This window comes from Wyeomyia smithii, chromosome 3, assembly GCF_029784165.1.
Source record: "Wyeomyia smithii strain HCP4-BCI-WySm-NY-G18 chromosome 3, ASM2978416v1, whole genome shotgun sequence".
Classification (NCBI taxonomy): Eukaryota; Metazoa; Arthropoda; class Insecta; order Diptera; family Culicidae; genus Wyeomyia; species Wyeomyia smithii.
This window is the reverse complement of record NC_073696.1, coordinates 259,714,507-259,771,186: the sequence shown is the minus strand read 5'-3', so window position 1 is coordinate 259,771,186 and position 56,680 is coordinate 259,714,507. Positions and strand designations below refer to the sequence as shown.

General features: G+C 38.6%; 1 protein-coding gene across 3 annotated transcripts; it reads left to right on the top strand.

The window, feature by feature from the left end:
• The first annotated feature begins 5,609 nt into the window (after window positions 1-5,609).
• LOC129730879 (uncharacterized) lies at window positions 5,610-56,205 on the top strand. Of its 3 annotated transcripts, none has more exons than XM_055690471.1 (6): window positions 5,610-5,845; window positions 30,036-30,302; window positions 52,313-52,816; window positions 52,874-54,125; window positions 54,235-54,256; window positions 54,333-56,205. In XM_055690471.1, the coding sequence occupies exons 2-6, from the start codon at window positions 30,243-30,245 to the stop codon at window positions 54,358-54,360; spliced, it is 1,866 nt and encodes a 621-aa protein (XP_055546446.1). In that variant the 5' UTR covers window positions 5,610-5,845; window positions 30,036-30,242; the 3' UTR covers window positions 54,361-56,205. The 3 variants fall into 3 exon arrangements, 2 of the variants coding, with proteins under 2 accessions (XP_055546446.1, XP_055546447.1); XM_055690472.1 differs by having other exon boundaries at window positions 54,235-54,262; XR_008728935.1 differs by having other exon boundaries at window positions 52,874-54,262.
• The last annotated feature ends 475 nt before the right edge of the window (window positions 56,206-56,680 follow it).

Below are 56,680 nucleotides of genomic sequence, written 5' to 3'. Positions count from 1 at the left end.
GGATTTTCCCCTAAAAATTGATGGCATCTTATTTTTTTCGATAATTTTAAGAAGGTATAGGGTAAGATGGGTCAAGTGAAGGCGTGATGACAACACTTTCTCTTAAAGCTTAGCGTACCATTTGTCCATTAGTCCGAGCATAAGTTACTGTAGTTTTTCCGGAGGATTCCAATAATTTTTAGTTTTACTTTTGTTTTCAAAGCATAAAATACTTCAAAAACTTTCGATACTTTATAAAAAACATGTAAATTCATACTTTCCATAGATTTCTAAAACATTCTATACCTTGAAAACGAAAGAAAAACAAATAGTTCATGGAATTTTGTAAAAACGACAATCAATATTTAAAGAACTACTATACACGCAAAAGTTGAAGTCTTGTACAATCATTGTGTCTTTCCGATTCGCACAAACGTTGCACAGAAATCACACAATAAATGTGTGAAACGCATAACGCAACAGTTGTACTGCGAATACATTGACATAGAATGAAATCAGAATATGTATCATATACCGACACTTTATTTCTCACGTCGAGTGTATTAGTGACTACTACTCATGGAGCAGTGCAAGCAGCAAACAACAACTTGTGAACTCACTAGATTTAAATAGCTATAATACTCGATCAATTTATCTCGATGGATTTGGTCATTAAAAAGTACCATTGAATAATTTGCAAAAAAAAACGAAACAAAATTCTGTTCACAACATTTTGTAATCAACGCTAGCTTCACCGCAAAACCCTCCATTCCACAAAGCCACAAAAGCGTTGCTGGTTTTTATGGCAACACTTGTAAATTGTGAATAATTATTATTTGTCATTCTTCTCTTTCGGTTCGGATTGCGACGCGCAAGGCGATATCTCGTTGCTTCACGAAATGAGCGAGACACCCGTGCTGTACATACTTGATACCAGTGTTGTTAGTCTCACTCATACTGTCGGTGCGTGCTTGCTGCTATTCAGAGGAATGCATGAAGAAGACAAAGTATCTCGAAAGCGTTATGCAAAAGACTTGAAAAGCGTAGCATATGTCTCGTCCTCAAGCAGAAAGGAGGAGAATGGTTTTGCTTCTCGCTCGCTTTGCAATGCTGTTTGATACCAGTTGAAACTGTTTAGGTGTAGTAGTTTGGAGCTGCCAAATACATTGAAGAAACGCTAGAGCATTAATTGCGTTATGCCCAACACGCAATCATTGTACTGGTTCCGAATTACACCAACAATTGCGCTGAGAACGCACAATTTTGTACTGGTTTCGCACCATCCAACTTTTGCGTGTAACATACAAGCAAGCATTTTTTGAACAAATGAAATCTGAGGCAGTTTGTAGTAATCGGGCGAAGCTTTAAAAAAAAGTATTACAATTATAGTTCCACTTGCTCTTTTTTACTCTATAAGTTCTTGAATTTCTCGAAAAGAGGAGCTGAATTATGCTATAATCTCGTGAAGAAGTCTTAGAGATATGTGTCCTTCAGCAAAACCCCTTTTTGTGTGCCTTAAAAGTTCTTCAAAACTACGTTCTACGTAATGCAACTAAAAAGTTAAGTACAAGAAACTATATTTTAAGTACCTTACATATAAAACTCTGTACCCATTGAAAATAAGAATTTTTTTTGTTAAGCGTTCATGTTCTAAAACTTCGTCAAATTAACCACTCCTCTCCCTCTTAACATAAAAAAAGTGTTAGTACTTTATCAGGAAGGCTTTCAACTTTGAGCCGGTTTGCTCCAGTCCACAGTGGGGAATCGCTGGTCATCGACCCAAAATTGAAAATGCGAATTTCATTTCAATCATATTTTTCCTATAGTTGTATACTATTGAAGTGTCAGAATCCAAATTTTTAGAGTAATACAACAAATTTTGAATTTTCTGTGATTCTTCAAAGTGTACTGAGTTAGCGTTTTTTAGCGTTTTTCTTGCAATGTTGCGAAATTTGCTGAAGCCTCAAGGGTAACTTGAATCTTGATGACGGCTAAGGAATAGTTGTCTATAAAATAGTGGAGAATAAATCCTCATCATTCGATAATGCATAATCTTATTGAAATACTCAAAAAAATTAGGCGGAATCAAAAAATTACGTACGTTACGTTACGAAAAAATGCTTTCAAATGCATCTAGTCCGATCTTGCGCAAAGTTGCGCAGAGTACCCTCCTTTCGAAGAGAAACAACGAGTGTTCAGTACAAAAACCATGTTTTAAGTTTGTATCATACCAGTCACATGTAAAACCCAGCCGCAGTCCCAGTCCCAGTCCCAGTCCCAGTCCCAGTCCCAGTCCCAGTCCCAGTCCCAGTCCCAGTCCCAGTCCCAGTCCCAGTCCCAGTCCCAGTCCCAGTCCCAGTCCCAGTCCCAGTCCCAGTCCCAGTCCCAGTCCCAGTCCCAGTCCCAGTCCCAGTCCCAATCCCAGTCCCAGCCCCAATCCAAGTCTTTTTTATTTCCAATTTCTTATTTAATCTCATTTCAACCCCAATTCTAATTGCCATCCAGTTCCTGCCCAGGTCCCAGTCGCAGTCCCAGTCCTAGTCCCAGGGTCAGTCCCAGTCCCAGTCCCAATCCAAATCTTTTTAAACGCAATTGTAATTTCATACCCAATCTCATTCCCAAATCCATTTCAATTCTCAATTCTATTCCGATCTCAATTCCCAATCTTATTACGCAACCCCAACTCTAAATGTCATTCAGCCCCTGTCCAGCTCCCAGTCCCAGTCTCAGTTCGAGCCCCAGGGTCAGCCCCAGTCTCAAGATCCCAGCCAAACTTATTTTTAAACCCAATTGTGATCAGTCCTATTTCTAATTCTATACCCAATCTCATTTCCAATTCCTTTCCAATTTCAATTCCATTCCAATTCCCAATCTTGTTCCACAACCAAAATTCCAACACCAATCCTAATTACCATTCCTAGTCTAACGAGTCTCAGTCCCAGATTGTCATAGATCTTATTTTCCGACGGTTTTCCACTTCCTGGGATTCCCGAGTAGTTATTCATGATGTATATGATTTCGATTTGTATGCCAAATATCTCTCCAAAGGTCCTGGGCATTAAGACTGAGAGACTGGGAGACTCTCAGTTCTAAATTTTTTTTGGTCTTAGAAAGTCGATGTGAGAAAAAGATTTTTAGGGAAAATATCACATCATCAACATCATTTTACGCGGAGGATACGTGCCGCGTAAAAAGAAACCGCGTAAATTCCGGAATCCGCGTAAAAAACCGCGTAAATTCCTGAATCCGCGTAAAAAACCGCGTGGATCCCGGAATCCGCGTAAAAAGCGACCTTAATGAACATTCGATTTCAAAATCCAAGGTTTTGATTTCAACAATTCCATTTACTACTTCCTGTGCACCGATAAGGTCTAAAAATGAAAACTCTGACCGCTTTGAGACTCCAGTTCGCAAAATCCGATAGAGTCACAGGTCAGACTTTTCCCATATATTCCATTAGCTCTCTAAGAAGCATATTCATGAACGTAGAGTGAAAGAGACGATTTCTGGTTTGCGAATAATTTTCACTGCAGAAAATATTTGTCGCAATCCAGGGATTTTGATAAACAATTTCCGTAAATCCCAGGACGTCCAGGGAGGACGCTTTAAGTCCCAATTACAACATCCCAATCAAACTTGTTTTAAACCCAGTTGTAATAATAATCCTATTTCCAACTTCATACCCAATATCATTCAAAACTCAATTCTAATACCCATTTCCATTCCGGTTCAATTCCATTCCAGTCCCTGTTCCCCATCCCCAGTTCCAATCCCAATCCTGATTCCATTCCTAGTCAATTCATCTTGCATTCCAACACCCAATTCCAATCTCCATCGCATTTTCAATATTAATCCCAATTTCAATTGCGATCATGATTCAAGTCCAAATCTCAATCTCTATTGTAATCCCTTTTTTCCAATATCTTTCCTATTCCCAATTCCAATCCACACCATTGCTAACTCCAATCCCAATGGCACTTTCAATGCCAATCCTACTCTCAAACCAAATCCAAATCCCAATCCCATATCGAAAAATTCTACTCATAGTGAAATTATGTAATCCGTTCTAAAACCTTACTTCATACAACTAACATAGACTTCCGATGATCGATCATGCTGCGATCACGATGAACGAAAGTTAATACAGAACGCAGCCGTTAACGAGTTTCCATCGTTTGATCTCAACTCTAGAATTCAGAAAAACACGATAAGCTGCCTAATATAATTCAGTATAATTACCTTCTTATGAGTCATGAAGATCTTAAACACTGTAGAAATATATGAATCCTTCGATTTTGTTTTAAATATAATATTAGCTCGCTATAAGATTGTAAGATCTTAATAATTTCCAACTTATTTATGTGAAATATACCTATATTATGTTTTACCGAATGTTTATGTTGGTTATGTCAGAATCTGAATATGTCATCTTTTTATAGCTATGAATCAACCAAGGCGACATAATTCTTGACTGGAAATTGACCAAATTCATCAATTGACGCAGTGCCATTACTAACATAACCGCTTTAAATTCGATATGGAACACGATGCAACACCTAATGTTCATTGGTTAAAAATTTGTATAAATCATAGATTTATTCAAATAATTATTCTTGTCTAGTCCTACAAATATTAAAACAATTTTTGTTCAAGGAAAAATCAATGCAAACTATTTTAAATGAGGGGTACATTACACAATCCTAATTAAACTGGAATGCGACCAACATTGCAGATCCGCCATGCGTAAAATTAGTCACCCGGTGCTGGTGCTGCAATCGAACCAGGATCCTGCACAAACAAAAAAAAAATCAAATGTTTAAGCATCAATCATAGGCGTGTAAGCCATCGAGAAACATCCCGCGGATTGCAACACGTGCGGCCGCAACGTAATGCATGTCGAGGCAGCTATTTCGCCAGTAGTGTCGCAAATCCGCAAGGTATCTCTCTCCAAGCCACCCACTCAAAAGTCGCCCGCCCTGTACGGCAATCTTCGGTGAAACTTTCTCGCGCATTACATGATTAATCAGTGCTCAAACATTGTCGTCGTCGCCGTCGTCATCATCATCATCTACACCGCCTGGGTCCGAGGATCGGATACGAAACCGGACCCGACGATCGACGGAAAAATTCCCCTGGTGAGTGTTCCACTGCACGACCATTTCACTCACTCTGCTCGAGAGGGTCTCTTCTTGTTGAGTGACTCGACACAGACCCGAGCGAGAGCCGAACACGCAATGAAAGTGAAACTTTGCCCCATCAGTGGCGTAAACCCGACTGGAATTTCCGAGTGACCTTCAGCCGGTGATCGAATGCGTGTGTTCCACTCACTACGAGAGATCCGTGTTTACGCAACCAAACCTCGTGCTAGAGCCTCGATCATTCTCACGAGACCCCGTCGTACCGGATATCGGATCGCGTCTCAGGTGTATACAAACGACTCTCTTCGGTCGGATCAGACCCGAACACGATTCCGGCTGCCGTGCTCGACTCCGGCGAGAGTGAAAGAAAAGAAAGTGGGAGAGAGCCTACCGACCGGGTGAGTGAGTGGTGGTTTCCCTACCAGCCTACCACCCTGGTGGGATCGAGCCAGCGACTCCGGGCCAGTTAGCGGAACAAATCAACGTACACTTCATTTAGTTTGAAATTATTTTTTAACACTGACGGTCGAGCTCTCGCGGAGCAGCCACAACGCAGCGAAACAAGTGCAAACTTTAACTCGAGCGGGTACGCGACGGTTTCTTTTTTCAGTTTTCCAAAAACGCATCAATTTGTGCGCACAAACGAATCAACAGGATTGGCGGAAGCACGTGTATTTTTGTTACGAGTCCAAAAATTGAACCTCTGTGTGATTTCTTGAAATTTCCGTGTAAGTTTCAACCCATCCCAGCCGGGTGTGCTCTGTGTGTGCATTTGAGTTTTAGATGTTTGATTTCTAATTTAAATTTGATTTTATTGGGAAAATTCACGTTACAAATCAGGATATTTCATATTTGGTCAGAAAATTATTTGAAAATAGAAATCGCTGAAACAGTCGAAGGGTTCACTATCAAACAGTGAATGTTAAAAAAAATTTACCTTACACGCTAATTACTTTGACCTGTCGGGGTGAATTCGGGGCGCGGCTCACCAGCCGGCTGCGGAGGCTACGCGGTTCACGTTTCCAACCTGTATGTTTTTCGGGCACCCAGGAAATGAGTAAATAGGCTTTCATCGACTGTTTTACAATTACGTTGTGTACAGCAAGTGAAAATTTCGAGAAAACTGTGCAAAGTGCTCTGGCGCTGCGAAGACACACAGGCCAAGGAAGTGGAGTGCGAGCTAGTGATCGATTTCTGCTTCCTGGGACCCAAATGATTGGACCTGCGAACGAACAAGCGAACGAACGAACGAACGGATTGAACCCATCATCGGGGTGTGCGAAGTGTTTAATAGGAAAATAACAAATCAAGCAAATCTTTTGTCCGATTTCGATTTTTTTTTTTTTTTGGAATTAAATGCATGTGGTGTCGGGATGGGGCCAACGAAAAAAACATAGATAAAAAGTACATGAATCAACGCGAAAATGAAGAAGCAAGGTGAAAAACGGCAAATTCAGTTTTACGGTTTATTTCCAGCCGCCGCGTCCAAGTGAAGCACCTGAATTATTTATAGGCAGATTATCGGCTCGAGCTCGTTGCGCATCTTCTTTCTTCTCTCTCGCTCTTTCCCTGCTGTTATCGGGGTGCCGATCCGGCTCGGTTGTTTACTGGCCATAGTGACCTATATCTTGCAGGCCAACGGCTGAAATCAGTAGTGGTGAAGACACGTTCGGCCGGCAAGTGCTATTGCTATGCGGCCCGGAATTGGAATAGTTAGCGTGCCGACCGGTGCATGCTGCGTGAAAGATTTGATGTTTTGAGTCGGTGAAATCTTAAAATCGAAAGAGATGTTTGATGGGAGGCGTGCATGTGTGTTCAATATTCATCAAGCGAAAATTGTTTGCTAGACCCCATGTGCTATAGAAAGTATGGTAACTTGTCCCCGAACCAGGAACACGTCTGCGTTCCGCCGAACGGAACGGGTCTTCAAAACCGGATACAACTCAAATCGGTGTTAAGGATTTCAACGCTCGCACTTAGTGAAAGTGAACTGTTGATAACGCCAATTAGTGACATAGTGACAAAATGTGAGGAACCTAACCGTGTGGGATATAATATAACCGGTTCATCCGCCGACAGTTGATCGGCGCTGGCTTCGCGGCTAGAAGGGTGTAGTGAAAGTGAAGAAAGCAGAAAAAAATGCAAACAAACGAAAGACACGGAACAATGGCTTGTGGTTGTTTGAGAGAATGAGAAAAAAAACTATGCAAATCAGGAATCTCAATGGATAAGTACTTGGATAGGACTGTTTTATTTCTGCCTTTCGAATCACCATAAACAAGAAGATGTTAATCATACACTCGATGATTGCGCTTCTTGCAGTAGTAACATGTTGTTTACCATCCACTTAGCATTGCTATTGTAGGAAAGCATGGAGCAGCCGCTCAAACAGAGCCAACACACTGCAATTAAATGTGTTAACTGCTACATAAGTAATTTTATCCGTCAGTTGTGGTTAACAGTGGCACTCGATTATCACTGTGTTCCCTTTATCGAAATCGGTCCAAATTTAAGTTGCATGGTGACACAAAAAGTTAATCATGAAAATTTTTTTGCTCTGATTGAATTGATTCTTTGCATGTGAATTCAGTCACTAGTTTACAAAAATTAACTGATAATAGTTACCTATTTATGTGACACAATTGAGTGGCGATTTCAGAAATGGAACAAAACTAGCGGAACCTAAAATAAAATCAAACTTGATACTCCGATAGTTTGATAACATTTGTATCCTGATCGGAGCAGCTTACTTCTGAGACATCACCGCTTCGCTTTGCCTGTGCTTGTTATGATTATGGATTTCACGTGGGTACAATCCATGGAAAAGTTTTTGTTAGAAAAACTTTTTTTCCTTGAGAGTGCCCTTTTCGATATGTTAAGAATAATTTTAGACTATTAATTTGTCAACAGAAAAAAATACTTGTATTCAAATGGATCTGAATGAAAATGGCTGGTTCGATTATGATACATTTTTTGTTCCGATCATACAAATTCAAATAATCAGATAAAACAATATAAAATATATAAGTTTCTGTAAACTAGAGAGATATATTGTTTCGATGATCGTAATTTATTTATGATTTCATGCGATAAGTAAAAATGTTCATGTCTATGTATCATGAAAATAGTCTAAATTTTTTCGATCGTGATACATTACCATACTGCCAGGCTTGTAAACGGTCACGTTGATTTGATCACTCCGTCAGTGTGCGTCGAAGTGGGCTTGCACTCGTAAGTGTAGAATGACCATCGGCTCTCGTACACAGAACAAATGACCGAATAACATTCACGCATCGAAGAGATGCAAACTACAATTCATTCGGTGGTGTTATTTCGTTTCAGTTCTGTTTATTACAAGATCGATGATATAAGCAATTTCCAAAATCTCTGCCGTGGCCATTTACACGCCGGGTTTTGCCTCCACAAATTTTACTAACTTTTTATGGAAACAGTGGAAACAATAAAGATAACAAGAAGCCTAAAAAGCCTGATATAGGCTGCTATTTCATGATTTTTTCCAGTTTATTACACTGCACAGTGGTCCCAAAAGGCAATTAATTCCATAGCGCCTTTCACCTCTTAAAGTTATCGAAAAAATAATCTAAAATATGCTATAACTTTGTAAGGAAAAGTCCTGTGTGGTCTTCAACAAAAACGTGTGTATTGTATGTCCAAATGCTTCTTTAGAACAACGTTTTCTTGTGAAATGTAACTAATAAAAGTTGAGTACGAAAAACTAACTATTATAGAATATACTCTGTAACTTTGTACCCAATCAAGATAGAAATTTTATTTGTTCAGCGATGATTCATATTTTTGCACGTATTAAAACTTTGCCGAATTAACCATTCCTCTATCTCTCAACACAAAACAGTTAGTATTTCTGATATATGAAAACTTACTGTAAAATATGCTCGCTGTACTCTAATATGAGTGGATTGGGGCAAATGGAACCTTAAGGAGTTCACTTAAGGAGTACTTCAGCTTAACTTCAAAGGAAAGTATTGACATCATGATTCCACTTGCCCCTTTTTAACCTATCCGTTCGTGAAGTTATCGAAAAAATAGGCTAAAATATGATATAACTTTGTAAGGAAAAATTCTGGAGATATATAATTTTTGGCAAAAATATGTGACTTGTGTGCCCTAACAATTCTTCCGAACAACACTTTCGTGTAAAATGCAACTAACAAAAGTTAAGTACAAAAAAACTAACTTTTAAGTAAGTTCCATGTAATATACTTTATAACTTTGTACCGAAAAAAAACATAGTATTTTCATTTGTTCAACAAAGTTCCACATTTTTGAATCTTCTACAACTTTGCTGAATAAACTATTCTACCTCTTACCACAAAAAAGTATATTTTTTATTTTTAGTATAGTAAACTTTTCACATTTTTTGCGATTATGCGAGTCATTCATACAAACAATTGTTCCGAAGACACTATTAAGCTAGAGTGAAGTTGAAAAGCGCTATGGAATTAAGTTCCACTTTAAGCCTCATTGGACCACTGTGTACTGGTTTACCAAAGTGAAAAAAGGCTCTACATAGAACTCAAACTCGAAACAACTGAAAAATTTAAGCTTTTTAAGCGTTTCTGGAGATTTGGGTACACCTTGCCAGCTGTTTCAGTTGCTGGTCCCCGTGACTCTGTGGTTAGCAATGTAGGTCGGCTAGCTCTCCCACACGGTTGTGATATCGGGTTCGATCCCGATCTACTTATCCAAAATGTGCCAAAAAACAATATCGATAACGAATTCTCTCAATTAATCTAGTTGATCGAGACCGCTATTAGCCCCAAGGCTAAACGTGTGATATTGTTGTTGCCAGCTGCTTTGAAACAGCACTTATTCGCTTTTGTCGACCAGTGTTGTAGCCCTCTAAACAATTCCTGTAATTTTTTGCGCCCCTAGCAAAGATAACTTTTCCATAGTCTTGGATGAGTTTTCCCATGATCCAATGTAGAAGCGACGAACCCGGCGAGCACTTACTGTGTGGCATTTTGACGCACTTCTGCATACAATAGGGGCTCCAAAACTCACATGAATGATTACATTGCTATAATCTTTTTAGGGCATCTCTTTTGAGCTTTAGGGCAATTCTTCTTAAAACATCATTGAGTAACAACTACATACCTGCATACCTTCCAAAGTTCATATTGTATATTCAGCGATTCCATGCAAAGAAGTCCTTTCCGATTTTTTTTAATCCAGTCACATTCATAATCTTTAACATTGTTGTTGATCGAAACATTCCTTACCCACCTGTTTTTGGTTTGGCTCTTAGGGTGAAACTTTCTATTGTAAAGCTAATTTAACGTAAATTGAGTTCCTAAGTGAAAAATCAATAGAGCTCGGCAAACTGCACTCTGTGCACGTTACATACCACCTGAAAAAGCCGTCAGATACCCCTTTACTGAGAAACCCAAAAAAAATATCAAGATATAAGGTCTTGTGAGTTTCTCATTGTTATTTAAAGTACAGTTTCGTTCAGGACATGTTTCTTTTACCTCCAATTAGACGCTAAGAGATTCAAACTCGGCAAAATGGATCAAAAATTACAAAATTTTGCAAATCAAAATTTTCGAAAAAAGTTGATTGTTTTAACAACTCTATGACAAAAAGTATCATCCTAAGTGCCAAACAAAAAAATGCGGGTTTAAAATACAACAATTTCACAGGAATGGTCAAAAAGCAATAATTTTTCTTTTTTTCAGTTTGTGCTCTAGGAGAATCCTGTGGTTATCAGTGTAATTTTTTGAATTTCATTGAAAATTTTACAAAAAAAAAATCTTTTACTGGTATTTTTCTTTTATTCTGGAAATAAATGTTTTTATCCCTAATGTTCACAATAATCACCATGCTACTGCCTTGCAAAACATCAAAGCATAGGGTTTTTGTGATCGTAAACCTTCCAAAACCGCAAAATAAGGTTTAAATAATTATACTGCATTGCGTAAGCGGGGGCCTAGTGTGGTTGGTAACGTCTCCGCCAACCACGCTCGACGCCTGGGTTCGAATCCCAGTCATATCCCCGACATAGGTGTCGATGGTTGTGAGGTGGCGTGATCCACTCACAACCAACCCAACTGGTCTAGATTCAATCCTAGCCGACACCGGAAGATTTTCTGAGGCGAAAAATCTCTGGGATCACGCCTTCCATCGCATGAGGAAGTAAAGCCGTTGGCGCCGGTCCGTTAATAAACGGGTCGTGAGTTAGGGACCTGGGTGTGGAGTCGCCTCCCTGGGCGTCGGTAATTGGGCACAACAGTGGCGGAAATAGACCGACAGAAAATAAGCGAGAATTAAAAAAAAAATTATACTGCATTGTAGTACTTTTTATGATGGAGACGCATGATGATTATGGTAGACACATGATATTTAAAATCTAAAAACAAACTAATATACCGTCGTGAAAATTTGATTTTTGAAATTCTGTAGGAAATCCAAAAAAGAATCACTGCTTACTAGGATTCAAACTCTCCAAAATGAAAAAAACGGTTTGTTTCATAAATTTCACATACCTAGTTTTCGTTATTTAAAGCTGATAATTTTATTTGAAATTGATTATTTTCGATTTAACGCTAAATGTCTGGTAGCTTTTCAGAGACTTGATCTCTATTTTGAAGCTAGTCTTCTAACCCTCCTTTAGACGGACTTCGGTAAAATCACATTAAATCTTTATCAACATTTTTTAAGTATTTGAAAATATTTATAGTGATTTTACTGAAGCCCGTCTATAGGTGGGCTTGGGCTCTAGAAGGTTAAAAGTCTCTTTTTTCATTTCTCGTTTTAATAAAACTTTTGAATTAAACATTCAAACAATTTGGGATTACCTACAGTAGCAATCATGCTTCAAAAATTTCTCGTTATTATTATTTTTTTTATATAACCCTTTTAAATCCTGAAATTTACAGGCCCTTTTCACAAATCAATAATTTTTTTTCGCTTCTTAGTCAGAATTTCTTCTTCATAAGTTTTCTTTATGATTTCTTTTATGTCTTTTTTGGTTCCTTTTTGGTCTCTTTTTCCAGACATTTGGTCTCTGGAGATCCTATTTTAGAGTAACTCAGTCGCTGCTGGTGCTGTAATCAAACGAAGATTGTCAGTTCTTCGGGCAATTTAATTTCTCTGCAAAAAAGGTTACCGTAAGGGCTCAAACAAAAAAATTATGCCTAAAATTTATCGACAAAGAACAACAGCGATTTTGAGTACGATCGGTGCAAAAAAAAATCGGATAGGATTTTTTTGCATAGAATTGGGTTTTGGGAAACCAATTGAAACGCCTTAACAATAAAACAGAAATTCCAATTTTGAGGTTGTCGAACTTGGAGACAAAAGCTGATAAATTCGATAGCTACAATTACTCTTCTACACCTTGATTTCATTCAATAGCTAGCTGATGTATTTTTTTTTAACATGCAGTGGTGTGATACTGCTTTGAAAATCTTAAAAACATTTAAGAAAACATTCGATAGAAACATTTTCAAGTTGGAAGAAATTTTGCATCCGCTTTTATCATAGAAGATTCAGTATTCTTTATAGGTGGAGAAAATATATTAAAGAACAATAAATTTTGATAGGGCATGTGTGAGTTAGCATGAATTCAAAACAATTGGGTCCTAAAGCAATACGCAAACCGTGATTTCTAAACAAATTTTATCGTTGTCCTTCGATTTTTAAATGAAGAATAAAAAACTGCTCGAAATGTTTTAATTGACTGTTCGCCCATGTACGGTATATATACAAACTGTCATTTAAGGCATTTCGAGCAGTTTTTTATTCTTAATTTAAAGTTCAAAGGACAACGATAAACAATTTTAAAAATCACGTTTTACTTAGAAAATGGACTCTTTCAGCTGATAAATAAAAATCAGAAAACCGTGTCAAGTTTTAGGACCCAATTGCAGCTCGAATGTTTCAAAAGATCATACCTTATTCAATGTGTCCCTTTAAAAACGCACAATTATTACTCTGATTTTGCACACAAAAAATGTGTGAAATACATAACGCATCAGTTGTACAATGAATACATTGACAGAGATCGCATTCAGAGTGTGTATCATACACACAAAAATCGTGATGTGGCGGTATACTTCGGTTTCTGGCGGCCGATCAGTTTTGGAGCACTCAAAAAATAGTGATTCATTTTCCCAAGCCGGTACATATGCACGATGGGCCTTCCCAAAAACCCCGGTCTGCAGTCGATACAGCCATGAGCACACTGAACCAAGTAATCATGTAAAAGTTATTGGAAAACAAACACAGTTTTTTTCCATGTAGGTTATCCAATAGCATTTATGTGCATGTCACTTAGAAACTCACATTACGGTTTTATTTATATTCATAATATAATCACATGTCCAGTATGTGATTTACTGCGATGAGAATTATTGTTTTTATTAAATATACTCCATGTGTTTGTGCATGTAATGTTCGGTCTGGCAGTTTGAAGTGTTGCATTTTTCCGAAATTAAAAGATTAAATATAAGACATTGAATTTGTCCATTTATTTCAATGATGTTTGAGTACATATACAAATAATAAATAAACATAATTGTAAATAAAACTTACATTACAAATAAAACTTAGCTCCATTCAACGGAACTTTGCTCCAAACTGTTCTTGAAGTTGTCCAACGAAAATTTTAGGAGCTAATACAGCTGAATTCCACACTCACAAAAATAGATTTGATTTATTTTTCAATTTACATAATTTTACTAAACTTACGTTGTATAACCTCCAAGGAATGCTTGAAAAACGCCAAATCTCTCAGAAAACGTTCTGCAACATTCGCCATCTTGAAAAACACGAAAAACACATTTTTTCACATCTGAAAATCTCATAACTATTATCTGTCCACGCACATGAAGCGTATTCACATAAAAGCTATCAGGTTGACAGATAAAAAGTATTCCTGCGTTCTAACAAATTTCATCTGGTTTTCACATGTAGTTTATCGTGTACACATAACTTGAATACTTGATTCAGTGCAATGTTTTTAGCTAGGGAATTAACTCGTCAGTAACGTAGAACCGAATGCGTATGAATAAAACCAAAGTAATAGTTAAATGCAAAATGTTTTGAACAAATCTTATGTCTTTTCAATTGCTAATAATTCAATAATGTTTTCAAATAACCGGATTCAAGAAAATGCATCGATCAGTTAATATTTTCATTCATTTAGTCAGTACCCAACTTATCAGTACTGATTACTGGTTGCACTGCTTTAACGATACCAGTCTGCTGAACACAAACTGATACTTTATAAACTTAGTGGTCTGGAGGAGTGTAATACATTTAAATCCTGCTAGAGCATCAAATGTTTCATATCCAAAACATATTCATTGCAGAGATTTCAATCTTAATCATCAGCTGTGCTAACTCCCCACAATATTGATGTGGTTTCGCACTTGAATAGTGCATGTACTGATTGTGAGCATGAGCGTGAGCACGACCGCACACATCGTAGTTGCGACTCCGTGATTGACAATGAAAATGACAATGACAATATGCAACAATTTGGTTACTCTTTTTTTAAAGAGATCAATAACGGCGTCGGCCACGTCCTTGCAGCCGTTAGGAAAGTTAGGGAAAGGATTGTTAGTCCGACACACGTTATTGTGAGACCCAGTTCACCTCTACATCTCCATTCTCACATGAAGGGTATTAGAATTCGTATTATGGGGTAGGCAAAGATCAGGATTCGCCGTGGTAGGCGAATCTGATATTTCTCAGTCTCGCGCGCGAAGAATCAATTTCTATCATGTAGTGAATCTTAATTACGCTTCGCATATACCAATTATCTGTCTTGAAAGAGTTGGTCTGGTTGGAGATTAATGGCCCCGAGCCGCAATTTGCTTTTCAGAGACTTGATCCTTCTAAATAATACGGGATCTACAAAACTACGGAATAATTTTTTTTGGATAATCAACCGTGAGACTATTTTGCTGCTGATTATTTCTACTTACTAGCTGGTATATATTGACGAGCAGCGTACCGATAATGGGAATTGACATCATTTTTTGATTATCTCGTAAATATTTTGTGTGCCGTCCACACTAGTAATGAAGAAAAAATGCGCGCGAAGATTCTGGAGATCTGATCATTAGTTCGCGTATGTTGATAGAATAAATATCCGTTAGTCTACATGCAAGTCTACAACTTCTGCGTGTACTGATTGTGTACAAAAACTATCTGAGAACAACTTATGGATAACAAAATCTAACTAAGCCATCTAAAAATCATTCTCTTTTTTTAATTAGAATTTAAATCCGCAGTTAAAATACTCGTATGAAAATTACCTTTCTCGCAAGCGGAATAAAATTTTTTGAGCATTTTTTGAAATAAATATTATGGCATTGAATTTGTTTAAATATCAGAACGCTCTGAATGCTCTGGATTTTTTTTGTAGATCATTAGTATCCAATTCGTACGTGCAAGGTTACAGAGTCTGCTACGTGGTTGTTCGAAACTTAGTAGAATCTAGGCAACTCGATGTCAACGGACTAAAGCATAGGTTTATTCTCAAGCTACTCACCAACCCTTCGTTCACGTTGTATTTTACCAAATCTCGATGTGTTTCACTTACACAAAACGGTCTTACTTACAATAAGACTGACCAGTGCGATATTTAGTTGAAACCTCCCTAGGTAATTAAACTTTGCAAAAAATATTGACAGGAGGGACGAGGGTCGGAACAGTAGGTGTACGAAGGAAGGGCAAAAAAGCACACTCACATGCACGGATAACAATCTAAGCAGGTCACTTACGCTCTCTAATGTTATTGCTAATAAGAGAAGTGCGGAATACAGCAAACACCCAGGCGTCACCACATAAGATCAATGTTTCTAGTCGCAGTGAGTGGTCAATGCTCAAGTGTGGTCAAAATCTGATATGAAGTTATTTTATCATCACTAACTCAATCTGGTTATTAACAATTGGCTCTGCTATAAATATATTATGTGTAACACAGATTTTTTGTGCAGTCTTGCTATTTCCAATTTTGATTGTTACCCGAACATTTTATTTATTAGAAGTTGTATTTTCTTCAACATGAAATCAATGCAAGATTTATGTCAATGATCCCGATTACTTCAACACCAGAGAGTAACAATGTTAGATCCTTTGCTTGGTTCAAAGTGAATTAGTTCATTTGTTAAGCTTTTATCAGCTTGTACCAATCCTTGAACAAACTTCGGGCAGTGTTTGTTATTTTATTGTTTGAGAGTCTGGTAGACGCAGGGGTTACTAACTTTTGTTTAAATATTGAACAACCTCATGTGAAATCTATGGAGAAGATCAAAACAAGTATCAGTTACTCGATGCTACAAGCTAATTTATAAAATTTAAAGTTACATACGACATGCGCACAGTGTAATTTTAAATGAGAAGCATTTATTTCGAATCTAATCAAACAGGTTTTTGGTGACGTTCCTAATGTTACTTCCAGTGTTCAATTCAAATGGTATTAGAAATTCCCTTCCCAACCCTTGGGAAAGCATTTACAAGCCCAGTAATCACACGCACCGGAATGCAATTCGCAGATATATTCCGCGGGGCCTACACGAGCAGCAGCGAAACGCATTAAAATAAATGAAAATTAAACTTTCGCCCAATGGGATCGTAGGAGCGAGCGGTTAACACAGTCGACCGCTGAAAAAACTGTGGAGCATCACCTGAAGCCACCAATAACAACCACAACAAAAAACGCACCCAAAGCCCATACCAAAACCGGACCGTGCGCAGAGATAAGTAAGTTTTAATTACGGAATAGTGAGTCGGTCGGGTTCAGCCTGTCTGTCTGTGTCTGTTTATTTGGCAAAACTTTTTCTTATAATTCGCATATTTTCCCCCTCCCTCTGTTGGCCAATTTTAGTCTGCATGCTTTACCGTTTGTTTGTTGCTGTTGTTTATTTTGTGCCTATCCTTTCGTGCAGTTCAGAGACCTCCGATTATCTCATTAGATTTAAAGCCAACTTTTGACGAGATTTCACACACCGTTCGTTGCGGCTAGTTGAGAGAAATTTTCTATAAACAAATGAGCCTTAACGAGCGGCTGGATTTATCGCTCTACGAAAATGAAACTCACCGCGATTACTGATGATAACAAATATGCGGCCTCTTAGAATAATTCGCGCTAATCTCTCTGTAGAGCATCGATTAGACATCATCAACTTTGAATCTGGCTATCGGGAAAATGTACCTTTCAGTGCTAATAACCCAATGGAAATGGCACTGCCGCACTTTTACTTTCGCTACTCTCACTCCATGAATTTTTCGCGAGACAGAGTTAAACAAATTTCTTAAATTCAATCAAATTCATTCGTTCCGAGCTAGCCCTCGACACGGTAGCTGTATGTTCTCCATTAAATTGTGGGAAACTCTTTTTCCTTGCTTTTTCTCAGCCTTTACTTTACCTACTGGCTGCAATGCAACTGCAAGCGCCACTAGAGTGTACTGCACAGACGCGGCAGACGACAACACTTTTTAATGGCTGTTGTTGGCTAGGGGTAAGCGGGGTAAGACCGCCCCCTTAAGCAATTATGTTCATAGAAAAAAAAGTTGCGGCTGCAATTTTATTTTTTCTTCGCTAAGAGGTTCTTCTATTCAATACCCGCATTTAAAAAATAAGAACTGAAATATTTTTGTTTATTTTCCAGCTTTTTTTTAAATTTTAAAAATTCATTGAAAATGTGCAGATCTTTTTCATGCGGGGTAAGCCCGCCCACCAGCGGGATAAGATCGCCCACCATTTTTTGAGGATAAACAATATTTTCAGGGCCGAAACGGTTGATTCTATTGGTATAGTGTCTCTGACCAAGTTGTTGATGGTTTTTTTTCTCTTTTTAAATAAAATATACACTGTGAAAAATCTGAAAAAAAAATTTTTTTCTAAGTTTTAACTTATTCTGTTTTCTGATTATTCAAGTTCAAATCAATGTTTAGGTATTTTTTTTTGGTTTTCAAAATAAATAGATTTTTTAGAATTGGGGTTTTTCAAGATATTGAATTCATAATATACCTATCTTTAAGCTAAAAACTAAAACTCATTAAACCTATCAGTAAGATTCTTTTGAAGACTTATAATGTATAGAAAAATACTAATAATTATTATTTCTTTTATTTATATTTTCAATTTTCTATGTTTTTTTTTTTTTTTTTTGAAGAACAAAATTACCAACGACTCTATACACCAAATAAACCGTCAAAAAAAAATTCTTCACAAAAATTGAGCTATTAATATTTCTATTACTCCATGATCCAACAACCATAAAATTTTAGCTTACCTTTTGTAGATTTTACAGGCAAAATCATGTTTTTTTTTTCAAAAAAACTTGAAAAAAAAATACATTTTTAATTCTATTTCTATATTTTTTCTTTAAATTTTTTTAGAGTGTGTACTTTTTTCGAAAGTAAAAAACTACTATTTTCAATTCTGCCGGAGACGTCATACCTATCAAACACACCGTCCTGGCTCTAAAATTATTTTGGTTCATTAACACCATTTTCACACAGGTTTACTTTTTTCAAAAATAAGTCTTGTTAAAATATATTACTAGAAAAGCTTAAACCAAATCGAAAATGATCGATTAACATCGATGTCTTATGTGGCTTGAAGTTGCTTTACTGATCCTGTAAATATTCCCTTTGTAGTGTCGAGGCATTTGGGTCTTGAAGTAAAACAACAAGCAGTTGGATTCGTGGCGGTTTTACCCCTTGTATAGTGGGCGACTTTACCCCCAGTGGAACATTTTCATATTTGACCGAAAAAGTAGTCAAAATTACAAGATTACTCACGGCCTTCGATATTTCCGAAAGAAGATAGATTCAGGCAAGCGATTAAACGTATATTCACGAACAAAACAATCAATTTTTAGTCTGAAAAACCTTAAGTCCCGTTGTCGCAAAACAATAGCGCATTGACTGGTTGGTAGCTGAAAGGTTGTTTTTGATTATTTCTGCGACCGTTCGTGCACTATCAAAACAGAAAAACGTGCAAAATGTTATGTAATTATACTGTAATAGACACGTTAAAGAAATTTTTCAATTATTTCATAACTTGGTAGTAAAACTACGGTGGGCGGTCTTACCCTGTTTACCCCTACTTGTAATTTCCCCATCGCTCGAATCAACAAACTCAAAGCGAATTTTCTATGACACTGCATACGAAGAAAAAAAAACCCACAAATTTAAAGTGCTCTCTTCACTTCCCAATTTAATTGTGATCAACGCACGAAGTTGTCTGGTTCGGCTTCTGCTCCGGTTAGCGGACGTATTTTCCAGCGACCGACCGGCCAGAGCAAGTGGAAACAATGGCCGCAAAAAAAACAGCACCGAAATTACGCCACCTCAATTGCGTAATGGCGAAAGTACAGTTGCTTGAACTAACCTTAAGCCTGTGTAGTGTACATCTTAGCGTGTTTGCTGCTTCCAGTGTTTTCTGTGCCTCACGTATAGCATCTCGCAGTAACTAGCAGCCAAGCCGAAAGAGGGCCAATGTATAGGATTGTTTGAACCGCTAATATGGAATCATAATCCGAATAGCGTATTATTGAAAGATCTATAGCTGCCAATTTTTTTCAGGCAGAATGAGGCACCATCAAACTAGGAGATGATTGATCAGGGTTTCAGAAGACATGCTGTCTTGTGAATTGAAGTTTTTTGAAGAGTACCTACTTAAGACATTGTTAAGCAGGTTTATACCTTTAATTTTGGCGAGATGTTTAGGTGCGAGAGAAGTAAGCACGTGTACCGACGAAATATATTTTTTTCTTGTTTCTGACTCAGAGTCAGTCTTACACTAGTCTTGTATAATTTTTACATTGCCATTTCTTTTTAGAAAGTTCTGAATAAAACTCGAAACGAATATAATAAAATAAGTTGATAAAAATTGTCTGAAAATATTTGTAGCTGCAAACCATGTATTAAAAAATGTTACTTTCCATGTTCGATTGTCAATTTGAGTGTTATTTCAGCCCTAGTTGGGTTCTGTTGTTACTCTTCGTTAAGTCATTTGCCAGTTGCCGTTTTCCGACGTAAAAATACGTTTTTAAGGAAGGTCGAAAACGAAATCATGTCCAATATCGAGCTCATCACTCAGTTAGTTTCTAATGGATTTTCTATTTTTCTTGCAGCAAACGATTGGAAATTTTTGTGCTATTGAAAATTGCCAAACCCCGTTGAACACAGATTTCCCTAGCTTGGTCGACAGAATAATATACCTAATTAACCAAAAATACACTCTTATGACTATATAAGCTTCTTCTTTCGGCCTAAACATATACATATCATATCAAATTTCAATGAACAACACGCCACAGCTTTTTCATTTGAAAAATATCTTTTATGTAAAAAAAAAATCGAAAATCAAAATTATTTATGCTTTTTTGGCTTACGCGTTTTTTGAAATCAACATCTTATAAATAAATGCAGAATTCTTTAATGCAATTGATTTTATTGATATTGTTCGCTCCAAATCTGAGAGGTTTTTGACAGAAGAGTAACCAACTGCCCTCATTATGGGTATTTTCGGAGGCCAAAAACCAACCGCACCAGCGCCATTATAAAATCCACGATGACAAAAACAGCTGAAAATGGCCACATATCACCCAATATAGATATCCAGAAACGGATGATGTTCAAAGGCCAGAATATAGACTCCAGGCGCTATTTTGAAAAACAACGTAGAATTGTTAAAGACCATATAATCTGATGTCTAGAGGTCGAAGATCAATCAATCAGAATCAATACTACCCACAGGTCGTCGCTAGGTAAACTCAACGTGTGAAGAGACACACTCTCTCAGTGACAAAACTCACTCCAGCCTCAAGGCAGCCTGCGTAGTTGATCGTAGTGTGCTTTGAATGGAATACCATAAGGGGCAGATTAACGCAAGGGCGAAACAGGCGTGACCTGCTCGTCAATCATCGAAGGGCGCCAAATCAGTAAGCCAAAAATTTCATAAAAATGGAAACTCGAACCATAATAATGATAATTTGAATTTTCGGAAGCTTTATTTGAATATCTTTTTGTTAGATTGTAACCTCATCAAATTATCGAGTCAATAAAAATTGGACTTGAATTTGACTAAATTATCCGTTGTTCCGGATTTATTGGGGGAAACCGTGGGGTAAGTACCCTTCCAGGGACACAGGCTAAATTGAAAACGGAACCGAAACCTGGATTGCGACGTATCAAACTATAAGTTTTTGCAAAACAAGATCATTGCTGATCGTTTCATGTGTATTTGGCCACTTGGACCTCTACTGGCCACTCTCGGCCGAGTTCCGAGAATCGGGAGCCCCGGGGAAAATGATTGTTTTTACAATGGTTCCAAAACCCGACTCCTTGAGAACGACCACTCTTGGCCAGTAGAGGTCCAAGTGGCCAAATACACATGAAACAATCAGCAATGGTCTTGTTTTGCAAAAACTTGAAGTTTGATATGCCGCAAGCCAGGTTTCTTGAACCCAAGCTTCAAAAGTTCTTGGTTCAGTTTCTGGTTCTAACATTTGGGAATCTCACTCGGTTGTAAGCCCTTGCTGAGAAATTTGATTCTGCTCATATACAATGCATTACAGCTGCATAGCATATGTTCCGAGGTTTCGCTTTCCATGTTATAAAAGTATCATCTTGAACTCGACCAATGTTCTTTAAATGATATTTACTCGGGCAGTGCCCAGTTATTAGTCTTGTGTAGGTACTAAGAGCCCACTTGTTGAGCTCTACTAAACTCTTTGGTAATTATTGCATTTGGTTTTATTACTCTTTTCGACAGGTGATATCCTCTGACAGCCATCCAGTTGACAGTCACCTGTTGTTCTTCCCAGGATTGAAGTTTCATTTTTATTGTGAAATTTGAGATACCACAAAAGTTTCCTCGTAAACATAACGTTAAATCGACGAACCTGGCGATCAATTTCTATACGTAAATATTTGGTAATGGCTAGGGGCACCAAAATTCATAGGAATGGTTGAATAGCTATAATCTTTTATTTTTCTCCGGTTTGAGCTTTTGGAATGCACTGTTTTTTTTTTCATTTTGTCGACCAGAAATTGAAAATATTCGCATATTTATAATTTCTCTTCAGGCAAACGTTGACACATTCGATTATAGCGTGAATCTCTGCTTGGAATACTGCACTCCAGTTCCCCATTACCACTGATATCTGTACACCAGGACCGAATACTCCCGCACCAGTTTTCGAACCGATTGTTGAGCCGTCCGCGAAGAATATCGTTGACCCCTGTAACGAACCATATAAACTCCGCGCTCCCAGTTGATGCGCGATGTAATTGTCCATGGGGACTTTAGATGGCAGCTCATCATCAAGATTGTTCGATACCTCTCCCCAAGTAACACGCGTTGTTATAAAATAGTTGACGTTACCTATTGCATGACATCTCTATTACCAGAAAAGCGCAAAAATTAAAGGCTGCTATAGAACAAGTACCCACAGAATAACAGACGTAACACTGGAACCTAGTTCCATTGCCGCAAAAAAAAACGATCATTTCAAATTTCCAATCGAATAACAGTCATCGCGCGACAACACCGTCTGTGTGCTGTCATGCAATCTCATACATATATTGTAGTTCCCTATTTGACACATGCAGTAACGCTAGCGCTGATGTTGAAATACACGACGCAGCGTGAACAGATGGTGCTAGTGTTACTAACGTAAAGTACTGGAATCATCCGAACGATGATTTTATTGAAGATTAGTTCGAGGTGTTATGTCTGTTAGTCTGTGAAGTACCGATACTTTATGAAGTACTACATAACTGCATGAAAGCAAGCGTTTTGCTGTGAGGTGTCAACTTTAATTCTTTGGTTTTTGTAGTAGTTGCATTGCTTATTCGAAAAACATCATCGACTGCCTTATAATCTACTGCGGCATCAGCATTGTGCCGAATATTTTCAAGGATTTCATCCTCTATGAATCCAATGAGAATTGACTTGGTTTTTTATTGTTGGTTTGAAAATAAAGAGCTAGAATAAATGGGTGGGGAGGTGCCAAATCAGTTTTCTCAAATCTCAAAGCGTCGAATCAATTTACTTCGTCCGCCCAGGACACAATAATAGAAGGTGATTCGATATAAGTCTTAGGGGAAATTACCTTCCCAGTAGTTCAATTGGCGAAAACGCGGAGACATCGGAGACATCGGAGATTGCGTTTCGTCCGGATTAATAAAAAAAATTTCAATGTCTAATTCCTCTTGTTCTCGTTCATTTTTAACAACCTCGTAAAACTACTAAGCTTAAAAAAAAAGTTGTCATGAGACAAAAAATAAAATAAGTTCGTGAAGCGATCAATACGTCTTTTATCAATTCGAGATGGCGATTTCCAGTTTCTGGAAAACAGCCTTAAATGGTCAAGTGCGATCTATTATAAGTACTTCAGGGTTCAGACCATTTCAAGAGACGACTTCCGAAAATCAGGGCGCAAAGACTCTTGTAGACCTTTGCCAGCAACTTGTAATACATAAATGCTCTTACGTATGTAAAAAATAACGACCAACCGGACTGAAATTTGTTGCTAGATTGATTATATTAAACAATTTTCACTTAAACCAAACCTACTTTTTCTCCCTGTCCTTTTCTAGCTTTTTAATTCTTGGCTTTATTCCTGTCACCTATAATTAGGATGAAGGAAAATCTGTCACTACTCTTTTTTTTTTTGCCTACTTGTTTCACTACCATGCAGCCGTCGTTGTTTCTCCCACGAGAAACAAGGTGTCCAATATCAGTACTATATTATGGCGGAGGAATGTTGGGATGATACACTATTTTAGACTATGCAACGAGAAGTTATCTGCCTGTCTGTGAGAATGGAATTTTATGTTTATACCTGATTCTGAGAAAGAGGCTGCTGCACGATTGAGCTGAAATTTTAACTGAGAACTTTTTCCGAGAAAATAAAGTACTCGAGCCTTACCACTAAACGAAATTCGAAAAGTCGATTTTCATTGGCTCCAAACTGTTAATGTCATGCAATAAATTAACCATTTACTGAGCTACGCAACAGTTGAATTAAACAACACGTGCGTTGCATAGTAAGCGGTATCGCTAATAATACCAGGAAAACACTTCATCTACATTATTCTCTCCTGTTCTCTCTTTTCGATATTTCGCACCACTGTTTTTCTAATTCCGTTTTGCTACATGACAGTCATTGATTTAGATTACTCTCTCTTTCTGAACCTGCCTCTCACCTTAATATTTTCAAAATTCACATTTTTTTATCAAACCGTTCCCCCCTCCCCAGAAGAAAATTATGGCTACACAACTATTTGTAAACATATCTAAATTAGCCAGTTTTAGAAAACTTTTTAGAATGTGATTTTTCAGCATTTTTTTCAACATTTTCAAGTTTTTCTTTTCTATTGAATATAAATCTTTGTGATTATCTCGAACTCCTTGAGATGCCGGTAGTTTATAAAATTGATTTATTGTTTTACTCATTTTATCTCACAATCTTTTCAATGCCTGGATCGAGTTCATATTCGGCTTATGACGTATAAATAAATTTCTATTTGAGCGTCTTAGTAGACTGGAATTGAATATTGAGAGTAGGGTAGAGCGGGGCTAGTTGGTTACGGGGCAAGTTGGTCAATGAGAATATCTTCGAATCTACGTATCTAAAAAATCGTATTATATGGGTGATACGTAGTAGATAACCAGAGAAACTAAATGACAAAATGAAGTACAGTTTCAATTAGGACGTATAATAAATACAGGTTGGTGCCAAATTGGGCATCAATTCTACTCGGTTTTCAAGTTGAAACTTTTTGTCTAAACAAAGCTAGCCAAATTAAAATGAACATGGCTAAACGTATTATGAAAGTCATTTTCGTTAGTTTTAAGTTGTGTAAAGTAAACTTTCACCAAAATTTTATTTTCATATATTTCGAGTAATTTTCATATTTAATACATGAGGGGCTAGTTGGTCACATACTAGCGGGCTGGTTGGTCATATGCACATCATAAATGAATTCAAGTAACCAAGTGAATGCAATTTCAGGAACAGTGCATTTCGTGACGCAAACTTAATCCAAGCGAAAACAGCGTTTGCTTTGTTTAGCAAAACCATTTATTTGAAGCGATAAACTATTCGGTAAAAGTTATCTCCATTTCATCGTCATTTTGATGAATATTTTTTGTGCTATATGAATGCTTAGTCATTGATCTAAAATAACTATAACGTATACTAATGCATCAACAAATGCGTTCTACCTGATGAAAATTTCGGCGTAAGCAAGCTTTCAACAAAAAAAAAACTAATGTAGCTATAGTTTTGTGCTTGTGATTGCAGATGCGAATCTAGAATTTGGCTCCGGATCTCAATTTAATCCTTATTGTTTTTGATTTAGTTCCCAACCAAACTATTAGGGAGATTTCAACATATGCTTCTCGTCAGGTATGAAAGAGTAACACGATTTTTTTCATGCAATTTTGAGTTACTTCTCTCATGGTTTGGGATTTCGGATAGCAAACGTATAAACAAAACGGATGCGGTTTGACCTCCCCTGAGACGCTACAGGCTGCCGCTAATGTAGTGAGGAAGGAAAACTGAATTGTCCTTCCGAAATATAAACGGTCAATTTACCCCACACCCTAACCAACTTACCCCGGCTCAGGGGCTAGTTGGCCAATTTGACATCCAATCAAAAAACATAGAATATTCGCAAAATCATAAACTATTCTGTACAGTTTATATTTTTTCTAGATGCTATAGACTTAACACAACATTTCCATGTAATGAGTTTTTGCCATAATGTTTCCTACAAAAAGTTACAGAACATTTTGACCAAAACTGACCAACTAGCCCCGCTCTACCCTAGGTTATGCTTCCATTTAATTCTACTACAAAAAATCGAATACCCTTTAGTCGAATGCCGTCCGCAGATACGTAATTCGTTTGCTACGTACAACCATCATCAGTGCTTATGTAGACTGTTGAAGAGCATAACTGTGTAACCCCCTTTTTATGCGTGTAGGTATAAATAGGCAAACGGAAAATTCTTAATTGAAGTTAGGTAGTCATATGTTGTGGTTGTTTTTGTCCTGTACTGGATCTAGGGTTTTTAGGTAGGATTTTGAAAAGCCATGAGAAATGATTACCTACGTCTTTATTGAGCAGTGTAGATGGATGTTGTTTGTAGATTTCTAAACTTTCAGATACGTCCAGTTTCCATAAATTATTAACGGGGCGAAGCAGGTGAATGTTATCTGAAGTTAGTGGATGTACCTCATTAAAGATATGTTCAGCCACTTTTGATTTGAAAAGGTGTGGTGGATCGTTTTTGGAAACTTTGCATGCTTTGGTGACTTCTGCCACAGCTCTTTAAACGGATTCCCAGGTTTCTTTTGGTTTGCCCAATATAAACCTTATTGCAGTGGCAACAAGCAACTTTATAAATCCCTGCTTTATTTAATCCATCAATTGAGTCCTTAGTGGAGCCCAATATTGTTTTGAGTTGGGTATTCCTACTAGTGTAGACAATACCCATGCAAAATCTTTTGAATTTTGAGTGAAGTTGACGTGTTATTCTTTTCAGGTCTTCTGTGATTGGGCTGAGTGTTGTAAAAGATTCTCTGAACTGAAATCGCTTCTTTTTGTTTATAATGGCTTAAATGGTGCTCTCATTATAACTATTTACTCTTGCAACTTCGAAAATGTATTCCAATTCCTTTTTCCTGCCTATTTTACTGAGGGGTAGGGTTTCCATCCAATGTATCATGTGGTGAAAGGATGCTGGAAGGAATGACTAGAAGTGGTGGGTATTAACCGTTTTGTGTTCGTGGGCTTCCTAAAAATCTGAATTTCTAAGTCTTTAGACTTTCTAACAACAACAACGTCTAGAAAGGGAAGACTATTGTTTTGTTCCTTTTCAATCGTAAATTTTATATTTCTGTGAATACTATTGAGGGATGTGAAAAACGTTTCAAGCTCCGTCTTTTTTTAAAATACAAAAAATATCATCCTCATATCTTCACCACCGGATTGGTAAAAGGTTATTGGTTTCAAATTTGTTTTCTATGTTTGCCATGAATACACATCACATAAGAAGGGAAAAAGAGGATTTCCCATTGGAGCTCCTTTTGTTTGTTTTTAAAATTTACCTCGAAAAGTGGAATAATTTTCTTTCATGCAAAGGCGGGTTAGTTTCATGAGACTCACGACCTTCTTTTTCCAAGTGCTATCAGCATATTGGGGAATTAGCCAATCCTCAAGAAGATTCAAGGTTTCATTCACCGGAACACTCGGAAAAAAGCCGTCACGTCAAACGAGACCATTATTTCATCCGCTTCAATGTTACCCGAAGATTAGTATCAATGTTACCCGAAGAGTAGTAGAATTAAATGGAAACATAACCTATTCTCAATATTCAATTATGACGTATACGTTACTGCCCTTGTGTATTCAAAGCTTGACTCAATACCCCCACCCTCCCCATCGTCACATTTCGTCACGTTCGTCTTTCTTCTTTTTTCTCTAATGATGTTTAAATTGGTGATCACAAATGTCTGTGCAAATGCACAAACCCAATTTTAGTGTTCCTTAGGGGTTCTACGACGATTGTATCAATTTTCTGATCAGACGATGAAATATATTTTCACACTAGTTTTTAATTTACCTTACGATTTTTTATGGGAAAATGCACTGTTCAAAACGTATTCTCCAGAGATGTCCAATTGAATCCTACAAATTGACCGAAAATTTTCCTGGGAAAAACCACATGCTGCAGCAAACTTGACTATGCGATTAGAAACAATTTTGCCAAAATTAAGCTACTTTGCTCATAGTATCTTCGAAAAAGTTTTCAAACTTAATTCTACGCGAAATTGTTTCTCTTTGTTTCTGTGATTTTATAACAGCAGCATATTGCAGCAGTTTATACATCCATTTATACTTAAGAGTTGAAATTTACTAATGTAGCTGTCGTTTGATCAACATACAACCAATTCCACTTGTTTGTTGAAAAAGATTAAGAACAGGTTGTCGAATTAAGATTTTTATAATTTCCTGGTAAAAAACCTGGAAATTATCAATGAAAGTAAAACTGTTTGAATTTTTTAAAACTTTCTAGGTTCCCCCAATATATCTTGAATCAATAAGTTTGTTTGAATTGAATAATTCTGATGTTTCCAATGTCCCATTAATTCAAGTTTAAGGGGTTATATACCTTTTTAGTTTGGAAAAAACCGAAAAAAAAATTATTGTATTATCTTCAAATACAACATCTTGAGAACATTTTCACAAATTTTCATAAAGATCTGAGCAATAGGAAGAAAGTTAGAGCGATTTGCAGCGCGCCTCGCCATGGCCGCATTAGCTAAACTTGAAACTTTAGACGCGATTATCTCGGAATAGTGTTTTCCGAAAAATGACTTTGCCGTGATCCTGATTGCGGGAAAATTACTGAACCGATTTCCTTCATCTTTTTTTTTTAATTTTCGTTATTAAATTTGCAGGTGCTTGAACGATCGCTTTTTGAAACATACAGTTACATTTTGCCGCAAAAAAATTTTTAATGAAATTTTTAGCGCTCAAAACGTGCATTTTTTGGGAAGAACGTTCCCGTTTGCACTGAAAACAAAATACTCATTAAAGCGATCGTTCAAGGACCCGGCACACTTATAAACTAATGAAATAATATGAGTTTTTTGATTTCGGTTGACCCGCTGAGTCTCTATCAGGATCACCGCAAGCCTCTGCAAAAAATAGCGTTTCGGGGAAACGGCCATCCAGTAATAGTTGGTATATCTCAAAATCAAACGTATTTTTTTTGTTGTTGATAAACTGTACTTTCAGAAAAATACCCCTTTGATGCAATGAAAATCGTGCTATGCACTTAAAAATAAATTCAAACTTCCCTCATTTTTCTCGACCAGAAAGGTATATAACCCCTTAAAACACACTGTTATTGTACTCAAGGCATTTTATTTTTTATTCAAATTATTCAAAACTGATTAACAGCTGATGAATGATTACAATTTCAGTTAAATTATAATTCAATTTTTTGATTTTGTTTTGGTACTCTCCCAAACATATTCACGGAAATGCACTTGTCTGTCAAAGAAACCTCCACACAATATTGGCCTCTACTTATTAAGTTCGCACACAACAACCCACGGTGTAATCGTCCGGCGATGGGGAATTTCAGCACCGCCGTCGTTGGATCCCCGCCACACTAGCCACCAGTTATCACGAATTACGCTTTCGTCCCAATTCATTTCATTCCTCTGGTTTGTGGGGTTCGTCGCTTTCCACCACACCCGCGGTCACTCGCGGCAACCTGGATTTGTGGCACCTGCTTTGCGCAATACGATTCCACTAATGCAACCTCCGCATCAAGTGGCTGAAGGCCGTGTCGGATTGTCGGCAGAAAAAGATGTTGTGGTTCCAGGCGAACGATAAAGCCGTTAAATTTTTACTTGTGTGTATTTTTTTTTTCTCCTATAGATTGAGAAGCAAATTTCGTTCACCTAAATATGCGAAATGCAAGATGTATGGAAAAAAATCAGAAACAAGGTTAGCCGCTACCACTGCATTGCGAATCGTTGCTAGCGTTGATGTAGGGGGTAAATCGAGCGCGATAGTACGAATTCGCACATGCAATTGAGAGAAGCGTTTCGTGTAGCGATTTCAAAGAGCCGAACAATTAATAGCGATGAATGGTGTTTTGCTCTCCCAGCGAGTGGATAGCGTAAGCACCGGAAGATAGGTCGAAAACCGCCATTTAAAATACTCTGCTGATGTGCATAAGTGGATCGCGCATTTAAGCCGCGGTTGGTATCATTTGGTTATGACGCAGATTTTTCGAATCATTAGAATGCTCTGAATTTTAGTAGGACAACGCTTACAGCTTGGTAACACGATTAATTATGTTTTTTTTTTCTTTTTTCAGGGTAGCTCGTACCAGCCGAGGCCGGTTAGTGGCTTCTCCACAATTTTCCTGATACAAAAACCCGCGAAACATCTGCCAAAATTTCTCCCTAAACGAAGAAACGATCCTGACCCCACCTTTCCTCCTCTAAGCTCACCAGCTCCGGTGCAGGTACACTAGGGTAACGTGCGTTTCAGCACACGCACACATACACACACAGCAGCAACCATGGGCAGAATATCGCGATGTTTTGTCGCGACTTTCCTGCTTTTTTTCGCAGTATTAAAGGTAAGTGATCTAGCAACGATGCTCTACATCAGCTTGGTATTCCACAAGGAATGACCCAATTATCTTGTGCCAACACGCAAAACTGTATTTGTTCTATCACTGGAGCGAAACAATTAAGCCAACACTTTGTACAAAGCTTATAGTCGAGTAAATACTTTTCTCCATCTAAAACTAATAGCGAGGCTTCGAGCTACCAATTGCAAAACATTTTCAGCAAGATGCTGCAATCAAACTCTTCAGCCTTGCCGGCAACTAATCCACACCAAATGTATACTTTCACACCGAACCCCTTTCGGGGTTGGTGGGTTGGCCTGGGAGAAGTACAATGAAGCACTATCCGGGAAAACAATACTCCAGCGTTTATCTGTGTCGGAATTTATTCAGATGCGCATTAGGTTTCAGGTTTGCACAATTTCTGCATTTAATATACCCATCGAACTTCTGCCCGAAATGGTGCCACCGTTAGGAAACAATTAAATTTGCGGAGAGGTAAGAAACCCTAAACTGCCTCGTGCCATCTATCATGTGGCATAGATTTTTGTTGTTGTTTCTCGGTCTCCGTGTGTCGGAATGACGGGACAGCAAACCACGACGGCGGTGGACTGACGGATCACATTATATAGGACGACCACATTTTTAAGCACAATGATCCGCCACCTCGCACCTGACCTGAAATGGACCCAAATCTGGCTAATTGATCATGGTTAACAACGAAGGAGTGAGAATAGAAAGGAAACCATAAACAATTATCATCTGCCACATTATCAGCTCATTTGATAAGTGTTTTTTTGTCTATTTTCTCCTGTTTCGTTACACTTTATTACAATTATTTGTAAGAAATTTGACGTATGATCCTTTTAGATCAGATTTGCAAATTTTTCTATAATGGTACTTTCATAATAGCAGCAGCTGTGATTGTTTACACAGTTAGATTTCGCAAAATTTCTACATTTTTAACATTGCATACATTTTTGAAATTTTTAACATTTGCGATATTTTCGATATTTTCCACATCATTGACATTTTCGACATTATTGACATTTTCGATATTATTGACATTATTGACATTATTGACATTACTGACATTTTCGACATTATTGACATTATTGACATTATTGACATTATTGACATTATTGACATTATTGACATTATTGACATTATTGACATTATTGACATTATTGACATTATTGACATTATTGACATTATTGACATTATTGACATTATTGACATTATTGACATTATTGACATTATTGACATTATTGACATTATTGACATTATTGACATTATTGACATTTTCGACATTATTGACATTTTAGATATTATTGACATTATTGACATTATTGACATTACTGACATTTTCGACATTATTGACATTATTGACATTATTGACATTATTGACATTATTGACATTACTGACATTTTCGACATTATTGACATTATTGACATTATTGACATTATTGACATTATTGACATTATTGACATTATTGACATTATTGACATTATTGACATTATTGACATTATTGACATTATTGACATTATTGACATTATTGACATTATTGACATTATTGACATTATTGACATTATTGACATTATTGACATTATTGACATTGTTGACATTTTTGACAGTCAGGTTTTTTACGCGGTTTTTTTATACGCGGATTTTTTTACGAGGTTTTTTTACGCGGATTTTTGAATCAACGCGTTTTTTTACGCAGATTTTTGAATTAACGCCGTTTTTTACGCGGATTTCCGAATTAACGTAGGTTTGGAACCAGAAACGTTTAAGTGTTTATCTAGTAAAAGACTTGCTCCAAAAAATACTCTCCGCCCATCGAAAGATCCGGAATGACCATCAAAGAGGACAATTTTAAATACTGGTTCTAGAGCGTCTCGGGGTTTTCTAAAGCCCTTTCTTGCTGGACTACTTTACGCGAATTTAAAAAAAGTGGTTTTTTTACGCGGATTTTTGAATAAACGCGGTTTTTTTTACGCGGATTTTCGAATTAACGCGGTTTTTTTACGCGGTTTTTTTACGCTGTACGTATCCCCCGCGTAAAAAAACCTGACTGTAATTGACATTATTGACTTCATTGACCCTCCAAAACGGGGTTTCTCCGGAACCAGGATGAACGGAAAACGGAAATAAATTACTGGTGTGGTAACCAGCGGCATTTGATAAATTTAATTGCAAATTATATATAAATTATATAAATATAACTTGCCTTAACATTTTCAAGAGAAAAATATTATACGAATAATCACCTAAAAAGAATGTCAACACTACCGCAAAGTTCACTGACCTGCTCGACTACGAAAATATAAATATGTATAGAGGCATCATTTACACCACCGTTGAATGCAAAATACGATACGATCTTGACTTGCTCTAACGAGGCAAGTTAAAACGGCAACGGCAAGCAAGAGGCACACTTTGGTGCCAGACCCGGGCTCAGTTCGCATAGATTGCGTGACGACACGCGGCGGTACCGAACTTTCACTTATGTTTACGTGACGAGGCATCGTGTTTTGCTACACTTTCCTTCGGACCCGATCTTGTGCTGGTTGCTCACCCGATCATCAACCAGTCCCGCTGGCTGGGGGTATCGATGAACTTGTCGTGGCTGGGTGAGAAAAATTGCATTGTTGCGATACTTGCCTGGAAAAATTCACGACCAAGTGACAGCTTTAACTAGTAACCTATTATATCAACATCATGAATAAACATTTAGTGATAAGCCACTATAAAGTGTGTTTGATAGAGGCGTGCTATCAGCCGGACTAATTATCCTCTCGTCCAGTAACGTCATAACTCCATTAGCTGGGGTACAATCAGTGCATTAGTCAGTGCTATAATAACACTAACCACTGTTGTTCGATAATCAGAGACGAGTTCCCCATCATTAAATCGAACTACCTTACCATGATTGGCGTCATCAGTGCTATGTAGGCAAAAAAAACTTTATAAAGAGATAAACGATAGATTTCCACTTTCTACTGCACACAATTTTTTTTTTCGCAACATCGCGCGCGTCCCAACGGAACTTTTTTTTCTTCTCCAACTAGTGTTGCTGTGGTTTGCCTTTAAACGCCGAAACACACATTCACTCCGCTCATGCACAATGAGCACAATTTGAAAATGAGCATGTTTTTCTCATCGCGAAGCGCACCAATCGAATTACCAGCCGGCAGACATACAAGCAAATGTGCGGCAAGCGAATGATTAATGTGGAAATTGGCCCACAAGTTGCTTGGTGTATAGCCACTATGTAGATACCACCATCTGGGCTGGGATCCGTCGTGGAACGTGCCATCGATTGATTGGTGATCGTCATCGTCGTCTGGTTGGGAAGAAAGGTGTACGCAAGGTGCAACTTTGTTGCAGCGAACAGATGGAAACTTGGGCGCAATTTAGCTAATTCGAGCGAAATCGAAAGTCAGTGTTGTTATCTGTTTGCAAAAAAATTATACATTGTTTCGTTTTTGCTGGGGGGCTAATTTCTAAGGGGAGATCTGGTTTTCATTGTTTCGAATGGCATTTAGGGGCCATTCACATTCTCCGTAAACAGATTTTTGACGATTTTTTTGAGTGTTTATAATTGAGTATTAGTATCATGAAAGTCGACGTCGACATATCGACGAAACGAAAAAAGCGCACTTCTTCTCCGGCATGAGCGCTGCACTAGCAATTTTCGCACCGCACTTCTTTCTTCTGCTTTGTGTTGTGCCTCTGCCGCTCACAGAAAAAAATAACTCACTTCCTGCTTACACCACAGCTAAGCTCACTCTAGTGAGCTCTAATTCACTCTAACTCTAGTAAAAACACACAAAAGTACACCGCAGTGCGCACTGCTGAGATAATACAATAGAGACAACTTCAGTTTTCTCGTAGAAGAATGTGATGCAGAGTGATACCTTTATGCTTGACTAATAATTTGATATGGTAATGATTGTGTCTGTGGATATTCGTGGTTTTTGTATTGTTATTTATCTAGTGCAATATTTCAATCTAGTGCAATATTTCAATCAAAATCTTCAAAAATTAAAGAAATACAAAAGACAAAAATACACTCTTTTTTATTCTAAAAAGTGCCACAACTTTGCTGTATAAAATGGATTTTCATATACAAAAATGAGAAAGGTAAAATTATAAATTCCTTTCCTACTTTTAAGTAGATTGATCAAAAAATTGTAACTTGCTAAAACGGAGAATTATTATTGAAAGAACTATGCTTTTGACACTTTAGCTCTAAAATCATTTTTTTGGGTCGAAAGAATTTCGATCACGTTTTGAAGCTTTGGAAAAAAGTGTGATTCTCTGAGAAGAAACGATAAGCCTAGAGCGGGGGCCTAGCGTGGTTGGTAACGTCTCCACCAACCACGCTCGACGCCTGGGTTCGAATCCCACCGCCGACATAGGTGTCGATGGTTGTGAGGTGGCGTGATCCACTTACAACCAACCCAACTGGTCTAGATTCAATTCTAGCCGACACCGGGAGATTTTCTGAGGCGAAAAATCTCGCGGATCACGCCTTCCATCGCATGAGGAAGTAAAGCCGTTGGCGCCGGTCCGTTAATAAACGGGTCGTGAGCTAGGGTCCTGGGTGTGGAGTCGCCTCCCTGGGCGTCGGTGATTGGCCACAACAGTGGCGGAACTAGACCGACGGAAAATAAGCGAGAATAAAAAAAACGCTTCAATCCAATAAATATATATTCACTCTTTAGGTTCTAAAATATTGATGTTGTAATCTTTACATATAAAAATGCAGTCTAGTCTGTCTGTCTGTCTGATAGGCCCGAAAACTACCGAACCGATCGACGTGAAAATTTGTATGTAGGGGTTTTTGGTGCCGATAAAGGTTCCTATGATAGTTTGAGACCCCTCCCTCTTCTGGCAGGGAGGGGTCCCATACAAATGAAACATAATTTTCTGCACAACTCAAGAGCAAACCAAGCAAATGAAACCGAATTTGGCATGTGGATGTTTTAAGGGGTAACTCCATAATAGTTGGATGAAACACAAATTTGTGCACATCTCGAGAACTAATCAACCAAATGGAACAAAATTTGGCAGGTAAATGTTTTTAGTGGTAACAAAGATGTACATAATGGTTTGAAACCCGACTCCCTCTTCTATAAGGGAGGGATCCCATGAAAATGAAACACAAATTTCGCACAGCTCAAGAACCAATCAAGAAAATACAACCAAATTTGGTATGTGAATGTTTTTAGAGGTAACAAATATGTCCATAATGGTTTGACGCCCCTCCCTCTTCTGGAAGTACATGTTTCTTTACAAATTTTTGCACATCTCGCAAACTAATCAACTAAATGGAACCATATTGGCAGGTGAATGTTTTTAGTGGTAACAAATATGTTCCATAATCGACCTCAGACAACATTTTGGATTGTAAGATGGCAACTTCCGAATTCTGGAAAACAGCCGAAAATGGCCGATTTCCACCCAATATAATAATATCCGGATCTAGAATAATACACAGGAGCTAAAATCAACCACAGATAGCATTGCAAATTCTAAGATGGCGACTTCCGGTTTCTGAAAACAGCAGAAAATGACCAAATACCACCCAATATGAGTTTTTATTTAACCAGTATGCCGTTCAAAATCCAGAAATTGTCTCCAAATGCCAGTATGAAATCCAAAATGGTGACTTCCGGTGTCGGAAAAACAGCGTCAAATGACCAAATACCACCCAATATGGGTATTTCCGGAACCGTAATGATGCACTGGAGCCACAAATCGACTTCAGACAATATTTTGAATTGTAAGATAGCAACTTCCGGTTTCTGGAAAACAGCCTGAATGGACGATTCCCATTAAATATTAGTATTTCTGGAACCAGAAAGATGCACAGAAGCTTAAAATTGATCACAGACACAATCTTGAATTTTAAGATGGTGACTTCCGGTGTCTGGCAAACAGCCGGAAATGACCAAATACCATTCAATATGAATGTTTTCGGAACCAGAACTACGCCCAGATGACAGAAATTGATTTCACAGGCAATTTTAAAGTCCAAAAAGACGACTTTCGGCTTCTGAAAAACAGTCCAAAGTGACCAAATATCACCCAATATGACTTTTCCTTTAACCAGTATCCTAAATACCATTTTGAAATCCAAGATGGCGACTACCGGTTTGTGAAAAACAGCCTAAAATAAAATACTATCCAATATGAGTATCGCTGGAACCAGAATGATGCAAGGAGCTAACAATTGACCTCAGGCACCATTTTGAATTGCTAGATGGCAACTTATAGGCAACAGTGGGAAATGACCGAATAATACTCAATATGGATATTTCCGTAAACGTGATGATGCATAGAAGCCAAACATTGACCCTGGACACTATTTTGAATTTGAAGACGACCACTTTTAGTTTCTGGCAAACAACCAAAAATACCTCCCAATATGGGTATTTCCGGTGTCAGATTGATGCCAGAAAGTCTGCTGATAATGACAGAATACCACTCAATATGAATATATTCAGAATTAAGGCGATGTACAGAAGCCAAAAGACGAGGATGTTGTCATTTCGATAAAACCAATCATTTCAAACGATTTGTTATTTGACTTTGATCATATCCTATGGCCGATTCGTCGTGCATTTGCAGACTTCAAACAAACCACAAGGAATCAATGAACTTGGAACGTTCAAATAGTACGACACCACATTTAAATTATGTTGAGGCCACATACATCGATCAAAGCAGGTATAGTTTTAAATAGTCTTTGAATTTCTCTTCTTTCCATAACTTTTGAGCCACATATCAAATTGTTATGAAGTTTGTTATTTGTTAGTTTGAGAGATGACTCGTTCGTATGACACTAGTTATGTTCAAATAAGTCATGTAATCTTTGAGATAATTGACTTTCGTTGTTTTATTAACAATTTAATGCATAACGGTTGCTTAAGTTCGATTATAATCAAATGAATTGGGAACGTGTAGGGCAGCCAAACTTTGAAACCACGTGTTCAATCATAATTCATCAGTTAACCCTTAACTAGCCCGCTCATCTGATAATAATAATCAAATCGGTTGAAACTATTCTGAGATAATGATGTTTCGTGATTTCCACAAGTCGGCACATTACAAATGAAGTTACAGTTCGATTACAGTAAAATTCAATAGGGTCTTCTGAGGCAGCTAGACCATTCATTTGACACTAATTTTGTGGAAATCGGGTCAGCCATCTCTGAGAAAAGTGAGTGAGTCCAAGTAGTCTTCGGAATATGTTCCTTTGCATAGCTGGATTTCACATTTTTAAACATAACAGGCAAAGTAATAGTCCGATTGCAAAACAAATCAATAGGGTCTTATGGGGCAATTAGATCTTCCATTTGACACTAATTTTATGAAAATCGGTACAGCCATCTCTGAGAAACATGAGTTTGATTAAACAGTCTTCAGAACACGTTTCTTTTCATAACTTTTGAACCACAAGTTCAATCTTTATGAAATTCAAAACTTAAGGGTTTCCTAGGTAGCCCTTTTGAGACCAATTTTGTTCAAATCGGTTGTGTAGTTTCTGAGATATTGATGTTTCATGATTTTCACATTTTTAAACATAACCTCTAAACTATAAATCCGATTACAATAAAATTCAATAGGGTCTTATAAGGCAACAAGACCTTTCATTTGCAATTAATTTCATGAAAATCGGTCCAGCCATTCTGAGAAAAGTGAGTGAGAATAAAAATCTGCACATACACACACACACACACACACACACACACACATACAGAAAATGCTCAGCTCGTCGAGCTGAGTCGAGTGATATATGCCATTCGGCCCTTTGGAGCACTTTTATACTTTCGGTTTTGCAAGTGATTGCTATACCTTTCTAGGAGAAAGGCAAAAAGACACGTTAAAATTACTAAACTTGCTACAAAACCTCAAACTATTTCGTATCGTTTCCTCATTGCGCCATTGTACAAATACAGTTGCTGTTATTGACATTATTTCTACAATTTTATTTTATAATAGATTATGTAGAAAAAGGATTTACGTAGAAGAAAGTTTTGTTGATGGTTTCATATTTTCATAAATTTCATGCTTCTGAAAGGGTGCAATCAAAGCTAAGTCATAATTCGATACACAACTCAGAACAAACCGTGGGTTATGATTAAGGTTTACATAATTTGTCTGTTTCTGGTCGCCGACTTTTGTGAAATTCTTTCAACACTGATGCAGATCAAATCGAAACTAACGTTTTATGTTCCCATGAATTTTGTTTAAATTATAATACAAACCAAGTTTTCGAGAAAAAACATCTATTAAAAGCATATTTTAAGACGTAATTTTACACAACCGTGCAAACCATCCATCGATTGGAGATTTTTCACACACAACCGCATTCCATTCTAATGTGAGCATAATGAAATAATAGAACAATTATCATAAATTTATAACCGTTCCTTTTTGTTAGAAGTATTCATTTCCGCGAAACCACTTTCGATTTCACGTCGTTTCCCACGCGGTCTCTTACCCACGGATTTGTACGTATTCTTCTGTTCTCTTTCTTACCAGACCAGCAGCAGCAGCGCAGCAGCAGGGAGGAAGAAAAAAACATCCGCTACTAACAGAAAAGCGGATGTTACGAACAGACCCCCCCAACGCAAACGGTGCGCAATCGCTGTCGCGGCTGTAAAATTACCTTCTTCTGGCGGCCCGCCAGAGGCCGGTGAGGTAAAGCGATGTGGTTATTTAGTTTGGTTACCTAACCAAAGTTTGGGAAAACCAAAGGGAAAACTCGTTAGGTTAGTCAATCGTTGGTTTCGTAACTTTTACCTATTCCAGACGGGTTGAACTGGATCTTGAGCTCTTAGGGATATAAATGACTCATGCTTACACTCTGCCATGCTTTCGTTGAATGTTTTCAACAGTAGAGTAGAAGGGAATAGTGAAACTCTAATTAATTTTAGAAAAACTAGGAAAGAAAACGAAAGTAATCTAGAACGTTTCATCCACCCAATTAACTTATGTAATTTATTTAGTCAATTGGACTACCACTATTGCAGCAATAACCTCAAAAGCATAAATCAATAAAGAAGTCATAAACCGCAAACCGAAAAAACCCCTTTTTATGCCTGGAAAAGCCGCTTCCAATAACTAGTTTGCAAAAGGCTTGGTGAAACAAAGCAGCGTTCGTTTGGTTTCTGGTTCGGTTACTGTTTCGGTTTGTGGTCTGTAGACTATAGACACGCATTGGTCGATGATGGCTTTTTTCCCTCCGGTTCTTCGTTTTGGTAGTCGAGCAGCCTTTTTTTTGCATTGGATCTTGATCTTCCTGGAAGTCATGGGTTGAAACGACGTCACACCGGGCGATATATACAGTTACATCATGACCTAGTTTTGCAAGTCAATTGGACATTTTTTTTATGCAGAATGGAGAATGAAAGTGAAACTACAGTTTGTGCCGGGTGCAGAATGCTAGTGACTTTTTCAGTTCAGCTTTTAAAGGGAGAAGACTAACAGCAAAATGAAGTAGAAGCGTTAGTCGTTATACAGAATAAGGTCTACCAACGTTGCTCATATTTTGAAATTATATATTGCGTATTTAGGTCTTTTCATGTCTTTATATGAACTTTAATCTACTTCAAATCTAAATTGGAAAGTTTGATTTGTATTTGCGAATTTTAATTTTAGCAATCTCAACTACATTATGCACAACAGGCAACTTTCAGTTTTTTCAAGTGTTTTTGACTTTTATTGAATTCTATAACTGAGAATTTATAATGATGTCCCTGCGAATACCTACTCTATTTTAAAGCTGTTTGGCCTAACTCTAGTAAACTGCAAAATACTTTTCAAAACGACGTAATGATCAGGAAGAAAAAAAATCGTTTCACCGAATTTCATTACCTTTGAATGAAAACTTCCTTATATTTAAACCAACAATAAAAAAATATGAAAGCTACTTTATGGACTCCAATCATCAAATCATAATTCAGAAGAAATGATGAAAAAATGCAATGCAGCAATTAAACGTAAAAAAATACAATCCAATAACAAGCGCCCTTGTTTAGCTTCAATCATAACTGCAAAATACACTAACTTTCACAACACCCCGTGACCTGCTGCTACAATGTATGTACAGTAAACTTCATTAAAACACCCGAGTATGTACTTCGAAACGTCAAACCACCGTCTCGGGCAGCATAAAATGTCACCAACCTCGAAACAGACGGTATCGAAAGTGACGATGACAAGACAATGGCAGTCCCGCCTGTCAGCACCAATTACCGATTGTGACGATCGGTACCAACTCTCGGATTGTTTCGTCGCCATCCGTCAATCAATGGCAGCTCTCGAATGATTTAGCCGCGGATTTTGGTAACTGCTCGCAGCACGCAAGAAAGAAGCCATCAGTTGACAATCGCGGAAGCCGTGATAATCTTTTTAATTTTTTCACGTGCACTCAGGATTTCTTTTTCTTTTTTTTCCTTCCCCATGTTGGGTTTCAATTTCAACTAAATGCTCAACATGAATTAACCCCAAGCCGACAGCGGGACAATCCGACATGCCTCGGGGCGGATTAAATGTGAATGCGCGCGGTTCAGCTGCGAACATTCACTTTCTTTTCAGTTTGTTTGCTGTTTTCCAGCGGCAACAGATGAAAGTTTATCTCTCACGGAATGTCATTTAAATTTGTGCATCTGTATATGAGCATTCGAGATACGTTGATGAACCCGAAAATTGTTCGCTGTTTCTTATCATTTTAATCATTTTCTTCACATATTAGAAGAAAGAGATAGCCTAGTTGTAACCGATTAAATACAACTTAACATCGAAAAAAAACTACCTGCCAAGGCTCGTTGCACTAGATAGCAAATCAATTGAGTAGAAAATTGCTACATTATGCTTTTTTATCACATTTCTATACTACGTGTACGATTAAAGACGATGTCAACAAATCGCCAATCAAGTCTCTCGCTGGATCGTCTTTCGTTATGTTGCAATTCAACTGGCTGCACCAATGATAAAAAAACGAAAGAAGCATGTTTCGCTTTCCTTTCTCCATAAAAAGCAGTTAGTGTAGCGTGTAGCACTTTCCTATCACAATTGCATCGTACAAACAAACTCATCCGACGCATAAAAATAAGCCGAACGCGCATTTAGAACTGGTTACGACGACGACGACGGCGAAGGCTCCGACACAATCGCAACATGCTCGTGGAAAAGTGTATCAACCACTTTCTAGGCCAATAATTACGACCGTTGATACCGGGAATCCTAATCTCGAGCTTAGATGTGCGCAAAAAGCAGTCCGAATGGAGAAAAAAAACTTGAGAAAATCGTAGAAACTGCTGTGGCCAGCAGAAAACAGTAATACAAAAACGGTTAGCAGCATACGATCAAACTGAGTGCAGCTTCACCTGGTCAGCGAAGAAACTGGTGATGATCTTGATGATCTCAATTCATCTCCAAAAATAGTAGCTTCTTCTAATCAATCCTACATTGTTTAGTCGACCCGACCCGCAGAGCGGGTTCGAATCAAATGGAATAAGGAGAAGTATTGTTTTACGAACAAAATCTGGTCAGTTTTTTTTTTACGTTGACTTCTTTCGAACAAATTTTAAAAATAACTTTCTGGTAATAGACTGTTTTCAAAAAAAATTATGTTTTGCATGCATGCATTTTTCCTGCCTTTTCGAAAAATTAATTCTAGTTTCAAAAATAAAATGGGATCAACATAATGTTGAGTACCAGAAAACCAAGCTTTGAAAGTGCTATCAATAAGAGAACCTCAATGAAATGGATGTTCTGGATAAAATGTTTATTTCTGGACTTCGTCGAACCAATATTCATGATTGCGCCAATTGTCAATGCAATGTTTTGATGCTACTTCTACGCTAAAAACTAACTGAAATACTCTTACTTGAACAACAACTATCTTCTTTTTTAATTTTTAGCAGAATTCGCTCATACTATGAAGCATAGAAGTAATTTAATAAAGGGTGCTTTTTTAAGAGCTTTCTTTAAAACATCTCGACATATTGGGACCATCCCCATACCACGTGGACAGCTTTGGGGGGGAGGGGGTATGCGTAATGTCCACGGTCCATACAAAATTTTGAGAATTCATGTGGGCACTTGTCCACGGAGGGGGAGGGGGGGGGGGTAAAAATTGTTAAGAATCTGTCCACGTGGTATGTGGATGGCCCCTATACAAAAATCTTTACTCAAATCGATAAATTGCCACTTGTTTCTGAAAGATTACCTTGTACAAATGTTGAACACACACGCAAAAGTTCAAGCTTTAATCATCCAATGTGTCCTTTCAATTCGCACAGAATTTGCTCTGACTTCGCACAACCAATGCGTGATACGCATAACGCAAAAGTTGTACAAGGAATACATTGACAGAGATCGAAATCAGAATATGTATCATATACACAAAAATCGTAATGTCTCGGTAAACTTCGGCTTCGGGCGAACGATCAGTTTCGAGGCGCTCAAAAAACCGTTCTTCACTTTCGCGAGCCGGTGCGTATCAACGGCTCGTGCATCCCTAAAAATCGACAGCAACCGAAACAGCCAATGGCGAGCCTTGTTGCCGCGGAAGTTATTGACACTGGTGCCAGTAACGTGGAACCGAAAGCATGTGAATAAAACCAGAGTCATAATTGAATGCAAAATGTTTTGGACTAAGCTCATGTTTTTGGTTATTGTTAATGATTGAATGATGTTTTCAAATGACCTGATTCATGAAAGTGAATCGATCAGACAATAATTTCTTCAATGGAGTCAGTACCCAACTTATCAGTATTGATTGCTGGTTGCACTGTTTCAACGATGCCAACCTTCTGAACATCGGCTGATGCTTTATAAGTGTAATGGTTTGGAGCATCATTCAAAATACGCTAGAGCATCAAATGCATTATGCCCAACGCACATGCGTTGTACTGGTTCCAATTTTAATCAGTAAATGCGCTAATTTCGCTCATAAATGATCTGGTTACGTACACTCCAACGGAGGGTCAAACTTTGCATAACATTTTCCAGCATTTCGGCCTGGTTTCCATCAATAACACGTGTTTTGTTGTCTTGTAAGGTCTCAATAATGATAGGCTTGTCCACATACACCGTTGGCCTTGGGTTGCTCGGAGATAGCGAGGAAATATGAAGGGAGTGAAGTGGACAGGAGCCTTAAACTGCTATTCTACTCGCAATCATGTTACTCGCATTTCTGTAATCAAGAATATAAATTCTTATAGAAAATGAACCGTCGAGCGGACCTCGACCAAGGTGGAAAGCATTACCAGATATGAGCAATTCCACAAAAAAAACGGGCAACCAACTTGATCGACCATTTCTGATTTGGCCAAAACTTTGCATAGATGTTTCTATGGGCAAAATATGCCATTTTGTGCTAACTGCAGTCGCAGTATACTGGTTTAATTTTTTGGAACACGACTCATGTTTGGGAAGCTATTGAAAAATGTTATTGTAAGAAGGTATTGATGATTACAAATATTTTTAGAGACAAATCCTCACTTTTAGCCTTTATAGTTTTCCTTCTTCTTTACAATTTACACTGATTTACACCAAAACGAGAGATAAGTTTCTCACCAAATTCATTTTTGTCGAAATCACATACCAGCCAAGTTCGAATCTTCCAATTTGGGCAATGAAATGTCACGGATCACGGATCGGTATCGTTCAATGATTTCAACAGCCCATAAACCACGTCAAACTGTTGATTTTCGATGGTTTAATATTCAACATAGTAGATTTGGTAATAGCACCTTTGATTATGGTTTCGCTAGGTCGATTAAGACGACCATAAAATGGCTGTAACAAGTGGAACACATTATTACAGAGCACAAATTTTAATAACAAAAATTCTTTGTAAGTCTCTTTGTAATGAAATGGAATAGTTTATTTAATAATTTTACCATTGGCAAATGACGCTTAGACGCCATTGCATACCAGTGTTACCAACTTGAAAATATAGATCGTAAAAATTTACTCTTAATTGTAGCTCTGGAAATTAGTTTTTAAATTTCACAATTCTCTTTCTGACGAATTTAAAAAAAAAGAACACTTTTTAATATTTTGTTAAACTGTTGATTCCATGTCGTTGGTTTTGAATATTTTTCTTTTAAAGCCATTTGTGAACTAATTCCAAAACAATTATACCTAGAGTCTATAGTGTAGTAGGATTCTTAGGCATGTTATTTTGATGGTGCTTACATATTTTTCTAACATTCATTGAATTTATCAGATAAAATGCGTAAATAGTTCCAGGGTGGGCCAAAATACTCCCGTTATCCTATCCGGATAAAATTTGAAAAATGTTCTTTCGAGTCCATTTATAAAATAACATGAGAAACGACAATAATTTGGGCCTACTTGGTTGCCTGAAAGAGAGCTTCGTAGCCGTAAGGGATCATCCTTAAATGACGTAGCATACTATTCATGATTTTCACACACACTCCTCGGAGTACTTGATTACAAAATCTCAACCCCCTGGGAAAAAACGTTGCATTGGATGACATCCTTTCCCTTCCCCATCGTCCAAAAAAAAGCAAGCCGTAACATTTATAAACAATTTTTTTTTTTTTAAATTACCAAATCAACTTCAATTCATTTATCACTGATACATTTTTGACAGCATTTCATTTCTTGTTGACTGCGCTCTATATAATTGTCTTCTGATTTGGAGAATTCGTCTTTTGGTACGAGGAGAAACCACCAGCTTTGAAAACAACGAGTATCTTGTAATTTTCACTACTAAAAGGCACGCGTTGAGAATGCAAACGATTGTTTCTGTGCTGGAAGGGCTTTGAGAAGATTGCTGAATGCCACAGATAAAAAAGATTTCGACAGCTCCCGTTGCAAAGCTTTGTGCGATGTTTTAGTGTACATTTTTTCTGCAAAAAACTGGTCTTTCAAAAAAAACTACAACGATTTGAATCCATCTACATCTTTTAAGTATGCTAAGGTTACAGAGTTCGCTTTGACAAGCAAAGCGGGTGGTAATAAGTGCTTAGTAGAATCAGGCTCGATATCAAGGAACATAGCATGGGTTTATTCCCAGGTTCATGCACACGAAAACTTCTTCTCAGAATGAATGAGTAACATGCTTGAGGCGATGCAGTGCAACGATCGCTTCAAGTAGTGAACCGACGCCAAATCTAACCAAAACAATGCGTCTTCGCGCTTGTGGTATATCTCGATGAACGACGCAACTTCCGGCAGGTTTGGGGAACTTGGTGTGTGAAATGTACTTCAACTCGGAGCGCACTTCCTTCACGGGAAAGTAAAATACGAAGTACCCTGCAAGTCGTTGCCATCCAGGGTGAGATAGGTCTCGTCGTCCACCACTTCGAGTTGACCATTTTATCCGGTTACTGCCGCTGCAGAAATTATTCAACTCGCACGAGTAGGCGAGATAATCTTCGCTTTCCTCCTTGGTTATTTGGAGTCAGTTTTACCATCGCCAGATACATTTCCTGTCGGTGTATCGCGAAAACCTTGCATCGAATGTATTGCCGCTTCTTTATTGTACATAAACTCCGCCATGTTGCTCGAAAGGGAATTAAAAATAACCTCGTCGTGAGACAAATTCGTGGTAGAAGCCTGCGTAGCGATCAGTTGTTGTAATGTTTAACTTGCTGGTTCCGGAAAATCCATAATGTTGTTCGGCTGCAGTTCCGTCTCCAGTCGCCATAGCTAAAAACTGTATTTTGTCGCCGCTCCACAAAAACAACTTTTTTCGCGATGATCGCGCGTAATTATGAATGATTTTACTAGCGCCTCGTCGCCACTGTTGCGATATGTGACATTAAAGTACGCGACTCTTCATGACTACCCGATCAGAAAGAATATAATAACAAACATTGTTGAAAACAACAACTTTTGATAAAAACGAAAAATTAGTTAGACCTGTTTCAGAACTACTTCATTTCAGGTTTTGTTATTATAACTCATTCAGATGCAATTTTGTTATTAAAATTATATCGGAAAATACAAAATTGTATCAAAATATGTTATTTGTATCTCGCGTTGATTAAATTTTGTAATTTTTTAGTTATGCTCTTCTGATCGGGTACCTACATAAAACTTTACAAGAAGTAAATTAAACATGTGCACGTGAAATGACGATCACAATAATAATAATAATTCAGTGGCCCGCAGAAAATTCGCATTCACCCGGGGACCCTCAGATTTCATCGCAGGCCCGCAGACATAGATCTTGGTGAATTAATGAGGCATATAGACCATTTTACGTGACGTTTCAAAACTCAATTCATCAATGAAATTTTGACAGGAAGCACTGAACCGCTGACATAATGCACGTGAAAGCAACATAAACATCAGCAGATTCCGTGACACGTGTCAGTTAGTAAAATGGTCTATTGGATAAAATATATTCGGGCTTTTGTATTTCATATTCGGATTTTTTTATTTTATATTCCGGCCATATTCCGGATAACTGGCTGAAGGAGAAGGTAGTGTTTATCCCCAAAGTTGGAAGAAAGGACAAACCCCTACCTAAGACTTTGTAAGTATTAATAGCCTCCGCTTAGAAGGTTTATGAGATTGTTCGCGTAAATGTATCTCGTTTTAACTTTGTTAGTCTTAAATAACTGGGAAGTGTTTGTGTATGTTGATGTTACCCTCCCGACGCCCATGCCACCCAGCGATTGACCCATCAGGTTAGTGTATCCTGCCACCAGGAGACAGGCGAAATGGAGCCACGTTGGAGAGAGGACTAAGTAGAATCTGGCGGGAGAGAGCTGCTTATTTACTTGGTAAGGGCAATGACCGTTGGCGTAGGGCAATAACCTGTTAAAAAGTCGATAGATCGAAGCAGACCGTGAAAATAGATAGTGAAGAGATAGTGATAGTGAACAGATAGTAGTGATCAAGAGTGAAACTTGTGGACAACAGGTAAGCCAAGCCGCCCTACGCCGTTTAGCCGAAGAGTGCCCTAGTCAGAAAGCAGATGGAATACTAATTTTCACTTCCCCAGAACCCCGAAATTTGAATTCAGGAACCCGTAGTTTCGATTTGGAAAAACCACCGTGTTTGGAGAAATTCGTACACGCCGCAAGTTCAACGCTTCAGTGTTCACCAGCGAGGGCGGCAAAGGTCGCGATTGTTGGCGGCAAAGGTAGTATCCCGTAAGCCGGTTGTAGATTGGAGACGAAAGGTGGTGGAAACAGTGGAAGGAAAGCGGCCCCGATAGCGAAAAGTGAAGGTTAGATAGGATACAAGGAAGTGGGAGGCAAGAGAGAAGGATTGTGAGAATAAAAATTTGTTATTAGCCAAATACGTGTTTCGGCATTTCAAGCATTCCCAGATAACCCGCGAAAATCAAGGATAAGCGTGCCGACCCTGAGGCATTTTCCAAGGAGTCTCACCAACGCTCACGGTTGGGACTACTGGCAACTTACAACTTTCAGATCCTGACTTCATCACTTCTCAAATTGATGAAGAAAATAATGGATTAATATATCCGTGATGAGTTTTTTAAAGACTCCCCGTTGTACAAGAAGCAACATGCCTATCAAAAAATTTACGATGTATTTTGTGGTCAAAACAGTTAATGGACAATACTTTTTATTGTAACCATAAAAAACATGGTATTTTAACTGTAAGCTTGCGAACGTTTGTTGTTATTACCATGTTTTTACAATGTTTTTTGTTGTTGAATCTACCACCAACAATAATTTTACCATGAAAAACATCGTCAGTGACTTCTAAATGTATGGGGAAAGTGCCTGAAAAAATGCTGTTAAGATACATAACAACCCCCCTTTTTCATGGTAAAAATGGCAAAAACAATGTTTTTTATTGTTCTGAACAATGATATTTAATGTAAAAATGATGTAGTTACAATAAAAAACATGGTTAAATTATGGTAAAACAATGTACAATTACAGCAACTTTTGAGGTTTTTTTGTTGTTATTTTTTTTCGGGTAGTGACGTTGATTGAAAAGTCCCTGAAATATCAGGAGACGGTGCTATGTGCCTTTCTTGATATTGAAGGGGCCTTCGATAACACGTCCTTTGCGTCAATTATCACGGCTCTCTTCAAAAAGGGAATCGACCACACATCAAGGAGCTGGATACACGCAATGCTCTCTAGCAGAGTGATCACAGCAACCTTGGGAGATTCGTCATTTACAATGTCGGGGATCAAGGGATGCCCGCAAGGAGGAGTTTTCTCACCCTTGTTATAGTCACTAGTTGTCGACGCACTTTTCAATAAGCTTTCACAGCTTGCTTTCGAGGCCATTGGATGCGCTGATGACATCGTCCACATCGTCAGAGGTAAACACGACGCAACTCTGTCGAGCCTAATGCAAGCAGCTCTGAATGCCACCATGTCATGGTGTCCACAGGAGGGTCAAAACATAAACCTTGAGGGTAACAGTCCTAATTCCATTCAGTAGACGGAGGAAGATCTCCATCACTCTTCCAGCACTGAATGGAATTAGACTGAGCTTCAGCAATGAAGTCATATACCTTTAAATTATTCTGGATAAGAAACTGAACTGGTCTGCACAACTGGATCATGTCGCTAAGAAAGCGACCTCGGCGATCTGGGCCTGCAGAACCCTGTTCGGTAAGACCTGGGGACTGATACCAGACTTGGCACTCTGGTCTTAAAAGACCATTTCCCGACCAAGAATCATCTATGCTGCCCTTGTGTGGTGGTCTAAGGTGAACGAAGTGACTGCCCAAGCCAAACTCGAAAAAGTTCAACGAATTGCATGTCTTTCTATGCGAACAACCTCAACTGCAGCCATGGAAGCCTTGCTCTGCCAACTGCCTCTATATCTTCATGTGAAAAAGGAAGCAAAGCTTGGCGCTCTAAGGTTGCAAAGGAGGAAAACAATACTCGAAGGGGACAAAATCGGCCACCTTCGCATACTTAGGGAGTTCAAACTGACTCCGCTATTAACTACAGTCTCCGACTAGATGGACGTTAGGACCAACATGGATATTCCGTAAAGAGTGATTGAAACAAACCGCTCTATGTGAAACAATGGAGAGCCTAATCTTCCACCAGGCATCGTCAGTTTTTATACGGATGGTTCGAAAATGGGATCCCTCACGGGATCTGGTTTATACAGACCCAGGGAAACTGAACCACCCTTTTTCCAAGCAGAGGTATATGCCATATATATCTGCGCAATAATATGTCTGAAACGCAACTACAGACATGCGAAAATCGGTATATTTTCGGACAGTAAAGTTGCACTACTAGCACTTAAGTCCGTCGAATGCGCTTCCAAACTTGATTGGGAATGCATTGAAACTCTACGGGAACTTTCCCGACAGAAATCAGCTTTTCTGTTTTGGGTGCCCGGACATTACGAAGTCGAGGGTAATGAACACGCTGACTACCTAGCAAGACAGGGTCAGCTCAGCGGTTTATTGGCCTGGAGCCGTTTCTGAGTACGTCCGATTCCGCTATCAAAAGCGAACTACTGACTTGAAAAAGGCTGCAAATAGCATCCCAATGGCAACAGGCACAGGGTTGTAGACAAGCTAAACAGTTAGAACCTGCCGATTCTGTAAATCTGAACCAGAGAGTTCAGAGCATTTGCTTTGCTTTTGGGAAGCTCTGGCTTCTCTAGGTACAACTTCTTAGAAAGTTACCTTTTAACTCCATACCAAGTATGGAGCTCAAATCCCTAGCAGGTCATTAGTTTCATCAACTATATTGTATCTAATTTGGGTACAGGTTTACAACAAAACAGAAGAACAGGAGTAGAACCATCAATGAGTACGAGCAATCCGTAACCTTTGCACACCAATCGGGGCCCGCCACAAAAGACAATCAGCATGAATGTCGCAGTGGCATTTCAGAACCCAGTGCTTTTCAGGCATGTATGGAAAAAACATGATCTTTGGACATCGCCTTTTGCAGACGCGTTGCCTTAGGCAGAGTCGGTCTCTGGATCTCATTTTGGCTTTGCGTAGCTCAGCATTGTATTTAGTGAAGGATTGGCATCCCAGTAGCTTCCCGACGAAGGTTGCTGAGTGCTTTGATCCACCGTCTCGTTAACGGGTAGTTTGAAGGAAAAGCTTACGCGACCATGCTGTAGGTCACTTGCGACGATGTACAGTTCAAATGAAGTTCGATTATTTTTATGGCGGGATGTTCTCGAGTTGACCAAATGTTCCTGAAAAGATTTTCAGTTAGTCTTTGGAATCCTGGAACGTTCTCCTTTAATACTATGCTCTGTTGAACTGGTTTCATCAGAGACATGTCAGTTTTTAACCTTCTCCGCTATCGAGAGTCAACATAGAGTGAGATCTGACACCTTTTGTTTAATAGCATTTGTGAAAGTTGTTCCGTTCCCTACATTGCACTATAGAATTTCAGATGGATTTTCTATATAATTTTTTTTAAGTAGACACTTTATCAGAAAAAAAGATCGAAATTTCAGGACTGTAGCAGGTACTATAGTACCTGCGGAGATATCGAGAAATGAAGATGAAGAATGGCAAAAAAGTACTTTTTTCTAGAAGAAGACAAAGCATAACAAAAAGAAGAAAATGAGAAAAAATTCTTATTTTGAACTAATTTGATCGGCATCTTTTTACTTCCAGGAGCTCCCAAGCTGAGCCCTTGTTTATTTTCAAAGTTTAGGTATATGCTTACAAGTTCTGAACAGTTTGGCTGCAACCACCTGCGATCAAGCGATTTGGAACGTTTCGAAAATATTTAGTCCCTCTAGGAAATATGTTCACAAAATCAAACATATAGTGTCCCTATTATGAGACTGGACACCCCAATAGGCAAATAAACCTCGAAATATATTGTTTTAGTGGATCACAAATCACGAAAGGGCATTTTAAGGTTTTTTTTAATATTCAAAAATTTCGGGCACTAGTGGGTTCATGTGGTGCTTTTTGCATTTTCACATTTCTATGATTGTGGTTTAGTTATTCGCCTAACTTCCCGTTTAGTTTGATACTGTTACCGGCAGATAAATTTAACTATTTTTGGTCTGTTTACGTTAGTCAGTTATAAAGCATTCTGTTATTCGCACTGTGGCTTCTGTTTTCTTTTTTTCTCCGCTGAATGATAAAATTTGCAAATGCTTGCATTTTTTTATCGTCTTATTAAACAGAGTTGTTATGCTCCGTGGCGTCTTGATAAAATATATCCATTTTTTAACATGTTTTTCATCTAGACGGTCTGACACATTCAAATGTGCGAGTGTGACCTGATTGTTACAATTGCCATGTTTTATATAAGCATAGACAAAACCTTAATTCCCTGAATGTCATCTAGTGAAGCCGTCAGTTACGCAAGCCAAGTCCAAAAGTTCACTGTGTTTATTCTGCCAATAAAAATAATCGTTTTTCCGTTAGTCCGAAGCAAGCCCAGCCCATAAACTTTCTTTACGCACCGCACAAAACAGTGCACACTGTTCTAGTTAATCTTCTACGAAAATATTAACGCACTGTTGTTTAGCACAATAACCTTGACCCGGAAATTCAAATCAAATAACATTAACGCAGTAAAAACGACGAACGCCGTTTGTCCTCCTACGATTCAAGTTTCTCTATTACCGAACGAAAAATACCGAGAAGTTACATTAAACGAATCACAGAAGTTTGACAACAAACCCAAAAGGTTGGAATGTTAGTTCACTGCTTCTTTCGAAGTAAGTTAAACTTTTCCAGTTGATTATATATTACCCACTCGACAGGGCAACCTCCGTAGAGCCGGAACGTACAAGTCGGTTCCGTTTAACAGTAATTAAAATCAACACCAGCTACCGCTACGATGGCGATGTTCATTCGCTGGAATCACACATTACAAACCCAACTGGGATGCTTTTGTCCGTTCGTGTGCAAAACAGAAAAACACAACAAACAAGTTTATGCGTTGGCTTTCCACTTTTATTTATATATATTGTAGGAAAGTACGACACGATCGTGATGGAAGAGTGACACTTACCTAATTACCTCTGTCGCACCGGTTGCGTGCTTTTATGTTTTTTTTTGCAGAATGTCGACTGTGATGCCCCTCTCGTAGATTCAGCCGCCCTGCCACTGGAGCATAGAGCCGTCTATGGACCGCCAGCACCATCACCAGTATACGGTACGCCTGGTTTGTTGAGTGGCGGCGGCGGCGGTGGTGGTAGCAGCAGTAGCAGCAGCGGTGGCAGCGACGACCCCTGGCCCCTGTCGGCTCAAAACGATAGTCCCCAGATCAAGCACCTGCAGGTGCAGTGCGAAAAGACGCACATGCGCGTCAACATCGAATTCGATCGACCCTTCTACGGAATGATTTTCTCGAAGGGATTCTACAGCGACCCGCACTGCGTGCATCTGAAGCCGGGTACTGGTCATCTGAGTGCGACGTTCGAAATCTTCCTGAACAGCTGCGGTATGAGCAGCTCGGCTAATCACAATGCGGCCAGTTTCGGCTCGCCAACCCCATCCGGTAGCTATGTGGAGAACACGATTATCATCCAGTACGATCCGTACGTCCAGGAAGTGTGGGATCAGGTGAATAGTACAAGCATTTATGAACGAAAGTTATTCTCATACATGTTGTTTTTTCAGGCTCGCAAGCTGCGTTGTACGTGGTATGACTTCTACGAGAAGGCCGTCACATTCCGTCCGTTCCAGGTGGACATGCTGCATGCCGTGACTGCCAACTTCCTCGGAGACAACCTGCAATGCTGGATGCAGATCCAGGTCGGTAAAGGTCCCTGGGCATCTGAGGTTTCCGGAATTGTAAAGATCGGTCAAACCATGACCATGGTGCTGGCAATCAAGGACGACGAGAACAAGTTCGATATGTTGGTCCGAAACTGTGTTGCTCATGATGGCAAGCGTGCCCCTATCCAATTGGTCGACCAGCATGGCTGTGTTGTACGTCCCAAGATTATGAGCAAATTCCAAAAGATCAAAAACTTCGGACCATCAGCATCGGTTGTGTCGTTCGCATACTTCCAAGCGTTCAAATTCCCAGACTCGATGAATGTGCACTTCCAGTGTGTAATTCAAGTTTGCCGCTACAACTGTCCGGAGCCAAAATGCGGAGGTGGTGATTACGGACTACCGGCGCTAACAGGTAACGGAATTTCTGGCGAGTATGGAGCTCCAGGTGCACTGAGTGGAGAATATGGCCCACCATCGCTGCAAGAATACGGCGTTCCTCCGGCGTACCCAGATCCAAGACACCCATCAGACGCCACGGGTGCGTACTCGGAGAATCAAGATAATATTGTGCCACCACCACAAGCGCAAACTTCCGGAGGCTCCAACGAGAACAAAGAAGGCCAAAGTCAATCGGATGCATCGCAGTCCAACCAGAACCAAAACCAGCTACAAAACGAAATCCACGACAACATCAATCTGCCACCACCGCCGCCACCAGGTCAATCCGGATATGTGACAGTGACGAAGAGGAAAGACGATATGGTCAACGATGGTAACCTTGTTAGTTTGGGCGGCCGTCCACGATCGGTGGAAGGCTTAGATGACCTCCGGGGCGCCCGACGACGACGCGATACAATGACGGTTGTCCTGAAGCCACGAATCTACAAACGGGATGCTCAGGAGATGACCGATGTCAACACGGAACGGGTCATTCAAGTGGTCGCCCCAGGGGATGTCAACTTCGCTCTAAATAGCGCCGCCAACAACGAAACGGTTGTGATCCAGTCCCAACGCACCGTCGATCCGGAGACGATCTGTATGTCCGTGCCCAGCTTCGTCGGTGGTCTGGTGATGCTGCTGCTGGTACTAGCGGTGGCCTCCCTTGTAGCCGCCTTCCTCTTCGTCCGAGTGAGACACTTCGATCGCAAAGGTACGGCCCCGACCTTCGTGTCCCAGTTTCTCAAGGTGAACTAATGTGCAACCAAATCACCCATCCGGTTCCGTTTTTTTGGTTTTTTTTTTCTCTTTTTTTTTTGTAGCTAACCACATGCCCCTGTCCAGGTAAAAGTAGGGTCCCGGTACTGACACACTCACAACACACTCATCCTACCATCCAACTTTCTTTTCCCCTCTGCAGCTCACACATGTTCCTGGTGGCACAGTAAAACGCTTCTGCCCTCCTTCTACTAAAGCAACGCCGCCATTTACAGCACGACGTTAATGCATGTGGAACTTCGCTATTGGTTTTTTTTTGTTATTTTTTTCCTCGGTACAAGTACACATATCCTCTGCCGTGTAAGTATGGATCTTGCCACGGTAAACTAACGAATTCCTCCCGCTTGGTGGAGTTCAACGGAGCTTATTAACACTGTGAGGACAAATTTTAACGCGAAGCACAATTAAATGGAACATAACACCAAAGGTCCGAATCATTGTCCCCTCAGATCGCATCTGGTTTTAAAATAATTTTACGAGCTCTCATTTTTACCTTCCTGTAGATATCGCAAACGATTTAAATCAGATAGCTTACCAACTACAAAAAAGAGGAGTTTATATCTGTCCTATACAACGTCTTCTTTCATTTAGAATTCGCTCCTAGGAAACTTAAATCACTGTAGCTTTATAACACTAATCATTTTCATCTCATTCTAACCTATTTAAATTTACACGCAATTCATTCAAAATTTTGCGCTCTCATTTCCTCTCAAACAAAGATGCATCCCGAGACATGGAGTTTACTCTTGATATTAACAACCAAGAGGGACTTTAGTAAAAAACCAACGTCTCCAGATGCACAATTGTTACCAAACAGCGGTGTTATCGACAAACCCTACTTCGAATATACCTCTGCAATGGAATAGATCATTCCGCATCCTATCTGCACCGTAGACAGAAGAGAGATAAAGCGAAACAAACTGTAGAAATAGAAACAAATTGTCAATGATTTTCAAATTCTTCGTTATGCTGTTTAGTTCAGCGTAGCCCATTTACTAGATCCGACCGACAGCATCCCTCTGTTGTCCGTCCGGATCTATTAAGAGTATCTTTGAATCTAAAGAAAAAACTTATTTATTTGCCCATAAGATAATTATTCCTTTTCCGATCGGTGTTTGTTTTCAACACATCCCATCTATCGCGCTAAAGCAAAACGATAACCACGCACCTACACTAACTAGTTCGAAGCTTCAACCCAGTAACAGTCGAAGCTCGGTAAATACTAATCACTACGAGGAAACCTACCAATTATAGTTATTAGTCTAACCGTCCTCCAGTAGAATCTGTCAGTTTGTTTTTCCTAAAGGTATTACTTCTAGAAACGATGGCGTCAACTAGTCTAGTCGCCAGATTTTCCCTCCACTAAAACAAGAAACCAGTTTCTGCAATTGTTTAGCAACACTGCCAGGTGCCTCGATTTAACAAAAACCAATAAGTATTTTACACGCGTTTGATTCAACGCACACACACACCCATCACGCGCGCACACCTTTCCACATCTACTTCCGAAGTATAAACAGTATTTAAAATCAGTTAATTCGAAAATAATAATAACAATAGTGCAGGCATTTCGATTACACATACAAAAGTGCACCCGGGAGGACAAAACAAAATGGGTAACAACGAAATATATCAAACGCAATCTGTCACAACGAAACTGGCGCACGGGAAAAAGGAAGAGGAAGTTTTTTCCTTCCACGCTACAATTTAGGATCACGACTTGACGAGGAAGTAATAGGCAAAATGCGCGGGGAAAATCGAATCAATAATAACGCCTAACGTGTTAGGGAAATTAAAGTAAAGCTTAGGTTTAGCGATGAAACGAGTAAAAAGGCGATAGAAAAAAGACGAAAACATGTGAACCCACACACATACACGTACACACACAAAGTTAATGAAAAAAAATGGTATGTTAATTAATGCGACAACGAGACAACTAGTAACAAGGAAGAAGAGATATCTTTGTAAATATTTATTTAAAACGATAGTTAACGAATAAAGTAAATTGAAGTGTACGATTTGGCGGTGGTTTGTTGGTTTTGCGAATGATGACAGTCCATTCAATCGACACCCTTTTATGTATATGTGTCTCAGACAGTAAATCGTTGAAGTCCACCCTGCTCAATTTTTACACCACTGTCCAAGGTTCGTTTTACGTCAACATACTCAACCCGCCAAAATTTGTTCTCAGTATCTAACCTTCGAAAACATTATCACCTTATATTCGAAAATATATTTTATTTTATTTTATTTATTTATTTATTCGTTTTTTATCATCAGACCAATATCGGTCCCCATGAATGATGGGTGAGGAAAAGCTCACTTGAGGTGGTCACGAGGATGTTCCTCAAATGTGCGTAAAAACCTCACCATCTTTTAATCTAAAACATACTTTATAAAACTAGCACATAACAATACATATAACATCACAGCAAATTATTGGAAACTAATCTACTGCGATACATTACTGAAGATTCGTCGAAGTTGAAC

Coding starts and splice junctions, on each gene's coding strand:
- LOC129730879 (XM_055690471.1), top strand. CDS start 30,243: ATGGGCAGAATATCGCGATGTTTTGTCGCGACTTTCCTGCTTTTTTTC. Junction 30,303..52,312: donor TTTTTTTCGCAGTATTAAAG/GTAAGTGATCTA, acceptor TTTTTTTTGCAG/AATGTCGACTGTGATGCCCC. Junction 54,257..54,332: donor AACCACATGCCCCTGTCCAG/GTAAAAGTAGGG, acceptor TCCCCTCTGCAG/CTCACACATGTTCCTGGTGG.